The sequence below is a fragment of the Rosa chinensis genome, chromosome 3, assembly GCF_002994745.2.
Source record: "Rosa chinensis cultivar Old Blush chromosome 3, RchiOBHm-V2, whole genome shotgun sequence".
In the NCBI taxonomy this organism is placed as follows: Eukaryota; Viridiplantae; Streptophyta; class Magnoliopsida; order Rosales; family Rosaceae; genus Rosa; species Rosa chinensis.
Window position 1 is genome coordinate 16,273,070 of NC_037090.1, and position 72,089 is coordinate 16,345,158.

The 72,089-nt window shown below is 38.3% G+C and overlaps 4 protein-coding genes and 1 long non-coding RNA gene across 5 annotated transcripts in view; 3 read left to right on the forward strand and 2 right to left on the reverse strand.

Annotated features, from left to right (window-relative positions):
• The first annotated feature begins 23,101 nt into the window (after positions 1-23,101).
• Positions 23,102-24,245, forward strand: LOC112195418 (tryptophan N-monooxygenase CYP79A68). Its single transcript, XM_024335851.2, has 2 exons — positions 23,102-23,534; positions 23,639-24,245. The coding sequence occupies exons 1-2, from the start codon at positions 23,171-23,173 to the stop codon at positions 24,184-24,186; spliced, it is 912 nt and encodes a 303-aa protein (XP_024191619.1). The 5' UTR covers positions 23,102-23,170; the 3' UTR covers positions 24,187-24,245.
• Positions 24,246-40,096: 15,851 nt separating this feature from the next.
• LOC112195419 (tryptophan N-monooxygenase CYP79A68) lies at positions 40,097-41,361 on the forward strand. Its single transcript, XM_024335853.2, has one exon. It carries the CDS (start codon positions 40,131-40,133, stop codon positions 40,698-40,700), a length of 570 nt encoding a protein of 189 aa, XP_024191621.2. The 5' UTR covers positions 40,097-40,130; the 3' UTR covers positions 40,701-41,361.
• Positions 41,362-41,730: 369 nt separating this feature from the next.
• Positions 41,731-46,338, reverse strand: LOC121052081. Its single transcript, XR_005807932.1, has 4 exons — positions 46,148-46,338; positions 42,381-42,874; positions 42,041-42,145; positions 41,731-41,944 (listed from the first exon to the last, which is right to left on the reverse strand). It is a non-coding gene; the product is annotated as an uncharacterized LOC121052081 (long non-coding RNA).
• Positions 46,339-49,197: 2,859 nt separating this feature from the next.
• LOC112191343 lies at positions 49,198-52,084 on the forward strand. The gene is made up of 5 exons (XM_024330654.2): positions 49,198-49,552; positions 49,700-49,800; positions 49,986-50,096; positions 50,223-50,324; positions 51,781-52,084. The coding sequence occupies exons 1-5, from the start codon at positions 49,336-49,338 to the stop codon at positions 51,949-51,951; spliced, it is 702 nt and encodes a 233-aa protein (XP_024186422.1). The 5' UTR covers positions 49,198-49,335; the 3' UTR covers positions 51,952-52,084.
• A 19,743-nt stretch (positions 52,085-71,827) lies between these two features.
• Positions 71,828-72,089, reverse strand: part of LOC112193023 (transcription factor RAX2) — a 1,976-nt gene continuing 1,714 nt past the window's right edge. Inside the window, exon 3 of the mRNA XM_024333028.2 lies at positions 71,828-72,089. This exon is cut by the window's right edge and continues 817 nt beyond it. The gene's annotated coding sequence lies outside the window, so the exon portion shown is untranslated.

Consider the following 72,089-nt stretch of genomic DNA (forward strand, 5'->3'; position numbering starts at 1 on the left):
CGACATCCTTACCCCTTAAGGTAACATACATCACAAAAGTGATAAAAGATCATATTATCCCAACTCACCCATAATATGAAAATCAAGTCCCTCTTGGACAATAAAAGAAAGAACCCACACGACACTCTCAATTAAAAACATGTATTCAAAGGCTTCATGTAACCCTCGTGTTACTCCCCTGAAATACAAATAAAGACGTATATTCAAAGGCTTCATGTAACCCTCTTGTTACTCCCCTGAATATACAATGACAGACAGACTAGAGCTCTAACTGAATCGTAGCCTGTCACCTCGGCCGAGGTTCAAACCTACGATAATGATTGCCTCTGTCACTACTTGTGACCCTGATCCGTAGACCCTAAAACATTTAAAGTCCCACGTGACTCAAAACTTTACCGAACTCGACTACTCATTCAACATAATAAGCAACAGTTCAAAACAATATTATGAATAAATCACAATTCACTCATATCACAAAATCATCTTTTATTTGCAAAACCATATATTTTCCTCAACATCACATTCCACAACAATAGTAAACTACACACTCAATTCCACCAAGATATGTATTTCACGTAAATATATATATATATATATATATATATATATACGTAGTCATGCACTCTGGGATGCCACTAATATTAACTATAGTTTTATAAATTATACTTCTCGAAAATCATTTTATATCAAAACATTGTTTTCACTTACCCATGAACCGTTGTCGATCAAGTTCATATATTTTAAAACAAATAATTTGTTTCGAAAATGATTTAACAATTAAATAAGTAATTCCGAGTAATAAATAAATATGTTCGTAAATGAACCACGTGAGATTTACTCACCTCCATATCCTTCTGCGTCTTCGCACAAACTAAGACAAGCACAAAATCATCTATACTCCGCTCACACAATTCCGTCAATCACCTAATCACATATGATCGCAACTTAGTAAACGAATCATAAAACACACTTAAAACAAAGATCCAGTGGTTGGATCCTCACAATTCACCCTTGGGATCATCCTATTAAAATTATACGAAGATCCAACGGTCGGATCCTCGCGGATTGCAAACCAAAGATAACATGTAAAACTGAAACCCTAGCATATATCAACTTTCTCCAAATTAACCTGATAATATATCCAAACGACCGTATCGATGTGTAGATGGATAAACTGAAAACAAAACACATTTTGGATGACCGATGCGCCACAAGCGACGGGTCAGCAAGCGGTCAATGCCGAGTCAACCACCTACGATGCAAAAGTCGTCAACTACAAACTTGTTCAAAATGAAGAGATGAGCCACCTTCATACCTGAAGTTAAGTGAGATTCGGTCTAGATCGTCCTAGATCAAGCTTGGAAGTTAGATCAATCTCGGTCGTCTGATCACGTTTCCAGATTCAACCAAAGCCATCGAAAGCTTCAAACCTTGATCTTTCGCTCCACATTTTGAATCATCCTTCCAGGCTTATATAGGGATGATCAGGAGAAAGAGAAGACCCCAAAAACTTGAAGAAATCCGCCGGCAGGTCATCAGAAGTTAGAAATCTGTCCGGGTCAGCCGATCGGTGGCTGGGTGGCTTCGATCTCGCGATAGGGGCAACGGCTGGGCAAGGCAACCTCGGGGATCGGCTGAGCTCGGTGAGACGACCTCGGGAGGCGCCGGGTCTGGGGCCGAAGAACGCCGGAGGAGAGCGTTTCGCCCGTGTCGAGTCGGACGAGACCCGTCGGGTCTGAGGGTTGCACAGAGGAGAGAGAACGGAGAGTTTGGGGGAGGAAAATATAAAAAAGAAAAAACTTTGGGATTTAATGAAAAATCCAGAATTTTCTCCTATTTATAGAAATTTCCCCAAATTTCAATCACTCACAACTTCCTCATACGAACTCCGATTTCCGCATTCCACATGTCCAAGAACTAGTATCGACACGCTCTACAACTTTCATAAAGGAAGTTTTCAGAGAAAACCAACATATAAAAAGTCAACCTTTGCAACCCCCCTAAAACCATACTTTTCGAATAAAAATTCGTCCGAAACACTTCCGCTTCGTCCACGAGCAACAAAACCGTCCAATAACCATAAAATTAATTCCGAAAAATCCTTGAAAAATAAATACGAATTTCCGGAGCATTACAAAAGCATTAATATGTTCATCATAAAGAATATTGGTGTCATGACTAAAAAAAAATTGGTGTCATTGGCCTGGGAAATACTGGTCTCATGGAGGGTATAAAAACTCATATTCTTTCTTGAAGGAATTTTTTGCAGATGACTTTTTGAACTCTTAATTCAAAGAGCTAGCTCTCACTGCTGAATGAGATGAGAATGGAGAAAGGGTGTGTGCCACTAAATTATTCAAGCTAACTAAGCCTCCATAGAATTGGCATACCATGAGGCATCTAGTAATAACGTGAGAAAGAGGCAAGAGGGAAAAGTTTCACATTTTTGAGACCTCTACATCTCGTCCCCATTACTGGCTAGCTAGCCTTTCGAGTTAATATTCTACCTAACCATTTACTTGAAAACAAGAACGTTTGTGTCAATAGAATTGGATCCCTTGTGAATCAAACTGTGTTACAGATGCCACGGTAAAGCTTACTAGGTTGAGGTTGTGCTCTCAGGAATGGGCCAATAGGGCCCAATATGCCTCCAACCTCCCTGATTTCTATCTTAAAGAAGTATGGTCTATAAGGGCCTCCTTGTAGTTAATTTCGGGCCTATTGTCCCTTTACTTTCATGTGCTGTTTTTCTGTCATTTCCAGCTTCTGGTTTTTTTTTTTATTGGTAAATGAAGCATTTCATTAAGGGAAAAGTCCAAAAGAAGCCCATAAAGAGGCCCAGAAACAACAATTAAAGAAAGCCAATAGACCACCAAGATCAAACTGATGAAGGGGAAATAAAGTAGCCAAAAATGGGAAAGAACATTCCCAGGTACAGAACACAGCTTAGTGCATTTCTAGAGGAAGACATGGTAGGTTGTCGTTCCTCAAAACCAAAGACAAAGACAGGGGCGGCTGGTGTGCCCATCTACAAAGACCCACTGTCTGAGAGGCAAGCGCGACTGCAACATGAGCAGCTCGATTCACTTCACGGGAATCCCATTCCCAAGAAACATCTTCAAAAAAAGAGCTTATTTTCTTGATTTATTTGATGATTGGAAATATTTTCCAGTATTTGCATGTAGAAATAGTGATTAGATCTGATATCATCACTTTACAATCTGATTCCATCTTCACTAGTTTCACTTTTTTCAGACTTGAGAAGAGCACCTAGAGATAGAATGTCTCTCTTCACTCTAAAACCTACCTTCATTTCCAACTTCTTTTCTAGTGGATAAATGCTCTGTTCTTAGGCTTCTTACAGGTAATCTCTCTTACTGGTTCTTTGTTGATAAAGGTTAAGTTGTAGGGTCAGGCTCTGCTTGTGTACCAGGGAGGGAAGCTATCTACTCTGTGCTTTGGCTTTTCTCCAGAAGGAGTCATGAGCCTACAAAAGAGGAAGATCCTTGACCCTTAGTAATGACATTGTTATTTCCTAAAAACTAAAATCACAACCTATACTGCTTATCAATCATGGTGGAGTGGTCAACTTTCCATCTCTCTTCAATTATTTTTCACCTACTCTCACTGGGTTAGGGTATTGTCCACATTCTGTGGTTTTAAAGAGCCTGCCTCTTCTCTTATTTTACCTTTGCTGTTAATCAGATGACTTCATCTTCTACCCCTCATAATGAAATCCCTTTTAAGGATGAGGGAATCATTGAGACCATGTCAGTTAATTTTGAGGATAGTGTTGATTTTCTGGATTTAGAATATGACATCAATCTTCTTGGAATTTTAATAGCAGATGAAGAGCCAGGCTTAGGTGGTATAAACGCCAATCTTATGGGTATTCAGAAAACCCTTGGTCAAATCCGGATCATTAAAGTTAAGAGCAACACTTACTGTTTAACTGTTGGATAAGAGAAACTTGCTAGTAAGCTGCTGGATGAAAGTGTTGAGTCACAAATTACTTATGCAATTGTGCCCCATAATTATGAAAATTGATTTGTCTTCCATGCTATTTTACCCTTTTTAATCAATTTCCTTTTATTTGTAGGAAACCTTGCATTGAGAATAAAATGACTATTTGAGGCTTGAAATGTGGAGATTTGAAGCTAGGGGAAGAAGATACGGAGATTGGAAGAAAATTGCAAATCGACTTTTCCGGCGAACTTTTCCGGCAAACTTTTCCGGCGAGCCGCCACTCATGGAGGGTCTTTTCTCCAGCAAAGGAGGACCATGGTATGAGAATCTCCCATCACTTAAAATTCAAATATCTCCCTACACCTTGTCCTTTTATCACCTTGCCAATTTGGGACCATTTGGGGGACAATGGTGTAAGAGCATCTCTTGCACACTTGGGGACCAAAGATGACACACCTAGCTGATCAAAAAGAGGCCAAAGACCAATTATTCAGAATTCTTGACTCCATTCAATCATCTTCATCCTATCCAAGATCCATTTTTCTCTCTAGAGAAGACACCACCATTTCCACCACTAAAACCACCATCTCCACCTCTAAATCCTTCATTTCCACCACTACAACCTTCATTTCCTCCACCATTCAACACCACAACTCATCTTAGAGATCCCAAATTTCACTATTCTTACCAATATCAAGAGCTTGGAGCAAGGAGAAGGAGGTGACTACCACCACATCATGTTCTTGGAGACCCATCTCCACCACCTCTTCCGGCATCATCAATAGTCACCCTTTACTCTCTATCTCTTTATGTATTTGATGTTTAATAGAATGTTGAAGCTTGTGTATCTAGCTATGTGTGAGTAGTGAACTAGTTGGGGCTAGGGTTGAAAGCCCTAGCCAAACTTGCTTGGATTGATGCTTTTGTTTATAAATTGATGAAAATTCATGTTGTCATTCTCACATGCTAAGTCAATAGTTGAATGCATTACTTAGACCTAATCAATTTGAGTTATGTGTTTGCCATGACATGAAGTTTTTCCTAGAGATTGATTACCTCTAGGCAAAAAGGGAGCATGAAAGCACACCATGTGTGCATGTGAGGGTAGTGAGCTAAAATCACCTAGAGATAGGATTGGTTTGCTTGCTTGGTTACCTAAACTCTAAGCTTTATGCATTTAAGGGCAAATGATTGAGACCTATCCGGTAATTGAATTTGTCTCTAGGTAGTTAGCTCTAGACTTATCCGGTTAGAGTTAATAAAAGGAAAGGGGTTTAAGCCTTAGTAGTCCTATCCGGATGCTAAGAGGATAGTTGGACAATTAGCTTTGCATCATTCATATTCAATTGCTTTAATGCTTGCAAGGGAGGCAAAAGGTGAAACCCGATGCCCTAACTCCCATCCATTTGATAACAACTTGTTTTGTTTAGGTTAGTTTATATTACTTGCTTTCATTGTTTCAATTTGAATAGAAACCAATCTCAAAATCAAAATCAAATCTCTACACACCATCTTGCACATACTCACCATGAACTTTGGTTCACTTGTGAGCCTTTGTTTGTGATTGTACATTTGCATATTCTTCTAGTTTTTCCTTAGGTTTTCCCTAGCTAGGAAAGGATTTACCAATCCTCATGGGTTCGACATCCTTACTTAATCCCCTATTCTATAACTTGTACCTCTTGCACTTGAGGGTGGCTTTAATGCTAACAGAAAGCCCCCAGATTGTTAAAGGGCATTGTTTCTCAATAAGGCAATGACCTAGATGTCAATCTATCAATGACATCGAAATCCATAGAGCCACATATTGGATTCAGGCACATGGGATTCCACTTGATCAAATAAGTGTCAACGATGGAAGAAAATTGGGAGGCTTGTTGGGATCTGTTATTGAAGTGGAGGATCCTCTCAAGACAGGGAATCTGGGGTATTTAAGGATAAGGGTTGATTTTGATACAAGGAAGCCTCTTGCCACCTTTGTGCAGTTTCCTAGACCTAATGCCTTAGTCTCCAAGATCCGCCTACAGTATGAGAAGCTCATAAATTTTTGCTTCCATTGCGGTCGTCTTGGACACATGGTTACCTCTTGTAGACATCAAGTAAACCCTTTTCTCATCAAACTGGGGGTGAAATATGATACTTCCTTCATTACAGAACCTCCTCAAACGCCGATCTTCACTCAGAATGAGTTTCCTCTAGAGTTCCCTTACATTCCAACCACCAGAATCTTTGGCCAGGGTAAGAAGATGGGAGGAACAAGTCAAAATTTAAGTCTTTTCTAGCTTCTGCTTTGTTGTTGTATATGCTCTTCTTTGGTTGCCCTTGTGGCTTAATGAAATTAAATTCATTATTGACCAAAAAAGAAAAAAAAAAACGTTTAAGTCATTTCGTAGAACTATTTGGCCATGCTACACATTTGGCATAAGAGCATTTGAAATTTTCTAACCAGTCAATGCATGCATGAGACTGGGATTGATGTTGGAATATATATCTTTAGCAAGCTTTTACTTTTTTGCTTTGCAATTGTCTAATGGATATTCTCACCTTGGTTGAGATTGTTTGTCGGTTCCTGTTTACCGTTTTCAATTTTGATCATTAACGTTGGTTTTAGTATAGGCTAATTGCTGTTTTCAGTTGTTACGCCCTGAATTTCAAACACAATAATAATACAATTATATCAAATACAGAGCACCGGTGTGATAGTTCGGACACCAATATAATTAGCTGAGAAAATTTTCCTTTAAACAAGGAAACCAACGATGTCCCAAACCCACAATGTAAATATAGACTCAATCTTTAGAGTCACATATTACATTAAACAAAGTTTACAAATTAAACTGAAACTTCAATTCAATAAGTAACAGCACACACTACGCTCATTACATGATGGAAGACTAATAAGTGCATAGCACAATTAGGAAATAAACCTACCACTGCAACAGCAAGGAAAATCTACGGCTTCAACCACGCTCACCCTAACCTACAGGATAAACCCCTACACTGTGGAATAGTGTACTGGGGTTGCAAACACAAACCCGGTAAGCTTTTGCAAGCATGTATGAGTAAACGCAAAATAACAACAACCACATGCTTAAGTCTTCTCCACCTAACAGTCAATAAGCATATATTATAGCATTATCTATCAATTCCAGTTATTTCAATAGCATGCAACAACAAGGCTACTCATAAAGGAATCTATATGCTCATGTCTCAATTCAGCATTCAAAATCATGATCCTTGTCCAAAACAAAACCCTTCAAGTAATGTTTGAAATCCTACTTGGTGCTCAAAGACGGATTTCCAAATCACGATAACCAAAGCCATGGTAATCCAACCCAAGGAAGCAACTCACCAAATGATCAGGAAAACAACTCACACTTTGATTCCTTAAAACACGAAATAAAGGAGAACAACTCACGCTTTGATTTCCTTTCAAATCGTAAAAAAAGAAAGCAACTCACACCTTGATTTCTTATAAATCGTATATAAGGAAAGCAACTCATACATTGATTCCTTAAAACACATGAAATAAAGAAAGCAACTCATACATTTATTTCTTTCAAATCACGAAACAAAGAAAGCAACTCACACCTTTATTTCTTTCAAATCACGAAATAAAGAAACAAACTCACACCTTGATTTCTTTCAAATCGTATATAAGAAAAGTAACTCACACCTTGTTTCCTTAAACACAAATTCATGAGTTAGATATAACCTCACACCGTTATCCCATGAATTTCACTGGCAAACAGACTAGAGCTCTAACTGAAATCATAACCACTCGTCCGACCAAAGATGTGATTACTCGATATACTGCCTAAGGTCACCATTTGATCTTAATTCCTTGAGCCTCACTACCCCTCGGAATAAAACATTTAAATGAGTCGCTCAGGACTCAAAATGTTACACAAATCTCAATGCTTTTTGAAATAATAGAAATCAACATTTCCACAATCATTTGTTTTCCGAAAAGCCACACCCAAAATATTAAACAGCACCATTCATGCATATTGTTTTCATCAATTAACAAAATCCACAAATACATATATATTTCACGTAAATATATATATACGTAGTCATCCGCTCATGAATGTCTACCAATACCAACTATAGTTTGCAGTTAATAAATAACTCTCAAAACGATAAAGGTACTCCGTTAGTAAATGAATCTTGTGAGATTACTCACCTCTGAATCCCGCTGCGTCTTCACACACAAATCGAGAGAAGCACTAATAGCCGTAATGCACTCAACACACTTTCCACATACCTAATCACATCAAGGTCACATCTTAATACCACTTGTGGTACGAAAACATCTAGTTTCAAAGCAAGTATTAAAGTTCAAATCCCCAAATCAAACTACAACCCGAAAGTAACGCCAATTGAGGCGAAACTTTATCAGAGACCACCAAGAGTCTCCGGAATACATCTACAATCGATATGCCAAAATCACAAGTCGATCGGACGATCGAATCCGCACGGATCGAAAATCGAACGACTCGAAACAGTAAAACTCATAACATATTCAAACGATCTCAAAAAATTTTGTATTATATATCAAAACGCTCATATCGATGAGTAGATGATATATAAAACCAGAAACTGTCACTTCCATGGCCGGAACATAGCCACCAGCCAAACTCAAAATCACAACAATCAAGCCATCCATTAATGTTCATCATGAAGAGTAGAGAAACTTTCATACCTGGAGCTAAGCCTAGATTGATGTAGATCGTCCTAAATCAAGCTTGCAAGATCGACCAATCGCTGCCGTCTAATCAAGTTCCAGATTCGTTGTGCATTGCTGATCTTCAAACCTTAATCTTTCACTCCACATGCAAAATCGTCCAATAAGGCGAGTATGAGGATTATCAAGAGGAGGAGGAGATTCCAAAACTGAGAAGGATCGACCGAGACGTGGCCGGAAAAGTGGATTTCCGACCGGGTCAGTTTGCCGCCACTGTTCACGTCTGCGATCTCCTCTTTCCGGTGAACCACCGTGCAAACCACCACTACAGGGCGACGCACGAGGCTGGTCTGAGTCGGTGTCGGCTTATCCAGTTGCCGGAGGTGGCCGGAGGTGAGAGAACGAGTCAGGTCAGGCGGAACTGGTCAGGTCAGTTGGTTTTCTCTGATACTGAAAGTATCAGCCGAGAAAGAAAAGAGAGAAGGAAGTTTCCAAAAAAGGAAAATTGGAAATTATGAAATAATTTTCAGAAAAGTCTTATATATACTAAAGTGTAAATTTTTTCCAACAGCGATAACTTTCTCATACAAACTCCAATTTCTGCATTACATATATCCATGAACTCATATCGACGCGCTCTACGACTTTCATGAATGAAGTTTTCAGAGAAACCTAATGTATAAAATTCAACTTTTGCACCCCCCCCCTAAAACCATACTTTTCAAATAAAAGTTCATCTGAAATACTTTCGCTCCATCCACAAACAATATACTGGTACCAACAATCACTAAATTAATTCCAGAAAATCCTCAGAAAATAATAACAAATTTCTGGGGTATTACATTCTACCCTCTTTAAAGAACCTTCGTCCCAAAATTTAAACGTACTAAACCAACAAGTACGAAGAAACTCATCCCCAAAAATCCAATTCTTATTTCCCAGCAAAAAAACACTCAATTTGAGGCCTCCATAGGATATTGGACTAGTCAATTATCCCCGATAAAAGTTTCTTTGTAATCCGTATAGAAAGCAATCCAAACACTAACAATGATCGCCACATCTTTTACTTCAACAACGCCGTAATCAACCACACTGGATCCATCGTAAACTTCATCATCGGCAAAGACATAAGAAAATATGTCACATCACAGAAAATCTTGGAGATAGGGCTTACCTAAACACCAAATCTCCACACCTTTTTACAGGAATCTCAAAAGGTTCGACAACCTTGGTGATAACCTTCCTTTCTTGTCAAAACTCACCACACCCTCCATGGCAAGACCCTCAAGAACAAATAGTCACTCACATCAGGGGCGGGATGATATATATATATATATATATATATGTGTGTGTGTGTGTGTATTGGCAATAGAAGAAATTTTTTTTTTTTCAAAAAGCACTTAAGGGGGAAGGGGGATATGAAGCCAAGACCCGTTGAAATAAGCAACAAAACCAAAAGGCAACCAAAACATAAGCAAGACCAAGTAGAGTCAATTGAATCTCAAAATCAAGTCGCACAACGGGCATCTGATTGCGGGTAGGGTTAGGGTCTTGTGAATCTCTTTTGGCCTTCAAGTTTTTATTTTGAGACTTTGGGAGTGTGACACCTGATTTTTAAATTTATAATTTTTAAAGTTGAAAGTTATTATTGAGAAATTTTTATCCGATTTTACTAATTTTAAAGCTCTTGAAAAATATTAATTTTTTTTTTGTTGGTCAAATTTTATTTTCAGTTACATAAGAATAAAGTAGACATTGTTACAAGTTCGTAGTAATTTTCGGGAATTTTTTCGGATTACCGAACTATTTTTAGTAGAATTTTGAAGTTTGTATAGAAATAACAATGATTGGGTTCGTGGCGCGTTGCTATTGGTTGGTATGTATTACTTGCTGACCAAGAACATCAGCCCCAACGTGGTGCAAGTGGGCTATTTGTGTTTTAGATGTTTGACATGCGACAGATAGTGATGAAGCAGTCTACCAGATTCGGACATGTGGCGCATATGTGTTGGAAAATTAATAATGCTGTGACGTGTCATTCATTCATGGACCAAAACCACAAAACTGACCCATTAGTTTGGTCCATCAGGCCTATAAATAGACCCAACCCAGATCATGTGGAGAATATTTTTTGGAGAACTCTCTCTCTCGTTTTCCCTATCTAGAAATTGTTTTTGTCATATCTTTTAAACCATAAGTCTGATTTGGTATCCGTTTTCGCCTACCGATACGTCTTGACGAGTTCTTTCTATTAGTGAAAAGAATAGTCTGATTTGGTGACTTTATTTTTGACGATCTAGGAGGCTTGATTTTATTTCATATCGTCCACGATTGTAGGAAATAAGGTAGGGAGATCTCGGGGAAATTTTTTATGATTGGATATTGATTTTATGTGCTTCGTGTATATTTTATTCTCGTTAATATTATGTTTGAATGATTTCTCTGATGATATTTGAATTACATGTACTAAATGTACGTTGATCAATGTAAGTGCATGTTTTCATGGAGCTTGTTATTTATCAAGTGTAAAGGAGTTAGGGAGAAATTATGGTTATTTGGTGATTGTGGGAATTATCTTTTGTGTACTTGAGTCTGAACATTGTAGGGATCAAGCTCAAGCAAGCCCCTGTGCACATTTAGGTTTAGAATATCGGCGGTATAATTGTCGATATATTTGGGTGATTTGGGCTTGGAGATCAATGTTTCGGACAAGATGACTAGCAAAAGGGTTTTGGGGGATTTGATTGAGTCAGGGGGTTAATTTATATGTTTGGATATTCAAGTCACAGTTGAAAAACTGTAAAGTACACGGTATGAGACGCGTAGGCTTGCGTATTCTGGTATATGAATTAACGGGTATATAAATGAAGTTGGATTGCATCATTGTTTGATATGCATGTTATAATTGAAATATATGATGGTACTATCTTTGGTAAATTATCCATGAGGAAATTTTATGTCCCTACTGAGCCGCTGGGTGAGCTCAACCCTTAACAGGTTTTGCAGGTATGGATCAAGATACTAGAGCAAGAAGTTCTGATATGTATATAATGTCAAATGGGCTGTGAAATTTGTGTATTCTTTATGTTTGTTTGGAATAAAAAATATGTACTAGTGTACTATGTGATAAAGACTGTAATATGTGCTTCCGTTGGAATTTCGAGATCTTGTTATCTAGTTGTTAGTTCACGATTTATTTATTTTTTTGTCACATTTTGGTTATAGAAATTTTAGTTCTATAATTAATATGTGATTCACACCTTAACTAGAGATTAGAGAATTAGCTCGAGTCAGGGCATGACAGGGAGAGACTTAAGAAGATTCTCATCTTCAAGATTTGCTTAAGTCTCATAAAACTAGGAACACAAAGGATTGATGCAGGACCAATAGGCACTACAAGAGAAAATAGCAAAAGCGAGAAATTTTATTATGACAACCTAAAATTCGTCACAAAGCTTGGCAAATACGAGGAAATTTTAGTTGTCACACATGATCCCATCAGCGACAACCAATTTGTCGCGTAAAGTAGGTATTTGCGAGAAATTGAAAGTTGTCGCCCGTATGATATTATGCGACGCCCACTTATGTGTCTCACAGTTTGTAATATGTGATGAACCAATTGCGTTGCATATTTAAAAAGTGACAACAGTGTAATTTCAGCTTTTTTAATAATCAGTAAAACACATTAGGCGATAACTGATTGCGAAAACCCAAAGTCGTCGCATTTTCAATTAAGCGAGAAATGTTAGACTTTTTACGACAACTTTGGGTTGTTGCCGATGACATTTTCTCTTGTAGTGAGGTAAACTATAGAATTAAGGATGCTTTAGAACTATTCTGTAGCAGACTAAGAAAACAGAAAAATAACTACTAGAGTTAGACCAGTAGGTTCTAGGAGTCACACCTAGGAGGAAGGTTGAGTCACACAACCAAGGATAACAAACGCTCTCAATTTTATTAATCTTCAATCTAAAAATAAAAGACTACAAAGGTCTCTATTTATAGGGAGGCTAAGATAACTCTACAATAACTAGGAATATCCCTATGCTTAAAAAAATCCTAAAGAAATGATCCTAATAATAAAAGCCTAGATTTATTTGAACTACTTTCCAAATCCTGACTTAAAATATTATGCGCGTATTCTTCATCAAGGACTTATCTCGACCTGAGCATATGTGTGATGACCAAGGGGTGCTTCATTTTCTAGGTCACCCAAATAGAACTTAACTTCATGAACACTAGATTCTACCAAGGTAGGATCCATATTATTAGTGCCAACCAGAGTATCAATGCTTTGAATAGCACAAATGAGGATTGATAGCTCGGTTGTGGGTCGTATAGTGGAGGACTGTAAGGAGGACAAGAAAGGTATCACTTTCATTTTTATCTGACACTTTTCATGAAGCAAATGGTGTAACCAATGGCTTGGCTCACTTTACTAGTCATTCTCATATAGATGATGTTTGGTTAGATGAGTCATTCATATTGATGATGTTTGGTTTGATGAGTCATTCATATTGTTGATGTTTGGTTAGATGAGGGACCATCTATTACTGAGGATATTTTGTTTGAGGATATGTGTCGGTGTGCTTGAGGAACATGTTTATATCTTTGTCAGAGCACAACTATCATCAATCTTCTCCTTTTTTTTTTGAACAAATCAATCTTTTTTTTTTGTCTGACAATTATCATGCATCATTCAATAAATTCATATCATTTATAGTAAAAAAAAAAATCCAATCTAGTCGAACATCAGTCAGTCAGATTATTATGGCTGAAGTTCAAGTAACCCGATTTGATTCAATTGAGTTATACCCACCAGTTGATAGAATATAGTTGACTATTTGACCATACTGTTAGGACTAATAGAAATTCTTAGGTAGAGACTGCCCTACCAAAACTGTTCCCGAAAAGCTGATTTTGAAACTGCAGTTTTCTGCTTTGCAGCAACTGTTTTACATAACGATTTCCATATACTTACCTTGTAATTTCCAACCAAAGGAGTGATCAAACTTAGTCCTTTGTATCAGTACATCATGGCTCATGGCTTCATTGCTCCATTTAAACTCCTAGTTTCATGAAGTACTTGTGCCGCCAAAAATGGTGGTGCATGAAAAATTCGTCGGATTTTCATTTTTTTCTTCTCTTGTCAAGATTTTCTATAAAACATAGAATTAGATTAGTCAACACTAAATTGGACTTTTAAAATAAGTAATTTTCATGTTTTAGGGCACAAATATATATATATATATATATATATATATGAATTATGAACCAACACAATGTTTTTGAAATAGGAAAACAATTAAGAATAGAATTAATTGTAAAGACTAAATTTAGTTTGCCTCCTCTAATTTTGGGGCAAATATCAGTTTGGTCCTTGATTTTTTTTTAATCACGATGGTCCATGCAGTTCTAATTTCCATCACCCGCGTTCAAATTTCAAATTTGGCTCCAAATATATATATATATTTACATAGTAATAGAGATTTCATTATCCCAAAGCCAGAACGGCACTTACAAATAATCCTCATATGCTTGTACCGTACATCAGTGGTGAAGCAGGTAAAGGAAAACGAGTACCATCCACTAGTACATTGTCGCTCAATTATTCCAAAGCCTACACAACTATGACAATTCAACGTACACGAAGAAAACTACCTTGAATCTTCCTTTGTCAATGCACTCAATTGTGGTACTCCAGAAGACTCATTAACTAGGTGTAAAAAGAACCCATAGATGGTAGACTAAAACACACACGAAGTGCCTATATTGGGCCTAAGCCCACTACCTTCCCAAACAAAGTTAGAGAGTTATTGGAAAGAAAAAAAATCCTAAAAAAAATCTAAAGCCCAGAAAATTCAGCCCAAAGCCCAAAAAAAAGAGAGCAAGCATAGCTCAGGCCCAGAACCAACACAGGTTCATGACAAACCCCGTCATCGAAGCATCGACACCAAACACCTGCCGTCGCACCAACTCGAAGCCCAGCAAGGCTGCGAAGTCCTTACCATCGTCGAATCCACCTGGTATCCACCCCCCAAAACACAGCTCATCCAACGGCCCAGGTAACACCCTCGACACAACCCATCATTAACTCGAAACCAAAGAAAGAAGAATCGGATCACCCGACTGGACAACCGCACCTATCCATAGGATCCCCTTGATCCGATCGCACCATCGTGCCGCCTGCCACCACCTACATCGTCGGACTCCCTCGGTTCGGCCACCACTTCTGTCCATGCCCAAAAGCCTTCTTGCAGGAGCCACTAAGCTCCCCTGAAAAAAATTCCCTGTCCGGTTGCACTTGCCGCACTCCGACGAGGCCAGAGGCCTGGTAAGGTGTGGGAGCCGCCGGACGAGAACGGAGGAAGGTAGTGAAGGTCGAAGCCGCTTGTAGGGTTCTCACAGAGAGAGAAGATTCCACGCTATTTGGCTCCAAATATGACGTCACATTGTGATTTTGGGGAAATTATCATTTATCCAATTTCAGCTTGAAAATTGCTCACTTGCTCCACTAACAGTTTTTTAACCCCATTTACCCAAAACACTCTAAGGGATTATTTCCCTATTACCCAATTAATTCTTTTTTTTATTCTTTTTATTTATTTTTGGGACTTTTTTGCCCTCTCCTTCTTTCTCACTTAGAGAGAGAAGTTATCCTCCAACTTGCTGTGCTCCGGTGACCAGTGGCTTGCCGCGGTCTCCGGCGACCGGTGACCGGAGTCCTGCGTCCAGTGACCGGAATCCGACAACCAGTCACTGGAATCCGGCTATTGGACTGGTGACCGGATTCCGGCATCTGAATTTTTTGCCCCCCCCCCCAGTAATCATATTATTGTCCCCCAATACTCATATTATTGCCACCTAATAATCATATTATTGTCGTCCAGTGAATTGTATAAACTCCCAAAACCAAAATGAATACACTACAGACACAATTGATCAATTTATATGCATATTATTGCCCCCTAATAATCATATTACTGCCTCCCAATAATCATATTATTGCCCCCCAATAAACATATTATTGTCCTCCAATAATCTTATTATTGTCCGCAATAAACATATTACGGTTTCCCAATAATCTTATTCAATAAGTGACAATTCCTACACACACTTAACGAAATCCATATATTGATGGTAACTTAATTATCCAAACATCAAGGCATCCAACAAATGAATCAGGTTATCTAAAAAAAAAACAGCACTGAAACTATTTAAAAGCAAGAATACCATAGGGTAGAGACAAACACGATGGCTGAACAAATACCCATATCTTTCATTTTTGACTAAATATACACCAAATAAACTTCTTTTGCTTCAAGGGGTATGAAAACATATTTTCTGCGCAAGAGTGCCAACTGTCCTGAGACCATAAGCCTGGTAAAAGTACGCCTTATTTGCAGAAACTTCAATCAGTGCTTGCATGTCACTTGTCATTGTTAATTAAGTAATCAGCGACCAAACAAACCAACCATGTATTCAGCGAACGAAGATCAGTTGTCGGCGCCTCGAAACTGACCCGGAACCGACCCCAGACAACCCTACCCACTGCGAGTTCGCCGCCGACGTGGAGAAGATATACAGAATATTACGGAAATTCCACTCCTGTGTCCCCAAACTAGAGCTCGCTCTACATCAATCCGGTATTGTTTTACGCTCCGGCTTAACCGAGCAAGTGTTGAACCTGTGCGGCGACGCCGATAACTTGGGGTACAGATTCTTCGTTTGGGCTTTGATGCCGGACCCATTTGTGCCTCGATGACTGCGCTGGAGTCTCTGTCTGAGTCGAAACCGTGCTGCACGACGACAGATTGAGAGCCTCGATGCCGGACCGATTTGAGTGTCGACGACAGCGCGATTTAGGTGACCTCGGATTGGGCCTCGACGACAGCGCTGATGGGAGGGAGGGAGAGGGGGAGAGGGATGAGTTTCAATTTAATTAATAGGGGCTAAAATGTCAATAAATGTTAGATTGGGTAAATGAGGTTAAATAACTCTTAGTGGAGTAAGTGAGCAATTTTTAAGCTAAAATTGGGTAAGTGGTCACAGCCCCTTAAAAATAAGATTAGGGACCAAACTAATTGTAAAGTGAAGAATTTTTAATTTTTTTTATTTCTTAACAAAAAGAAAGTTAATTCAAAATTGAATGAGTAGCTACAATTAATGTTCATTTATCATCTCACATTACTTTTCACTACCTCACGGTAAATAAGGCATATAGCAAAACACGAAAAAATATTTATGACTCATCAACACACTACAAGAAAGGTTTGCCTACATGGATTGGGTGTAGATTGAGAAAAAAAAGTATGTATGGGTTTTTCCCAATACCTCTTTACAAAAATGGGTTTATATAAATTAGATATCAAACCCAATTTTCTATCACATAGGTAAGTTATTTGATTCTTACTATCAATAGTAATTGTTGAGTTGATTGAGATTGTGGAGAACAATGTTAATGATTTTTTTTGTGTTTTTCATTCTTTTCTGCTGTGAACTCAATGTATTCGATGAAATGTTATTCAAAATTTAGTTCGTATAATGGTTTATATTAGTTTCATACCTAACAAAGTGGTTTGTTCGATGCTTATCATATATAGAAACTTGCGAAATTTATCTGACCTAGCTCTGCTAGGGTTTACTCTAAGGCGGAGGCTTTCGACAAAATTCTCAACATGGCCGGTAACGGTGAGCCTCCGATTAGGAGGCAAGGAGTTTATCCTCTTCCTTTTTCTGGTGGGATTGAGGCAAGTGACGGGGACTTTCTCCGGCAGGCCTTTCTGCTTTTTGTGTTAGGTTTTCTCCTTGCATATTGGATGGAGGAGAGATTGGTGGTGGTCGATACTGATGGTGTAATCGTCGGAGATCATCAGATGGTGGTTGGTTTGGTGGTGGTTGGCTGGGTTGGGCTGTGTGTTTGAAGCAGGGATATTAGGTCTACTGCAGATGTGATGATGCAGCGTGGGTTTCAGCCGGATTTTGACACTGCTTCTGGGAGACAAGATGCGCCATGCGGCGGTGGTCGGAACCTGGTGGGGGAGGAGGATCGAAGGAGTCTTGGTTGGGAAGCTTTGATCTTCAGAAGGTGTCGGTTTTCTTTAGCGGCGGTGCGAGTTGTAGATGATGGTGGCCTGAAACTTGTGAACTGTTGCTGGATTGTGGATGACGGAGCCGTACAAGGCTGGGACGACGATGATGACTAGCCCGATATTGACAATACAATCGTTGGTGGCGACTACGTGCTGGAGCAGCTGAATGCTAGGGTTTCAGGTTATTGGACCTTTAGTTGGGCTTTGGGACTAGCCTGGTCTAGTCTGGTTTGGGCTTTTTTTTTTTTTTGTATGTTGATTTTAGTCACTCTTGTTTCATTTTTGAAGGAAGTAATGTCCAATTTTTTCTTTTTTTGAATTGGGGAGATCGCAAAGACCGGGTGCTCGGTTGTACCTTTTATTTTACGAGCTTCTGTGCATCTTGGTTTTTGTTAGAATAATGGTGCGTGAACTTCCTAAAAGGTGGGTGTACTCTGGATTGCAGAGTTTCTATTTATCTAGAATAGGATCATTGTAAGTCCTAAAGGACGGCTCTTTACTGTCTACCCCATAGGGGTGTGTCGTTTGGTACTGCTTGTTGAATTATAAAATCGGGCTGACCTCTTTCGATTAAAAAAAAAAAGTGGTTTGTTCGATAATACGTACCATATAGGGCTGGCATTTTCAGCCGAGAACCGATTACCACCCGAACCGAAAATGTTGGTAACCAACTATGTCGGTTACCGAGATATTGGTACGGTAGTGCCGAACCGATTTCCAGATAATGGTACGGTACTGGTACTGATTTTCAGATAAATATGGTATACCGTACCGAACGTATATTGTATATATTATTTATTTATATAAATATATTTTATATCTATCGATCTGAACCGTTGATCATTGATAGTTTTATTTCATATTAAATTATAACCGTTGATTAGACTTGAACTCTCCAAACGCAAAGGGGTAATACGACTATATAGTAATCCAGTTCCCACTCAGCCACTCCTTCCCTCAGCCCCCTGCCCCTCGAGGCCTCGAAGGCTCGAACCCAGAAATCTCCGCCTCTCCGCCCTCTCTTTGCCTCTCGTTTCAATTCAAACCCAGAAATCTCCACCCTCTCGACCTCTCCTTTGAAGTTCGATTCGATTCTAACCCAGAACTCTCCGCCTCTGGACCTCTCCTTTGAAGTTTGATTCGAATCAAACCCAAAAAATCTCGTATCAATTCATTCGATTCATGTCCTATGGCGGTGAGTTTTCTCTTTGTTTAATTTTTGGTTTTATTTTAGCTTGAAGCACTTGGATTCTAGATTGAGTCATGAATCAAATCAGTTTCATCAGTTTCTCTTTCTTTACCAATTCAATCTGGGTTTTCATGGTTTCCCTTTTGTGCTAATTTTCAGGTGCTAATTTTCGTGGTTTCTTACTATAATTTTCAGGTGTTGCTCCAATCTCAACAATTCAAGGAATCTGGTAATCAAGGGAGGCTTAAACCTGGAGTAATTTAGGAGCACAACAGTTGGTCGGTTTGGAGGAAGAGGTCAGTCTTTTTGCAAATTTAGATGATGAAAGTGTTGTATGTTATATGATGAAAATGTTTTTGTGAACTGTTATATATATGTTTGATGTTTGTATGTTTCGTTTCTTTCTTCTTCTTTTTTGCAGCTATAGGTACTGAATTTACAGAAACTGAGTCTTTGAGGGAGCATAGTAAGGCAAGGCAGCAAGCAAATATGAAGTGATGATGACTTGATGAGATGAACTTTGAGTCCTTGAACACTTTGTTTTCAACTATTGTCTACTTTGTTATTGTATCATTTGTGTGAACTGTGAACTTTGAAGTATTGAATTAGAATTTGTATGAACTATGAAGTGATGATGAGATCATTAAGATGAACTAAGCTGATGAACTGAAGTTGATGTATGACCGTTTTTTTTGCTTATTTTTCATTTGCTTATGGTTGGGCCTTTAAATTCATATGATTATTGTAGTTTTTTCAATTGCTGACAGGTTTGGGCTTTTACAATTTCAATTGGGTCATAGCTGAAAGCTGGCCCAATCTTAAACTCAGTTGGAGGCCCAACCAACCGATCCCAACCGACTATCTTAGTATACCGAGAAGTTGGTATACCGACTTCTGTGGCCGGTAATGGTAACCTATTTTCTATACCAAAAATGTATGGTACGGTAGATGGTATTAGACTTGAATGTTTGGTACCGAACCGAACCCACCCCTAGTACCATACCTATTATACATATTCTAACGTGTAGGAGTTGGATAAAACACCTGACTTAGGTGATGATTGAAACAAAGAGAAGAAGTATGTAGTAGGTATGACTTTCAAGTTCTAAACCTTTAGTGCCTAATTTTTTTTTTTTTTAAGGTATGAATTTCATTAATTGCTTACCTACTCCAGAGGTACAGCGATGTCTATGGCTATAAGGTAGGTAGGTTCTTTTATGCTATGAGTTTTTTTTTTAATACATTGACAAAAGTTTTAAATACCTCATAACTATGTGATTAATTAGTTATCTATTCAAAAGAAGCAATAAAGCTAACACTAATGATTAATGTTATTCAATGAGAAATTAAGCAATCTTTGTGTTTAATTAATTGGTTATAAAATTTTTTTTCCTTACAGATTTGGATTTTAGAAAACTGGTGTATTTATTAGTCATTTTTTACTTTGTAATATTGTTTTTCATTAATTCAAATGTTTGCAGCGTGAACTAAGAAAATGTTATATTATTTATTTTACATGGCAACTTTTGTGTGTAAATTGAAAATTAATAATGAATGTGTTTTTACCTAATATTTCTTATAAAAATTGGGCCTATAATGATTGCCCCTTAATTTCTTCTTTTTGGTCCGACAACTATCATCAATCAATAATGGGTCCTTGACCCAAAGCACCAAAATAAGCAAAAATTATCTCACTTACCCCAGCAACAGATTTTTGTTTCCACATACACAATTTAATGTCAAATGACTATTTTACCCTCGACCCAATTAAAAAATGACAACCATTGCCACTCAACATCAATCTATCTCATCCCACACTGACTCACTCAGCTCGTCGCCGGTCGTCGAAAATCTCCGGTAAGCTTACTCTCTCTCTCTCTCTCTCTCTTCCCCCCGGTGAAGGATCTCGGCAATTGGAGTCGTTTGCTGCTTCACTGGATTTGATGTACCGGGTAAAGTTCGACCCGGCCACATTGGAGCTGGTTCCGTAGCTGGAGAACGAGTTTGGCGTCGGATGTCGTCGTACCAGAGGTAGAAGACGGTTTGGCGAGTCGGAGCGGTATCCAGGAATCATAATTGAGGACGTCAGGGTCAAAGGGTTCAATTCCGGCAACCGGCACGGGTTAGTTAACTTGGTTCCCTTCTACATCGTTGTCGTGGAGGTTCAATTGGTTGTGAGTTTTCGTTACCTTGGTTGTGGGTCTTGAACTGGAGGTTCACTTGGTTCTCTTCTCTCCATAACGAAGTCCTCATACAAAATTAAATCACAGATTAGCTATGCTCTGTAGCTCTAAAGAGGTTAATTAGCTGAACAAAGCATCCATGGAAATAGAGACGAAGCAAGCCAGCAGCGTGGCCAATGTGAGTTTACTATTTGGTGAGATAAACCCTTCTGCACTTGTTGATATATAAAATAGAAAGGAAGGCCATCACGTGCTCTTGTTGATATAAAACACAGAAGAAGGCTATCACATTGACATGTGTGAACTAGAAGTTGGAAAATGCAAAATTCTATTCCTATAATATTATGAAGGTTTCTTATTTTGGAGCACTAGTGATTTAATTGCTACTAGCTTTTTCTACTCTTTTGTGAATTTGTTCCTTAGACTTCAAAAGTTTATTGGAGGTTTGTTAAAGGTCTATTGGGGGGCAATAGGCATCTATTGGGGGACAATAGATGTTTTGAATTGATATAATCTCTTCGATTTTTTTTCTTTAATCAAAGTTTTATTTGTCTAATTTTAAGAAGATTAGTTCTCATTCTGGTGACCGAAAGTTCTATTGGGGGGCAATAGACGTCTATTGGGAGGCAATACATGGCTGATAGACGTCTATTGGGGGGCAATACATGGCTGATAGTCGTCTATTGGGAGGGCAATACATGGTTAATATACGTCTATTGGGAGGCAATACATGGTTGATAGTCGTCTAATGCCCCTTTATTGGGGGGCAATAGACGTCTATTGAGGGGCAATACATGGCTAATAGTCGTCTATTGGGGGGCAATAGACGTCTATTAGGGGGCAATAGACTTCTATTGGGGGCAAAAAAACTTTCCGGTGGGTGGTAGCCGGTGATCGGAATCCGGCGGCCGGTGACCGGATTCCTGCTAAAATTGGCCGGATTCCGGCGAAGTTGGCCGGAATCCGGCTGCCGGTGATCGGACTCCAGCGAAGTCCCCTATGGTTTCTCTCTCTTCCATTCTCTCTCTCTCTCTCTCTAAGTAACAAAGGTGAGGGTAAAATGGTATTAAAAAAAAAAAAAAACAAAAAAAAATCTTAATGGGGTATTAGGGAAGACCTCCTTAGAGTGTTTTGGGTAAGAGGGAATTAAAAAAACTTAGTGGGGTAAGTGGGAAAAAAATCTCTAAAAATGGTGTAAATGGACAAAAACCCATCAATAATATCATATGATTTAGAGTATCTTTAGCAATGCTAGCTATTTTTTAGTTAAATTTTAGGCAAATTAGCTAAAAATTCATTTTGGTTAGTCACTTTAGAAATATATCTATATCAGTTCTCTCTATTTTACTATATTTAAATTTATATTATTTTTTGAATAAAGAAAATATAGTTTAAATATATTTATAAATTACAAAGAATGACTTAAAATGAATGTTTTATATTAGCAAAAATAATAGAGAACCTCATCTTGCTCTCTATATTTAGGAGCGAGATAGCTAAAAGTTAAAATGGAGGGTCTGATGCAACTGCTAAAATTAATAAAAAGTTAAGCATGCTCTCTAAAATAGTTAAAAAGCCAAAATAGAGTACGCTAAAGATGCTCTTTTAGTAATAAAAAGAAAAAAAAACAATCTAATCTAGTCAAATCCGTCAATCAGTCAGATTATTATGGCTAAAGTTCAAATAACCTGATCTTACTAGTGAGTTAAACCCATCAGTTGATAGAATATAGTTGACTATTTGACCATACAGTTAGGACTCAAGGATATGCTGTATCATAGTTGGTTATACAACTTAGGGCTGGTTTGGTATTGCTTTTGAAATATGCTTTTGATCCAAAAGTGCTTGTGGAGGACAGTGAGGCTGTTTGGTAAACTCCAAAATTGTTGCTTTTGTGCGGAAGCGCTTCTATGGGTAGCAGGAAATCACTATATAATGTGTGTCTTATCCCTCATGCAATTCATTCGGACACATCTAATAAAAGCCTCTCGTTCTTCTTCTTCTTCTTCATGCCTCTCTGCAAATCATAGCACCAGTCACTGCTAAACTGATCATGATTCCTATTATTGCAGTATTGCTTTTCTTTGCCTCATCCATCTTTTTAGGCTTTCTTATCCAAAAAACAAAGCGAGTAGTACTCCCACCTGTGCCACCTCTCCCTCCAGGACCCAGCCCATGGCCGATCATCGGATGTGTACCAGAGATGTGGAGGAACAGACCAGCTTACAGATGGATACATGACATTCTGAAACAGCTCAACACTGATATTGCATGTGTACGACTAGGAAAAGTTCATGTGATAGCAATCAAATCACTTGAAATTGCCAGAGAATTCTTGAAAAAACATGACGTTGTTTTCGCATCACGACCCACTACTATGGCTACTCACTACTTAAGTAATGGGTACTTGACAACAGGTATATATAGACTAAAGTTTCAATATAAATTAAATATGGTCTATCTTGCATGTGTACGTACGTTTAATACCAATCTTTACTACTCGTGACTCCTTACCCGACAGCTTTTGCACCTTTGGGAGAGCATTGGAAGAAAATGAAAAGAGTTTTGGTTACCGACGTGTTGAATCAGTCCAGACTCCAGTGGCTACTCGATAAGAGAAACGATGAAGCGGACAATCTTGTGAAGTTTCTCTACAGTCAGTGCTCGAACAGTGAGAATGGTTCGGTGGTGAATGTGAGAAATGCAGCCCAACATTACTCAGCGAATGTGATAAGAAGGATGATCTTCAACACGAGGTACTTTGGCAATGGAAGGGAGGATGGAGGACCAGGACTTGAAGAGAGACATGTCTCTGCGCTTTTCACAATACTCTTGCATCTCAATGTGTTCTATGTATCCGATTACCTTCCATGGCTGAGACCGTTTGACATAGGTGGGCATGAGAAAAAGGTGAGGGATGCTTTGAAAATTATCAAGCAATATGAGGACCCTATTATAGATGAGAGAGTACGAAAGTGGAGGTGCTCTAATCAGGAAAATTGGATCAAGGAGCCTGTAGAGGAGAACTTGCTCCATGTTTTCATCTCTCTCAAAGGTGCAGATGGGTAGCCTTTATTATCAACTAAAGAAATCAAAGCACAAATCACTGTAAGATATTCTTATCTCTACTACTATAATTGGAGGCCCTCTTTTGGTGCCAAAGGGATTCACCAAATTTTGACTTGACTATAATACCCTTCAATAACATAATTATCAAATTAAATTAATAAAATATAAATAAATCTCTACTACTATAATTTTTTTTAATCTGGCTCTACTAATTAGATGCCCTCTTTTGGTGTCAAAGGGATTTATCAAATTTTGAAGTGCCTATAATACCCTTTAATAACATAATTATCAAATTGAAAAAATATAAATAAATAAAATAGTGAATTAAAAAATAACCAAGCCACCACTATTCCATGTCTAAAAAATAAATAACTACTATTCTTTTTAGTCAATCTATTTTCCATTAACATCACAATATCACCCGTGAGAAATGCGGGCACGTTGCTAGTATAGATTAACAGGCCATAAGGAGTATCGATTTAAAATATTGTAAGTTAGTTAAGTGATGACATTTATGATTGTATATTCTCAATTCAATGAATCATTCAATATAAAATTTTATTCGCCAATTTGTTCCTTAAAAAAAGGTGAAACTAATTCTTTAGGGTTTAAGTTTTGGCATGTTAACATTTCTCATACATGTCCTTTTTCATGTAATATTTACTACTTGGAGAACTCATATATAGTTTAATTATTTTTTTTCTTTCAATGTTGCTTTTGAACCGATTCACAAAAGTTCTTTCATTTTTCATATAGATAGACATAAAAAAGTTTATAGAATCGGACTAGCTACCACTTCACCACTCATGTGGTAACTAGGAAAAAGTCCATATTAAGATAAATAAGATCCTAGCTTGAGTAAACTAAAATAGGTTCTTGTTTGAGTAATCAAGTCCTAAACGTGCAATTGCATGTATTTCATATGATAACATAGTGTAGAATTTTCCAAACCAAAAAATTGTACAATATAATAATGGGTCCGGATTAAGGGACACAAAATTGTACACATTTTTTTACACTCTTTGTGAGCCCTTAAATTTTAAAACATTCAATGTTCTAGATTAAATGTGAGAATGACATTACATAAATAAACAAAAAAATTATAATTTATTTTTCAAACAAAATAAATAAACTTTTCTTTTCTGAAGAACTGTAAAATACAAACGTAAAGAATACAGGAAGTAAACAAATAGAGCACAACAAAAAGAAAAAGAATTAAGAATAGAACAACAAGAACAACGAACACCAGATCCCCTTCCCTAAGCTCCATCCCCAAACTCTAAATGTTGGAGTTGAGATTCAAGATGATTTGTGAATCGCCCCTGTGCACTTTTTTTTACGTATGTTGAGAACTCCATTAACACCAAACAAAGAAGAATACCACAAGGGATAGAAATTCCAAATTTCCAACCCCGTACAAGTTGAGGGAGGATTATGGGAAGCATCAACAAAGATTAGAATGAGATATCTGTTTAGCAATTGGGAAATTGATTTCTTCTGTTTCACATACAACAAAATTGCATATCTTATGATTTTAGTCTATCATATACAATGAATATCAGGTACATTTGAAATTTTGAATATTATAGACTGAATATTTCAGGACTAATTCAATAAGAGAAACATAGTGACCATGATTTAATAATCTTAATTGAAGGAGATATTATAATAATCAAACTTAACACGTAAGAGTCTAGATATAGGTTAAAAAAAGCAATAGGTAAAATCAAACATACAAGATCGGGACGTTTCTCTCTCTGAGAAAACCCTAAGGAGGTGGCTTCAAGACTCTGTGAGCATGCTCATTCGGTGGCGGCCCTAGCCTAGTGATAGGCGCATTTTAATGTGATATTTTAAATGTTAATTCCTCACATTTTGCTTAGTTATTCCTTAACGAATCGATTTTTAACTTAATTTCTAATTTTAGGTACATTGGAGTAGATGAAGAAGAAATGAGTGTTACGTCCATAATTACCTAGAAATGATGGAGAAGAATGAAAATGCACTAAAAAGTCAACCTTGAATATTTTCTTACTCCGGCTAGGAGAATCAGAGCCAAGCAAGGAAGAAGGAGCGGCCACCTGACCAAATGAACTCGAAATGAGCTGAAACTCTCCAGATCCATTCTAGACACCCAAATGATCATTTCTTATGAAGAGTGTCAGAGAAAAATATGAGTGGAAGGCCTTCAAACAATCAGCCCAATTTTCTACAGAAGCAAAACCGGAAAACTTGACCTGTAAGAGGTCCAGCAGCATTTCCGGCCCAACCACATATAATAAAGCTCTGAAAATTTGTGAGGATGATATACACTCATAGTGGAACATTTTTTATGAAGAAGTCGAAGGCTCATTCTGAAGTTTTGATGGAGAAATAATTGAAGGAATAAAGGGGAAGAAACTGACCTGAAAACAACTCAACACCACATATTCATGTTTCCCACCCATATGAAGAAAGCATTTCTTTTTCCTTGGATACAATTTTTCTACCCTAAAAGATCATCATCACTTCCACATTTCTTCACCTTCATGCTTTGCTTTCATCATTACCTCATCTTTTACATATTTTACAAACCACTCTCATACTCCACTTTCATTATTTTTCTTCATCTCATCATTTCACTCTTCTTTTTCTTCCCTATTTAAACACCTTCTCCTCTCACTCTCAATCACCAATTCCTTCATCCATTCCATCTTCTTTGTCTCTCCATTTCCTTTCCATTTTTCTCTCCATCCTCTAGTGCATTCAACGTTTCAAGCAAGGGAGAAGAAGAAGAAGAAGGAGCCGTGAGCATCATCATCCATCCTCCACCTTGAAGCTTGCTTTCGAGATTCAAGAATCCATAACGTTTCATCCTTCATCCCCATCTCCATCTCACTGTGTAATTCAACCTCTTTCTTTGTAATCTTGCTTAGTTTCGTGAGAATTGTTTTTAGTTAACATTTATGTTTGAACAAGGTTTATATTCTGAAATTTTATGATTGAATAAAGAATTTCGATTCTTATGTTGTGATTCCAAAGTTGCTTATGTGTGATTGTTCGATTGAATTTGCTTGATAGAAAACTTTTATATGTTTATCTTATTTGGGTCGACACTTATAGGATTTGCATGTAATTGGTGCTAGGTTTAAGAACATGAAATCGACTTTTCGTTTTGTGTAAACTTGAACCAAAGTAGTAAAGGTTTTGGACAAAGATCGAATTTAATTAACGAGGATTGCAATTAGGTGGACTTTTCCATACTAAGTTGTACACTTGAGTTGATAGCCTTTCTCTATGTGTAATGCGTTAAACATGACATGATTGACTAGCTTTCTAGGGTTTGATTGCATGTTTAATAGGATTAATCTAGGTGCTTTCGCTTAGGTTAATTAGCATTGAAAAGTAAAAAATGGGAATTCATTTGCTTTCGAATGTTTCACATGATCAACTCCTCTCTCATGACTTAGATGAACAATATTAGGGTTTGAATCAATTTTAATCATATGTTTCGGTTTTTGATCTTTGTTCTCTCACTCCATTTTATTTTTATGTTTTTGCATTTTAATTATTTTGTTAACTTAGTTTTATTTTCGAAAATCCAAAAACAAAATCCCCCCTTATTTTTGTTCACTTGTATATATTTATTCTTTATTTTATTTTTGTAAATAATAATTTTCTTTATTTGTTTCACAATGACAGGTGTACCCTCAATCCCCGGAATAGAACGATCCCTATTTGCTTATACTACTAACGATATTTCAGGGTTAAATTGCGCGCTTCCCAAGAGCACATCAATTTTTGGCGCCGTTGCCGGGGATTGAAAAATCACTTGTTAAATTGTGTCATTTATTGTATATATTTGTTGTTTAAAAATTGTTTGAAACTTAGTTTAAAATTAACTAGGATGTTATTTATATTATTGAACACGAATTTTAATTGTAGGTTGTAAATTGAGAGGAATAGGTGAAGTCTCTTTTGTTAATATTGGCCTAAACCCCTTATTGGTACCTAGCTCAGGTCCCTTAAGGTTGAGGGCGGCCTTTATTAACACTTGTTGAACTGTCTTCACACTTATGAACTTTTTCATCTTAGTAAGAAAGCCTATGTGAAATGGTGTCTAGGAAGGGGACAACGTTCATGACGGGTTTTTGAATCCAGAAGTGCTTGCAAATGGGCCTAAACCACAATGTGGGAGTAGCTCATGCCAAAATGGATTTTTCCTCTCGTGTTCGCCCTCCCCCACCTGGCCATTTCAGTAAGGTTGCCCAAACGATTTGAAAGGGAGTTTGTATCTAGGCGACTATACTTGGGCCGCACGTCCACTTGATTTACCGCTTGGAATTTGATTCGATATCAATAATGTTTATAATAAAAAAAATACTTGTGAATACTCTATACGTGTAAATTATTTTGTTGTTTCACACTTTAAACTTGTAAAAATACTTTTCACGTTTTATACTCACTTGTATACTTAACTTGTGTCTTATGTACAATATACTTGTTAATTATACTTGTAGTTTGTAATTAATAGTTATACTTGTTTTTATTTTGTATTTCTTTGTTAATTATAGTTACTAACTTTATTTAATGTAGGTACCGTCTGGCTGCAAGACGTAAAATACAAGCGCTACTTGGGAGGCAACCCATGCAAATCAGATTTGCTTTCTCTTTCCCTATTTCTTTTTATTTTTCAATTTTTCTCTTTAGTTTTTATTTTAGGATTTGTTTTCGTAAATGTCTTCTATCTATGCTTAGTTATTACATTGCATGCTTTTAATTGATTACATTGAGGATAATGCAATATTTAAGTGTGGGGGAAGAGATTTATATTTTTGTCTTTCATTTTGAGTCCTATATATATATTTGTCTTTTATTTTTGAGTCCTTTATATAAAAAAATAAAAAAATATATATAAAAAAAAAATTTGCATTCATTCAGTCTCATTAAATTCAGCTATTTACAAAAAAAAAAAATATATATAAAAAAAAATATATATATATATAATAATAATAATAATAATAATAATAATACTAAGCCATGTCTACATCTCTGTAGGAGTTGAGACTGAGCTCAAGGGAAATGTGAGAGCCACCGCCATAACCGCTACCTCCCTCGGAAGTAGTCTTCATGTTGCCAAAGATGTCCTCACCATGCATGGGGAATAGTGGAAGGGTTTCAATCTCCTGGTGATATTCTCCTCGTTGTTCCATGATCGATCCATCAACACCATAGCCGACACGTGACCCAAAGTTTAGATCAATGGATCTGTCAGTGGATCTGTCATTACTAGTAGAACCAGTGGAACCAAAATTGAGATCGAGAGATCCACCAACCGGAACGTTCCGAAATTCCTTCAACTTCTGCCTCTCACGAGCCTTGAGGTTCTGGAACCAAAAGAAGACGTTTTTGTCCTCGATCTGCCCATACTGTTTCAGATGAAGGCAGATCTCTTGAATCTGCTCTGGAGTTGGGTACTTAAAACCCTTATCATAGTAAAGGCCCTTGAGGATTCTTAGTTGAGGCGGTGTGGGAGCCCACCGGTTATTAGTCCCGGCTGCTTGGTTGTTTCCTCCATCCTCGATTTGTTGCTGGGTCTGTTGCTCCATTAGTTGCAGAGTTCGTGGTTCCATGTTGATGAAGAAAGGATTTGAGTTTCGAAAGAAAGGCTGAAGGGTTGAGAGAGAAAGGCTGGAACTCGGAAGAATTTTCTTTTGGAGTGAATAGTCGCTCCCTCAGAATGCACCTATTTATAGAACGAGTGAGCGGATCTCCACCGTTGGATGGACGATCTCTGAGATTAAATCTACGCGTTGGATTAAAGTCACCCGAAAACACGGAAAAGCTGTTGGTGCGTGGAAGACACGTGGGGGAACCAAACGAATCTCGAGGAGCTGTGACAGACAAGCTACAGCAGAAAACAGGTTTAATTGCCGTGAATCAAGGAAAAGAAAGGACGCGTGGGGGAATCAAACGAATCTCGAGGATCCGTGACAGACAAGCTATAGCCGAAAGCATGCCATAAATCCAGGAAAAGAAATGAATATTTACACGTGGGGGAGTTTCTTGGGCCGTGAACTATCATAACTCTTCTCCTTCCCGGAGAAGCTTTGTTAAAACCGTGTGCCTGTTGAGATTTCTACCCTATTTTGTGCTTTACATATACATCCTTTTTTGTCTCCTCCAGATTTTACTAAGGTTTGTCTAAGCGTGCAGTTTCAAATTCCTTCTACTTCCTCATGGCTCGAACCAAGGTAACCCCTCGCAGGGGCGTCAATCAACGCCGTGTTCTCTCTTTGGAAGAAGAAGGTCGTCAAGCGGCCACTAGAGCTGGGCTTACTCGTCCATGGGACCATCGTCCTATCCGTGAGCGTACCCGCAGTCCCCCTCCTCTGCCTCGTCACTCTCCCAGACTGCATCCCGGAGAGTCTTCTTCCTCACCAGCTGCTCGTGCTCCTCGGCCTATGGCCACCCTGGAAAGCTTGTCGGATTCGATTGATGATTTGCGTTCCTCTCTCCGCGATGGTATTATGGTGACAGATTGGAGAGTCAATTGCATGATCGATTACATCTCTGAGATGAACTGCTCTTTGATCCGCTGTCACACTGCAATAAACAAGCTTGCTCAGGAAGTCAATAACTTGCAGAGTTATCCTCCTGGGTTTCCTCGCAAGGACGCTACTGCATCACAACATGAGGACCCGCCTCCGAAGGCTGAAACCAGCAAGAGGGCTGCCACTCGCCAGCATACCGCTCCTCCAAAGGAGTAAATGGAGGTACAAGTCTAGGCTGAAAGACTTTAAACATTAAGCGCTGCATGGGAGGCAACCCATTTCAACCGTAGCTGTGGAGGAGACATCAAACGCAGATTTGCTTTCTTGAACTCTTCCTTCTATTTTATTTTCTTAAATTTTAAGTTGTTTTAGGTTTCGTTGTGTTCATTTTCTCTTCTATGCTTGATTTATGCTTTGCATGATTTATATTTGTTTATACATTGAGGACAATGCATGAATTAAGTATGGGGGACGGATTATTGCTTTGTTGTGTTTTTAGTAGTTAGTATATAAAGAAAAAAAAAAGAAAAAAAAATGTGTTTAACAAAAGAAAATGTTGTGATACACTAAGGTATATTGGATTAAACATAGTCTTGAAAAAGGGTAGCTGTTTCAGTCCTATTGCACATCGAGACTCCCTGTTCCCGTACCTAAGTGTTGAAATTAAATTAAATTGTAAAAAAAAAAAAATTGTTGGTTTTAGAGTGTTTTTGTTTGTTTGAGTCTTAGGATGCTCCTAACGTCTAGGATGAACATGTCTCTGAATTCATGGCTGAAGGTTTTCACAATCAAAATAGAACTTAATTGAATTATGTGGTTAATCGACATTGTGATGCTTGTATGAAGATTTGAGATAGGATTGTAACTTGGTTCATTAAGCATGCTAGGATTAAGTCTAATTCATTTGACCCGAAGTGAGCTATTGAGCTAAAATACTTTCTTTTCGAGTGCTTAATTGATAATTCCAGAATTTCGTGGCTGTATTTGCAAAACCTCATCATTCTTTGAAAATCCAATGATCATGTGCCATAGATTTTAATGGACTAGAGAATACTAGAACTCGATTGTTGTGACTGTCAAAACTTGTATGCCATAATATGCACTGATCCTGGATATGATAGAAGGCATTAGGGTAACCACCAAAGCCAAACAAGCATGTGTCCCCAATTGTGCCCGTCGTGGGACTCCTTAGAATGAACCCCTTTGAGCCTACGTTGAAAACCTTTATTTCATCACCCTCACTACCCTACCATGAGCTTAGTACAGGATATCTCTACCCTTGTCTTAAGGACTTAGTAGAGCATGACATAGTATGTAGGGGTGACGATGAAAGACAAGTATGGGGTGGGAAAAATCCAAGAAAAAAAAAAATTTTGCCTTGAAAAAAAAAAAAAAGAAAGAAAGAAAGAAAAGCGGCAAAAGAGAAGAAAAATTGAAAAGAAAACTCTTGGGAAAATGTTGAAGTGTGGTTTTGGACTTGCAAATTTGTAGAAGGCTCAAAGTTAAAAATTATGCCTTTGTCCATTCCCATGTTGGTTAGAGTGAAGGTTTGGCCCAAAACAATGATATTTGGTCTACAAAAATGATGACATAAGGTGGTCCTTATATGCTCTGCTAGGTCCTTAGGATTTTTTTGTATCCTTAATCTTCATTTCGAAAACCCTAGCTTAGCCCCATTACAACCTGTTTTAAGTGCTGACTTGATCCTTGAGATGGGCAGTCTTTGGTTAGTGGAGTCAGTTACGCAGTCGAGCTTATGGTTTAGGTCCATTTGTGCACTTAGTCATTTCATGAGGTCTTTAAAAATTCTTCACAAAATGCTTTTATTGATGAAATATGCAAGCTGTTTGTTGCCTTACAATTTGTTCTCTTGCATATACTTGAGTGTGAAGCTTTTAAGCATAGCCATTTCTGAGAGAAAAATCGAGAGTATGCCCTGTGAGTTTGGATTGGACTTGTTCGAAACATGCTATCATTCACTGTATAACTTAAGTTCTCCATATCTTGCTTAGTCATATGAATGTCACTGGTTTATTAACCATGGAATTATCTTTGTGATTTTGATTAAGTGTTTAACGTGAAAGCCATGAGTTTGGAGTCTCTGAGACAACAGTTAGGAGCAATAGAGTCATTTACTTGCTTTTTGTCAAGTCTTTGTTCTGTTTTGGATTTTTTTTGTTTTGTTTTGCTAAGGGACTAGCAAAAGCTAAGTGTGGGGGAATTTGATAGGCGCATTTTAATGTGATATTTTAAATGTTAATTCCTCACATTTTGCTTAGTTATTCCTTAACGAATCGATTTTTAACTTAATTTCTAATTTTAGGTACATTGGAGTAGATGAAGAAGAAATGAGTGTTACGTCCATAATTACCTAGAAATGATGGAGAAGAATGAAAATGCACTAAAGAGTCAACCTTGAATATTTTCTTACTCCGGCTAGGAGAATCAGAGCCAAGCAAGGAAGAAGGAGCGGCCACCTGACCAAATGAACTCGAAATGAGCTGAAACTCTCCAGATCCATTCTAGACACCCAAATGATCATTTCTTATGAAGAGTGTCAGAGAAAAATATGAGTGGAAGGCCTTCAAACAATCAGCCCAATTTTCTACAGAAGCAAAACCGGAAAACTTGACCTGTAAGAGGTCCAGCAGCATTTCCGGCCCAACCACATATAATAAAGCTCTGAAAATTTGTGAGGATGATATACACTCATAGTGGAACATTTTTTATGAAGAAGTCGAAGGCTCATTCTGAAGTTTTGATGGAGAAATAATTGAAGGAATAAAGGGGAAGAAACTGACCTGAAAACAACTCAACACCACATATTCATGTTTCCCACCCATATGAAGAAAGCATTTCTTTTTCCTTGGATACAATTTTTCTACCCTAAAAGATCATCATCACTTCCACATTTCTTCACCTTCATGCTTTGCTTTCATCATTACCTCATCTTTTACATATTTTACAAACCACTCTCATACTCCACTTTCATTATTTTTCTTCATCTCATCATTTCACTCTTCTTTTTCTTCCCTATTTAAACACCTTCTCCTCTCACTCTCAATCACCAATTCCTTCATCCATTCCATCTTCTTTGTCTCTCCATTTCCTTTCCATTTTTCTCTCCATCCTCTAGTGCATTCAACGTTTCAAGCAAGGGAGAAGAAGAAGAAGAAGGAGCCGTGAGCATCATCATCCATCCTCCACCTTGAAGCTTGCTTTCGAGATTCAAGAATCCATAACGTTTCATCCTTCATCCCCATCTCCATCTCACTGTGTAATTCAACCTCTTTCTTTGTAATCTTGCTTAGTTTCGTGAGAATTGTTTTTAGTTAACATTTATGTTTGAACAAGGTTTATATTCTGAAATTTTATGATTGAATAAAGAATTTCGATTCTTATGTTGTGATTCCAAAGTTGCTTATGTGTGATTGTTCGATTGAATTTGCTTGATAGAAAACTTTTATATGTTTATCTTATTTGGGTCGACACTTATAGGATTTGCATGTAATTGGTGCTAGGTTTAAGAACATGAAATCGACTTTTCGTTTTGTGTAAACTTGAACCAAAGTAGTAAAGGTTTTGGACAAAGATCGAATTTAATTAACGAGGATTGCAATTAGGTGGACTTTTCCATACTAAGTTGTACACTTGAGTTGATAGCCTTTCTCTATGTGTAATGCGTTAAACATGACATGATTGACTAGCTTTCTAGGGTTTGATTGCATGTTTAATAGGATTAATCTAGGTGCTTTCACTTAGATTAATTAGCATTGAAAAGTAAAATATGGGAAATTGTTTGCTTTTAACGTTTCACATGATCAACTCCTCTCTCATGACTTAGATGAACAATATTAGGGTTTGAATCAATTTTAATCATATGTTTCGATTTTGATCTTTGTTCTCTCATTCCATTCGTATTTTGATGTTTTTGCATTTTAATTATTTTGTTAACTTAGTTTTATTTTCGAAAATCCAAAAACCAAAAATCCCCCCTTTTCGTAAATATGTATATATTTTGTAATATCTTTGTGAATATTATACTTTGTTTTAATTTTAATTGTTTGTTTGTCCTACATTGACAGGTGTACCCTCAATCCCCGGAATAGAATGATCCCTACTTACTTATATTACTAACGACATTTCAGGGTTAAATTATGCGCTTGCTAAAAGCGCATCACCTAGGCTGGCCTTTTGGCCTCGCCGAAGCCGCATGGCTTTGCTGCCTAGCGGGATTTGAATGATTGCTTATGTAGCTCTTGGGATGGAGTGTTGTATCAAGGTTTTTCCAGGGTTTGTTCTTGGCAGCGATTCCGGAGGTCGTCTCTGTATTCCGGTAGCCGTGTTGCCCGGAATCGGAGGAACTCGTTTTGACAGCACTGGCTTGCGGTTTCGAAGGAGGCAGGGGCCGTGAGTAGTTGGATCGAGCAATCCAGTGTTAGAAGTGGTATGAGTCATGGCACACTACAACAATGATAGTCATTTCCAACGGTGCAATTTGGTCGGAAAAGCAACTTTCCCCGTCGGAAAAAGCTATTTCCGACAGCTAGGTGTCGTATCTGGTCCTCGGAAAAAATACCATCGGAAGTAGTCTTTTTCCGACCAACCCTCGGAAAAAGATATATTTTCGACAACCAGACGTGGTCGTAAATAATTTGTCGGTGGTTGGAAATTCTTACTCCTCAACGACAACAAATATTATTTCCAACAAAAAATGTTTGTTGGAAATAATTCGTTGCTTGTCGGAAAAAATTAGTTGGTAGCCAATCCATATTTTTCCAAGGATTTATTTCCGACGAATAGTTGTGGTCGAAAAAAAACTATTTCCGATAAGAATATTTAATTCCGACGACTATTTGGCATCGAAAATGAATAAATTTCGAGGGTCATATTTTCCTCGGAAATTGATATTTTCTGTTGGAAAAATATAATCTAATATTTCGGAGAATGATATTTTGGTTGGAAAAAGTGGTTGGATATGTTTTTCGAAGAGGTTTATTCGTTGAAATTGGTCAGCAAATTTTTTTTTCCTCCCATTCAATTTTATTGTCAATTAACCTGATTGTAAGAGGTAGATGAATCAAGATAATTTTTTTATTAAACATACAAGGAGACAATTAAATGTTCATAAAAAAAATTGCATTAGAAGAAACATGGTTAATCATTCATACATGTTCAAATAAAGATAAATATTCAAAATTTTGTCTTTATAACGTAATTACACTTAAGCAAGGAAGCTAACAATATATGCTAATAAAAGTCCTCATTAAAGTTTGCATCATCTTCAACAACATCTTTAGTACCATCTTCATCATGGTGTGCACTTGAATCCGTTGCAATATTATCCTATTGTAAAAGAAAAACAAAGAAGATTAATGCAAAATAAGTAAGAGCTAAAACATTCAGTAAATAGCATGAACAATAGCAATATATAAAAATATTTGAACAATAGAAAAGTACCACAAAATGTATATGTACCTAATGACTAAATGTAGAAATATTATTTAGAAGTGATTCGTGTTCCATTTGATTCATTAAGTTGTCTACTTAAATCATTTAGAAGGAACTATTTCAAGTTTATTAATGGATTGGCACAGTTTTAAGTAAACGGGTACCTAGGTTAAAAAATAAGAAAATTTACTAACACTTAAGTTTAGAAATTCATAAATAAATGTAGAAATATTATTGGGTTAGGGCAGAACCTCCCAGTTAGCATGATCGATTGATCAAGTCATATATAAATCCAATACACACATATGTATTATGTATATATAACTATGAGACTTATAATACACACACACACGCATACATATACATATTATATATGTATATGTATATGTATATGTATATGTATATATAAATAATATGTATATGTGTATATATAATATGTATGTGTGTGTGTGTGTGTTTGTATATTATGAGATTTATCCGATCTTACCTTATAACCAATATATAATAAAATTATTTTGTCTTTAACATACAATGCATCAAATCTAATAAACTAATAATATAGTCATCAAGTAACCTGTGAAAAAATGGTAAAATTAATTTTGAAAAGTTAGAGATCCTATGCTCAATTCTCCTCTTTGACTTAATATTTTTATAAAAATAATACAATTTAGAGAAATATTTCCAAGGGTCACTAGCCGTCGGAAATAATTTGTTCATTACCGAGGGTACTTTGTTGCCCTCGAAACTAAGAAATCATTTCTGACAAAGTCAATTGCCTCTCGGAAATAGGTCTACCATTACTGACGATACAAAATGTTGTCGAAAATAATACTAGCACCAAAAGGTCCCGCCATTTTTTTTGTTTTTCCAACAAAATTGGAACTCTTTTCCTACACCATATTGTCCGTCGGAAATCAAATAAATTTTGAAAGAACATTTCTGACTACCATTTTTCATGGTCGAAAAAGGAGTTTTTTTTAGGACTAATTTCACTTTGCCTCCTCCAACTTTGGGTCGAAAATCATGTTAGTCCCTGATCTTTTTTTTTAATCAAGTATACCCCTGTACTTCCGAAATTCATATTCCGTATCCAATCCGTCTAAATGAGCCGTCAAATGGTGATGTGGCACCGACAGGCAGACCCACTTTTCAGTCTTTCAATCCAAAAGAAGGGAAAAATGGGCATTGCCACCCTTCCTGATGAAATCAATCCATTTTTGCTTCTGGGTTTCTGTATGAGAGCTCAAGCCGCTCCTCCACCACACTTCTCTAAGCACCACCGCGACTCACCTCCACCACCATCACGCTCCCTGGTCTCCAACGAGTCAAAACCAGAATTGATTTGGACACCCACATCTAACTTCTCTCAAATATTTCTCAACCAATTCGTTATTGTGTTCTAATCCCTTCTGATCTTCTTTTTGTTTTTGAGATGGGTACTAGAAAGAAGAAAATTGACATAGAGTAAAGAACTACCAGTCATCCCAAAATGAAGTCTCTGCCATTTCACTTGTTTCATCCTTTTCCAACTTTTCCTTAACATCCTTCAACATTCTAACACAGAAATACCAGAAGCATATGGAAATCTATAAACTTTACTGAGAACTCAAACCAAAAAGAATTTCAGATAAACCCATGTACGAATAATAAGGAAAGATGAAAACTTTGACAAGAAATGTGAGATTAAACGAACCATAGTACCATACCTCTCGCATTCCTCCTTACGAGCAACCAATCTGGTAGCTACTTCCGTTTCTTGTTTCATCACTTCTTTGGTAAGATGTTGGAAATAGCTACTTCCACCACCACAACAGAATCTGACTTCTCCACCACCACCGCCATCCTCCACGCCATCCTTCTTCCAAATCTCATCCATAAGCTCCATCTCTTTAAGCCTAGATATTGCTAGTTAATGGATTTTCACAATCCAGATAAAGCAAATATCCCAATTAAAACCAAAAATTGGAGTTTTACCGATTCATCTTGCGAGGCAGCGACGGCTACAATTGGCCTGCACCACAACCTCCGCCGGTGCAGAGACAGCAAGCCACAACAGCCGAGCCCTTTCGAAACAGCAATCGGAGCTCCTCCATAACAGCAAGCACCGCCGAATTGATCGAATCGCTGAGAACACGGCGAGCGGGGTCGCTGCCGCCGCCACTGCCTTCTTGAAGCGAGAGCTTTGGGAGTATGCTCTGGGGTGCGAGGCTTGGGTTTTTGCTTCAGTTTCATGGGGAAGGTCTTGGAGATTCGATCTGGGTATTTAGTGATTGAAGAACTTGATTGAAGCACTCGAGGCTGCGAAGGAGGAGGCAAAGGTGAAGGCTGAGGAAGAAGCAAAATTGAAAGCAGATAATGAAGCAAAGGAGAAATATGAGACTGCTAATGAGCAAGTCAAATGTAATGGAACATCAGCTGAAGGAAGATTATTTGAAGAAGTTAGAAAGAATGTGTTAAGATGGAGATGGGTTTAGGTGATCGGGTTGGAAAGAAGATGAAGATTGTGATTTTTTTTTTGGGTGAATTAAGCCCAAAGGTTATTTAGGGAATTTAACCATTATGTGGGTCCGGACGCAAAAAATGTGTCAGCCAGTCTGTGCCACATCACCGTTTGACGGCACATTTAGACGGATTGGGCACGGAAGATGAATTTTGGAAGTGCAGGGGTATACTTGATTAAAAAAAAAGATCAGGGACTCACATGATTTTCGACCCAAAGTTGGAGGAGGCAACGTGAAATTAGTCCTTTTTTTTACGAGGGCAATTCTTTGCTATTGGAAATCTTAGTCAGAAATGAGGACTTTTGTTGTAGTGGCGGCATGGTCCGGACGGCGTAAAGGCTGTGAGTGGAAGTGCATCAGTGGCTTCTAGTACAACGGTGGTTGCTGGGTCAAGTCAAGGCTGCCTTGATGGGCCTCGGTTGGGTCACTCCTCTTTGGGCTGCCTTTTGGGTTTCTATGGTGGGCTTGGGTGTTTGCCCTAGGCCCATCCCTATATTTTTAGTTTTGTCTAATTACAATAAATTTCTTATATTTAGGAAATTAAGCACCGTTGTGCACTTTATGTATCTCTACCAAAGGAGGGTCTCCGCTACCTCTACATATTTGACTAAATAATGAATAGGTCTATTTGTATGTACCACTTATAGGTATTACCACTATCTTTTTTGTCTGTCTATGTCCTTAAATGACAGCGGAAGAGTATGTAACGGTCTATTCTGGCTTGTGATGAATATATTATTTCCCTTGATTAAAAAAACACACATACAAGATCGAAAAAAAAATTCAATAAAAGGTTTAATAATTAGGAGGAATGAGTTTAAATTGATTTCAAGGCAGGGTATGAAAATTACAAAACGTAGATGAACACCATGGTTTTTTTCCTTTTCTTTTGGGGTTCTTGGTGTTGTTCTGTTTCTTTAATTGTATTATTTATTTTTGTAAATTTCTATAAAAAAAAACAGTTTAATCCACTTTTATTTATTTTTGTTAGAGAATAATTATAATGCCATGTCATTCTCACATTTAATCTAACTCGGTGAATGTTTTAAAATTTAAGGGCTCACTTTGTAAAAAATTGTGTACAATTACGTGTCATTTGATTTGGATACAAAATACGTGTAATTATCACTTTTAGGACATAATTACTTAAACATGAACCTATTTTGCTCTAATGAGAACCTTATTTACCTTTAACAAGAACTCTTTTGTAGTAGTAACATAAATTGAATTGGTGAGCTGTGATCTGTTGGTAAGTTATATTTCCAACATTGTAAAAATCATGAGTTCGATTCTCACTGACATATGTAAGAGTGAGGTGGGTTAAGGGTTTTAAATGACATGAAATAGAAATAATTCATATGGACATATATAACTATATATGTATATATTTTCTGAACAGGAACTACAAGTTGCCACGGTGGATAATCCCTCCAATATAGCAGAGTGGGCTCTATCAGAAATGCTGAACCAACCTGAGATGCTTACAAAAGCACAAGAGGAACTAAATAGGATAGTGGGAATTGACATGCTTGTTCAAGAATCTCATATCCGGCATCTCCCTTACATAAGGGCTTGTGCAAGAGAATCGCTCAGGCTGCATCCAGTTGCACCATTCAATGTTCCCCATTTTTCCACTGCTGATGCTATAGTAGCAGGCTACTTCATCCCAAAGGGCAGTAGTGTTCTTCTAAGTCGTTTAGGCCTCGGACGCAACCCCAAAGTCTGGGAAAACCCGTTGAGATTCGACCCCGAGCGTCATCTAAGTGGAGATGCCAGTCAACAAGTAGAGCTGGAAGAACGTGATCTGAGGTTCATTTCATTTACTACTGGAAGGAGAGGTTGCATTGGTGGTACGCTTGGGACTACCATAACTGTGATGCTCCTTGCTAGGCTTCTTCAAGGGTTTACATGGAGCATGCCACCCAAGGTGGATAAGATTGACCTCACTGAGGCTCCAACCCTTTTCAAGCTCAATCCATTGCATGCACATGCTAAACCTCGCTTGCCTGCTGCTATGTACCCGATTTAGCTGTTCCAGAGTAAACCACATATAAAACCCTTGGCTAGTTGCTTAATAAAGCCTTATTAAGAATATGATCACTATGATCAAGCTGTACGTACTAGCTAGGAAGCTAGCTATTCCATCATTTTGCATGCTATGACGAATTAGCTCAGATACTCTGGCCATGCCAGAGGCTAGCTTCGATCATTTTGCATTGATGTATGGGATTTAGGTAAGCTTGCTTATATAGATAAATAATATTCGGCCTTATGCTTTCTACAACTAATGTCTACGTTTATTTACAATCGCGTTAGGAAAACTCCAAAGAGTCTTCTTTTGGGGTCTCAAACTATATTTGAGCGCGTTGCAGTACTATTCACAGATCTATAATTTTTCTTCTCCAATAGGGTGCTATTTTTTTTTTCTTCCAGTCATGCTAAATTCTAATGTTAATTGAAGGAGGTATATATTTGTAGAGTTGCAAAATGATTACAGTAAGGTAATATTAAGTTTGTTGCCAAGCTCTTTGTAATATAGACCAATTTGGTCTGCCAAAATTTCATTTTCGTGATTGGTGTTCGTTTAATTTTGTGTTTGTTTGACATATGGCCTTGTTCTTCTTCTCTTGTAATTTTCATTCTTATTTATTCTACGAGTTAAGGAGGCTCTTTGCATCGCTTAGCTTATGGTTTCAAGTAAAAAAAATATTATTAGGGTGGCTCAAGATAATTATGACCATGTTGTACAACTTCATTAACTCTTCATGCTTAAGAAAAATTCTACGATATATTATTAATGTACGTACCAATGCATAAAGTAGACTAGATTTGATATAGAGATAAACGGACCTCCATGCATAAGTAGACTAGCTTGATTTAATCTCAAATAAGTCTATCTCTGTATCGAGCTAGTGTATCTCTGTATCGAACTAGTCTATATTGATACATTAATGTACGTACCGTGGACGAACTCCATACTTAAACATCTATTTGTTTCTTTTCCTTATTAATTTTTTTAATTAGAATCTGATACTCAGTCAAACTAGGAGCCAGACAAAAAAGAAAAGTCAAACTGGATGAGTCCTATGATAGCATACGCTCATATTGTTAAGTGAAATGAACAAAAATACATTGGAAAGGAGTAAAGACACACTAAAATCATATGTTTGACCGGACTTTCTGTATAAGCTCCCCTCTCAGAATCTTTCCGGAAGCCGACTTAGGAACGCTGGTTACAAAAGTTATGCTCCGCAGTCTTTTGAACGGTGCAACCTGTAAATGTAAGTAAAGCAAAGCTACCTATCAAAAAATCACTACGTACGAAACTAAGAAAGCAAGCAAGGAAGAGTGCTTTGAGCCTTGCTTTACCATCTTCTCCACAAATATTATAATGTCTTGTTCAATTAGCAAGCTATTGGGTGCACGAACAACATAATTGCAATCGGAACCTCACCGGCTTTAGCATCTGGAAATCTGCAACAAGAAATCGATGTTCAAAGGGTATAGAAGGCAGTATTCTAAAGTAGAGAAAAATTCAGTCAATGCTGCCAAGGCCAATTTGATACCCGAACTCTCAAAAGTATCAATGTGATACCCAAAGACATATTTTGACATCAACGTGATGCTTCCGTCCAAAATTTGTGACGGCCGTTAAAAAGGGACGTGGCAAGCACATGAAGACCAAAAACAAAGAAAAAGACCAATGTACCTTTTCTTTTGTTAATTCTTTTTTTTTTCTTTTTCCTTCTTCTTCATCTTCTTCTTCTTCTTCTCCGATGATCTGGGTACTTTCCCATAAAACTTGACATCATCATCATCATCAGGAGAGTCGATGATGCTTAAGCCTACTTTACTACTACCCCAGCTCCTCTTATGCCCATGAAGAGGTGGTCTTAGGGACCTAAAGGGGTTGCCTAGTTTCAAAAACACCCTAAAATCTAGAGGCGAAGTTGGGCTCCTAACTAAATCAAAATTTGTTAAACCTATAGGATTCAACCCCACAAACAGACCAAGGACAATGAAAAAAAAATTGCTTTTCAGATTCGGTCCGAGAACATCAGACCGGAAATGTGACTCAGACCGAGCATTAGAAATTGGCATATGCCCCATTTGGTGTTGATCTTGATCCTTTTGAGTTGACCTGGTCCTCTTCCTTAACATTATCTCAAAATCCCCAATTAAGCACCAGAAAGCCCTCTTTTTCTGTATCAAAACCAACGAAGTTCAAATCAATACAAGCACTAATCAACAATTAATAGCTTATAGTCATCCAGAACATCACAATCCATGAGCTACATTGTACAAAACAAATATAACAAGTCTCACATACATAACCCTTTTTTCTTTATAGCATCAACCAAATTCCAAAAATCCTTCACAAAACCAATATATGATACCACTTGAAGCTCAATCTATCAGCTTCACATGAGAAAACCCAATCCGGAAACGTCCTTGCAATCTTTGAGCAAATGTCCCCTTCCCCAATTTCCTCATCCTCTCCAGCCAAAACTTGTCGCTCACCGCCGACGTCACCATCATCATGGCCACGGCGATCATCGAAATTGAGAGGGCTCGGGAAAGGTAGATCGAGAAGGCGATCAAGAGGGGTCTGACGACGGCGGGTGTGGGCTCGGATCAGGTAGGCGATGGGCGAAGCGATTGGGGAGTCGAATGAAGTGTTGGGCCCAATGAGCTCGAAGTTTTGTGGTGGTTCGGCATCGGAATTGAGGTGGGGAGGTTGTCGTCAGAGTCAGCATCAGAGAGGTTGATGAATTCCTGGAGAGAGTCTTGATCGGAGTCTTCGAATTGCAAGAATTTGAAATCTTCGAAGCTGCTAACGAAACTTGCCATGGTTGATTTTGGTTTCCAATTTGAGAATGAAATTTTGGGGCATATTCAGTTTAATTTTGAGAGAGAGAGTTGAAATTTTAGGGGTTCTTGTTCTTTGGTTTTTGTTGAAGATGAAAAGCATACATTATATATATATATATATATATATATATATATATATATAACTTTGCTCAGGTGCGGGCGGATATCCGCACCTAAGAAAAAAGGTACGGATTTCCAGTTTTGACCCGCTTTTCGATCATATTTTCACATCTTAACCGTTCTGTTTTTAGGTCCTAATGTATAGATCACCTCTACAAAATTTCAATCAAATTGGTGATCGTTAAGGCATCCAAAACTGCAATTTACACGAACGAACTGAATCTGCCGAATAGGAACCGTTCGTGTACATTGTTATAAATTGCAGTTTTGGATGCCTTAACGATCACCAATTTGGCTGAAATTTTGCAGAGGTGATCTATACATTAGGGCCTAAAAACTGAACGGTTAAAATGTGAAAATATGATTGAAAAGCTAGTCAAAACCTAAAATCCGTACCTAAGAAAAACTGCGGACGTCCGCAGTGGAGAAGAGCTATATATATATATATATATATATATATATATATATATATATATAATAAAATTGGTGTAAAAGTATGACTTTGCCCTTAAAAATCGGTCACATATATGACACCTGATCATTTTTAAGAGAATCATCACAAATTTTGGACGGAAGCATCATGTTGATGTCAAAATATATCTTTGGGTATCACATTAATAATTTTGAGAGTTTGAGTATCAAATTGGTCTTGGCAGCATAATTTGGGGACGGTGACTGAATTTTTCTCTCTAAAGTAAATGGTAACTGAGAAATAATAGTGATATACAAATAAGTCAGGTGAAAAACAGGCCTACTTACGGGATTACAACTACATCCAATATTTCAGGGTGAGTAAGTAACAGCCCTTCAAGCTCTGCTGGAGCAACCTTTATATATAGTGAACTAGATTTCTTAATCAATTAACCATATCGTATATAAGAAAGAAAAAAAAACCTAGATAAAGGATCATGCATGAGCAAGGAGTATCTATATATATATATATACAGATCCTATCCAGTGCGAGGTTAGAGTTTAGGGTCACTTTTCTGTCTCATATCCATATCTCGACTGTTCATTTTTTAGGTACTAATATATAGATCATCTCTGCAAAATTTTAGTCAAATTGATGATTTTAAGGTATCTAACTCGCGTAAACCAATGGACGAATTGAATCTGTCCAACCTGAACCGTACTAGCTTTAAAGCAGTTATCAACACCTTAATGACCATCAATTTGGCTGAATTTTGCAGAGATGATCTATGCTTCAATTCTATGCTTCCTTACATAGCCTTCGGTTACAAATCAATCTTAAAGAAGAAGAAAAATGCTTGATACTCCCGAATCAAAAAATGCTTAATTTCTTAGACCAAACAAATCCTTTAAGAACTTTAAATAATGATACGAACTACTCCCAGACCCGAAAGTTTGATGGCCTCGACGACATGAATCACATGTCATACCAAAGCAACCAGTTATTTATTTGATTAGACGACATGAATCACATGTCAGACCAAACATCCAGTTATTTATTTGATTAGACGACATGAATCAAATGCATGCAGGACAATGATGGAGCTTAGATTCATACCATTCTGAGTATGACAACTCCTTCATTCAATGTTAGATACCCATGGAACAAGGATCACTACTAGAGAAAACTCATTCAGAGACAAATTGATTTTGTCTCTAATAGCTGAGAATTCGTCCCCTACAAAAATTTGAGACGGAATCGTTTTGCTAAAGTCGTCTCCTAAAGCTCGTCCCAAATTGTTTAAGGCAACGACCGATAAATTCCGTCTCCTAATGTATTTGGAGAAGAAATAAAAATTGTCCCCTATTCAATGAAAATTCATCCCCAATTCTCATTGAGCATTGGGAGAATGGAGGGAAAATAAAATAAATTGGCGCCAATAAGAGGAATAGGGGACAAACTCACTCCGTCTCCTTTCACTCAAATTAAATTGTTTTTTTCAAATTTAATGGCGCCAATCAGACAAATAGGAGACCGAACACACTCCATCTCCTTTTATTTTTTTTATTTTATATTTTAAATTTAATGGTGCCAATCAGACTAATAGGGGACGAAACTCACTTCGTCTCCTTTTATTCTCAAATTTTAAATTATTTTTATATTTCTTTTTCATTTTTAATAAATTATTGAATTATATTAGACAGCAAATCTAATGGTTTTCGCCAATTATATAAATAGAATTGGTAGCGTCATGGTCATTGATTACGTAAACTAATAATGTAAATGCAACTATATAGTGATCCTCTAGTGATTGGATAACCTGGGAACGGACTCTCAAATTCAGAAAACCATAAACCACTTCTAGACATTGGAGAAACATAGGAAAACAAAACTGGGTCAGAAACATGAAAGTCAACAACCCAGAGCTTTAATCGAAAATTAGATCAAACCTTGAATGAAACAAAGCTTTAAATCAATGAAAAACAAATCGCACAGAGAGAGAGAGAGGAAGAGAACGAACCTGAAGACGGAAACCGAAAACGAATCGGAGAATATTTAGGAAGAGAACGAACCTGAAGCAGAGAAGAAGAAGCTTCAAAGTGAGAGGAAGAGAGATTGGTTTGCGAGGAATAACGGGTCTGCAACTTTGTTTTGTGTTGGGAGAGGAGAAAACGCGAACAGAGATCTGCACCCTACACCCACGAAAAGAGGAGACTAGAGTCGCGGAGAGACTGCGGCAAAAGACTACACCAGTGCAAAAGAAAAATACATTCGTATTATAAAAAAATCAACAAATTGGAGGCAATTAATTTACAACATACATAGTTATTTACTAGTTATTTTTTAATTAAAAAATCTAGAAATATAATGAATTATTAAATTAAGTACCATACGTCCCTCTCATAGTGGTATGGTTGAAAATTAAATGAAAAAGATTGCAACAGATATCTAGGTCAATCAAGTCAACGCAATTGGTTCTAATAAGAAATTATATTTAATATAAAATACTTTCCGAATTGAAAAACACATACATCATTAAGCCTCTAAACCTTACGCCCCTCTCATAGTTGTGTGGTTGAAAATCGAATGGAAAAGATTGCAACAAATATTTAAGCCAGTCAAGTCACCTCAATTGGTTTCAATAAGAAATTTGAAATTATATTCAATACAAAATGCTTTCCCAATTGAAAAGAAATCCCCTCTAAGTGTATCTGGGTGAGGGAAAATTCTCTCAAAGAGTTCAAATTAGGTGAGAAGTAATTCCTCAAATACAACTTTGTGTGAGGAGAAATCTCTCATCTCCTAAAAGAGAATCTGGGTGAGAAATATTCATTTCGAAGGAAATCCGAGTGAAGAGTGGAATTGAAGTGAGGAGAAATCTTCTGAAAGAAAATCTTAGTGAAGAGTATTCCCTTTGAGGGAAATCCGAGTGAAGAGTGGAATCCAGGTGAGGAGAAATCTCCTAAAAGAGAATCTAGGTGAGGAGTATTCATTTTAAGGGAAATCCGAGTGAGGAGTGAAATCCAGTTGAAAAGAAATTCCCTCAAGACGAATTTGGGTGAGGAGAATTCACGATGAAGCAATTTTAGCAAAAGAAAATAAACTTGATGAAGCCACCTATAGTATCTTTTTGGATGTAAATGAAGTTAACACCAACAAGGTAGAAATCTCTCTCTCTCTCTCTCTCTCTCTCTATCTCTCTCTAGAGAAAACTAACAACACCAACAAACAACAACACTTTAATTCATGGTCTCCTCCTTCTCAAATCTACTGCCTTTATAGGGTGCCCTATGCTTTACTCTCTACTCTCTGGCCTCCATTGAAGCAGATTAGCCTCAATCATAGGCTTATAGCTTCCATTTTGACATGATTGCTTCCATTTTATACTCATAAAAATGGTAGCTTCTGATGAATTTGGAGGCCTTGGCTATGACCAAAATGGTGGTGATCATGATGTTAAACCTCAACCACCACCATCACGGTATGAAATGGGGAATACTTGCCTAGAGCTTACCTTTGTTCACTCAAACTACCAAACCCTAGAGCTTACCAATTTCACCACTGCCATAACCATTCATTCAGCTCAATTTTTCGAACCCAGAAAAATACTTGCCTGCTCCCAAATTCCCACACTTTAATTCATCATCATGGGAACCTGCACCTCAAAACCACCAAAGCCAAACCCATATGCTTCCAAAGACCCAAATGACCAATCATAACCTTCCCAAACCCCCAAATCTCTACCCTCACCATAATTCGAAAGACGACATCGTCTTCGACGCTAGACATTCATAGTCCCATTCACCTTTCTTTCCGTTCCACAGCCCGAGCCCCGCTATTACCTTAAGAAGTCACTTTGCTTCCACGCCCAATCGGTTTTTTTGGTGACCCTTTTTGCTGCAGTCTTCGGCTAAGCCCGAATTTGAAGTAGATGAAGAGGCGACAAGGGGAGAAAGAAACAATCTGCAACTCTGCTTCGGTAGAGGAGATAGATAAGGTTAGGTAACAAATGACTTAATTACCCCTCATGGTTTGCCACCTGGCTTGGCACTTAACGCTGTTATAGACGGGGCGTACGATTATTGGGTCGGGCATCAAACTTCGGGTACCAAAGTTGTAGTTTTGCATAGTCGGCTACTAATGTTTAAAATGGACCTAAGTTTAGGTACTGTTTGTATATTTTTCTCTCTTATTTTTATCAAGTTTTAAGGCTCATTTCAATTAAACAATTTAATAGTGTTTGACTTCCAGTCCCAGCAAAATTCTAACTTCAATTGAATCTAAGTTTTTCAAGTAAATTATTGCAACAATAAATCAGTAGTTAATTACACCAAAACGAATCAAAGTTCCTTAAAAAAATAAAATAAAAACCATCAATATGTTTAAGGAAAAGAGAATTCAGAAGAATACTAAGATACTTTCATTGGTAATATGAGTCTCTTTATATAGAAGATTACATGTACAATATCTTGGAGTACAATGAATTTTAATCAAATAAGGATTAGGAGATCTAAAATATTCTATTATATTACAACTAGAAAAAGTAATCATATTTGGGCCGGACACACACAAATTGGGTTTCCTTCAACACAATGCATCAATTCTCAACTTTGATCATTAAGCTTCGGGCTTCCATCGTTGATCAATGATTTCTCTATGAACAATATGAATCAGAGTTTGAAGAATAGGAAGGGGAAAGAGTCCTCGACCTGCAAATAGAGGAGGATTTATTCAATCACATAGTTTGGGCTCCTAGGATATGGCGCCCTTAGGGCTTTCTATTCAATTGTATCGAAATGCTGAATGAATTGGGATTTCTCTATTGGGTCAGGTTATTTCAAGGCAAGCAGATCATTTATGATGAAAATGATAGGCTTCAAGAGAATGATTCACCATCCCCCCAATTTGAGAAATGGAATATTGAGGATCCCCATTCTCATTACCCGATTAACCCCGAATCTCTCCTCCATTAGATTCGAATACCTTACAAGTATCTTACCCGTTGAGAATTTTTGTCACCCCTACTTCAAAAAAATGAAAACAGAAATAAAAATAATCTTGAAACTGAAGTCAGAATTGAAGGCTTTGAAGTAATAAAACGTCGGGTAGCTCCACGTGGGCATCCACCACATGTGGCGTCAGACTCGCCTCCTTTCCTCTTCCTTGGTTCTTTCCATTTCTCCCTCTTTGTTTTCCCCTCTGATTCCCCCAAAAGTCTCAATCTCCTATTCCTTTCTGCAATTCATTTTCTCTCTCTCCAATGGCGGAAGCTTCCGCTGCTCTCTGCTTCTCCCCCTTCTCTTCTTCCTTCTCTCCCGCCAAGCATCCCTCTCTCTCTTCTTTCTCCCGCGCTTTTTCTCCCAATTTCCCAATTTCCCATCCTTGCCCCTCCCGCCTCCTCCGCTTTCCCGCCAAATCCTCCTCCGATTCCCTCCCCGACGACCTCTTCAGCTTCTTTCCCTGGTCCAATGACTCCGGTACTCTTTCACATCTTATGAAATGTGTGAATAATAAAATATCCAATCTTTTTGGCGGTTACTGACATTTTCCGAGTATCATGCAATTATTTTACTGTTTGATCTTTTGGGATTTACTTTTTTACTGTCTCCGATGATGTTTGCCAGAAATTCAATGGGTTCCTGAGGACAGAGTCACATTGTTCACTTCTGAGGGGCTTGTTCAGATTGGAGGCTCCATAGTCCCTCGCCGTGTCGCTTCTTCGGATGTATGTAATCCTTATTAACATGAGATTTACAGTCCTACTTTGATTTTTGGATTATGGGATGTTCCGTTTTGGTGTGGTATATATCTGTTGTGATGAGCATGAGCAATGTAAAGCATACATGTTTTTTGAGTTTTTAGTACTGAATTGTTTGTTGAATCATTTAGTTGAATGTGTGTGCTTGACAGAAGAAGAGGTCAAAGACTAGTCAAAGATATCAGCGGTTTCAAGAGAGTGATTATATGGATACAGAGCAGGGTCTGTGCCTTGGTGCTCTCTTTGATATTGCGGCAACAAATGTAAACCATCTGTTTTGCTGTTATTTTCATAATTCCAGCGGCCATATTGTGCTTTGTCTTTTGTTTCCTGCTTTGGGTTTAATTTTTGTGCTTTGTCTTGTGCCATCGGAAAATTTGTCATTGTAGGGACTAGATATGGGAAGGAGGCTTTGTATACTTGGGTTTTGCCGTTCCATTGAGATGCTAAGCGATGTTGTGGAAGACACTGTGTTGGAACATGGCGGGGAGGTATGTCCTGGTGCCATGTTCTGGTGTTTTAATATTGAGGTCTTTTTAGCATTCAGAATCATTTCATTATGTTATTGTTTAGTTGCTCAAAGGTATGTCTGTTTGAAATTGTCTCCACTCTAGTGGCCTTATGGTTTAACCATAACAGAATCATTGACAAGATATTTTCGGCTCCAGAAATTCATTCATGTTTTACATTCTAAAAGCAGCAGTGATATTGCTATTGACAAAAGCATCTATTTCTTGGGGGATTCTATTAAGTTCTCTATATATTCTGTGCCGCTGTTTAGATAGCATCTATTTCAAATATTATCTTTTATGCTAGTGGTGGAAATAGATTTTGGTTTGAGTAGTGGCAAATTCAATGTCTCACAGCTGGACATGAGACTGGCTGGTCCAGTATGTAGTCTAATAGATTCGACCGCAAACTATAAGTTTCATGCTTATATAAGAAATTGACAATTTTCTAGTAATGGCCGGCCTGGGTAGGGGTTATGACTGTCCATACTGGCTGGTGCAGAGTAAAGTAAACAGATTTGTTTCCAATTTTACATCCCTAAATTGTGTTCTGGGGAGAAAGTTTAGTTAATGTAAAAGATTTACCAAACTAGCGGTTCTAGACAGTTCATTGTTAGATTGTAGGAACCTAAGTACCTATAGCCCCATACAGCAATGTAGCTTTGTTCTCTGTAGATGAGTCTCCAGAGGAAGAAGCAATCCAAGCCACCTTGCTCCTTCCCCGTAGCCATCCCATGTGGAGGTAAGGGCTTAAAAGAAAGCAATGGACCTTGTTAATAATGGCACATTTCAGATCAGTACAGGACAGCAGTCATTGATGGCTGTAAGTTGGGTGGCATATTATAAGATACAGTTACGAGTGAGGAAGATTGATACTCCAAGAGTCATGACCACTTACGTCTTATCTGGGGATCAAGGTAGCAAGTTTCACCTGCATGGCAAATAAGTAATGTTCAATCCATTTGGGGCAACTATTAGGGAAATGTCAAAGCTCTGAATTCTTGTCATACTGTTTGTGCCCAATGCCCTTTAGAGTTGGTTACCGTTGAAAAGGGATCTCGCACATCTATTCCCTCAGTCTAGATAAAGATATGAGGTAAGGTAACTGACCTGTTGATGTTGCGTATGAAGGCCCATGGGGACTTGTTACAAGTGATGAACCTTCTAGTAGATTTATCAAAACAAGTTTTGTTACCAAGGAGGATTAGCCTTCTTGAAGTACTGAACAAATCTAGACTTGTGAAATTAAGGACTTGGTTTCTTGAGAAGGAAAAGGAAAGATATGAAGCTATGACATAGAAAAGAATAGTAGGGAGGCAACCATAGCAACAGCAAGTATAGAATACATTGTGGCTTCTCTGTATCCTTACTTGATCTGAATATGGAGTCTAGGATAAGCATTTGTTTGTTACTTGATCTGTTGTGTTGTCAATTTCAGGTTGTTGAGGCAGAGAAGGCGACAAAAGGTGGTTTGCATGAAAAGCTAAGAATGACGGTTGCGGTACCATTACTTTGGGGGGTTCCTCCTGCTTCTGAAACCCTTCACCTCGCTGTTAAGAGTGGCGGAGGAATTGTAGATAAGGTTTATTGGCAGTGGGATTTTCTGTAAAAAGCTAGATTACACCCACCCTTCCTAACCATTGTTTGTGCATGTTGTACATAAAATTGCTGTAATCTACCTTGTACAAAACTCAATTGATGTATTCCATGATCCATTTCAGTGTCCTCACTGTCATAATCCATATCAGTCTTCTTTGTTTAAAGCATATGAATGCTTTGTTGTTATGTTCATTGACACGCAGATTTGCAATATTCTGGATTCATAAAAGCACCATATAACTGATAATCTTTTATGATTCTTGAAAGTCAAGAATCCGAGTAAAATTCACCAATCATAATTTCGTGGGAGGACAAATTCAAATTGCCCGAGGAACAAAATTAGATTTTGAGGATTTTGAGACTAGATTCTGTAGAAGGATTCTGGATGACTGTGACTCTATAATCCTAAAATACCACGTTGAAAGTTTGCAGTTGGGTGTAAAGGAATGATTTCAGGTCATGAACGACAGACTTGAAGTGATTACTGCCTCAACTTCGGGAGCCTAGTGGGTACCGTTCTGATCACTAACTCTATTATGGAAGAGTTGGTGATCATAACAGTACCCAACAGGCTCCTGAATTTGTAAACTATTTTTTATCACTAACTTGTGAAGTTGTGATCGTAGCTTAATTTACACTTGAAAATCAGGGTTTCCCAAGACGGAATGCATGCTTTGCAAGACAAGGAAACAACACTGTTGGAAGCTGAAGATGGAGAATAGTTTCTAGCGAGGGAGATGGGGGCACAATGGTGGTGGTGGATTGGTGGCACAATTCATGGGTGAAGCAATGGAACTACTGAGGACTAAAGCCTGCTCTATGTACAAAGTTGAAGTAGAAAAGGAGTGAATAAGCGGAGGGGTTTTTTTAAATTCCAAGCAAAGGTGGACAATTTTCAGTCAAAACTTTAGCACAGGCTAGCTCTGCTGGTCTCAGTCCCAATGGCTGGTTGGTATTCGTAAAGCCTCATGAACTGTCATGGTTGTTTGGTCTTCATTCTTAGTTCTCTGATGATGAAATTAAAGCAAAGTACCAGCGGGATGTTTATTTGATTGACATTTTCTAAGCGCAACAACCAAGGGTCATCGTTTCTTGTAATAGCTTTCTACTCTTAAATCCTTGAAAGAATGGAATGGAATGCTCCAAGCTTCATGTACCACTCTCATTAATCAGATATGTCTTGCATGCATGTGCATGCTTGTCAAGAGGTTAGGACTAAACTTGTCTTTAAATCCTATTGTAGGATGCGAAAATCTTTTTAATCATAATGTACTGATATGCGAATTTTTAGAAAGTTTTATTCAAATCATTCAAACTTTCTTAAATTGGTTTATGGGCTTTTCCTTTCAAACGTCTGATTTTAATCCATGGATAAAAACCTCTTTTGAAAAGCTTTTCCGTAGCATAAACCCTAGGAGACCATAGTTCATTCATATCTTATATATACGTGTTTTTCACGTTGTTAGGGTGTGTACACCAGAACATAAAATATATCACTGCTACGTTTATAAAAAGTTTTCTGATCTTTCATCCTCAGAAAGTATTGAGCCAAAATTGTTGTTGAGAATTCTTCATGAGCTGTTCCTTGTTTAGCTCTTGAAGGACTATCAAATCCCAAAGCTTTTACTGTCAAAAAAGTTTTCTGGTTTTATGCTTCATGTGTGCTGATAGTTCATGCATGATTTGTGCCTTGAGGTGATTGACAACCAAGGTGAGAGTTGTACCATCTCAAGACTGACAAAGGAGAACAAGCTAGTTCGCTGATATGAAAGTAGCAAAGACGAGAAGACACCACTGACCACTACATTGGTTCTAGTAGATGAGTTGTGTAAGATCTTTATGTACTTTCATATTCATATAGTGAATTGTTCACCTACATAGCGCTCGCAGTTGTTTACCTCTTTGGAGGGTTTTATTGCGTCAACAGATCTTGTATTATGTGTGATGAGTTTACTTTGAATGGTTTGGCTAATTGAGTAAAGCATAACATCGTCAGACTTATTGAGATTGATCTGCAGTTTCAATTATGATTCAAGTTGTGTTGCTATCCTGTATTAGGATGCGAACTGGCCTGCACTCCTAAGACTGATTCCTAAGTTGACATATTGATAAGTTCCGTTAGTTGAGAAATACATATACTGATTCTGTACTTTTATTGTTGCTACTAAAATAGGTGCATAAACTACATGTAGATACTTTACTGGTTGCTTAAGATCAATACCAACTGATATATAGGCACTGTGTCTCGAGTTAATCACATTTATTTGGCGGTAGAAAGCCAAAGTCCATTTATGCTGACAATTCTGTTGATCAAATTGTACACAATTTTCACTGGAAAGATGAGTAATACACAGGTTCATTGTATAGAAGACAAATCAACATAAACACAAACTATTTTACAATGAAATTCTTCCAAATGGGGACAATAGTACAGATTTTGAGTAAAAGATGCCCAAGTATATAATTGAAGGTCCTCAATAAAGATGGACAATTTTTAACACCAAGTCCTTAAATCACAAATTCACAATGAAATAAAATAAAATAAATCACTGTCTCAACGATCTTGTACTCGTCTCACATGGAGCTATAGCGAAAGTAATAGAAGAAACGCTGAGAAAATTGTAAAGGTAGATTGGACAGAGGAGTTGTCTTATAACAGACAAGTTCTGAGATTTATCTTATAGGAGTGAAGTGAGTTGTATCCTCTATAAAAGAAAAGCTAGCGAAGTGAGTTGTCTCATAAGATTTATCTTATAGGCAAAGACAAAATTTTGCACCGAGGGTTTAGGGATGAGGTTCAGGACGACACTGATATAGGTACTTTTTTTCCTTAGAAAATTTGATTTCTCTATAAAAGAATCTTTAATATAATTAGCATTAGTTCAATGCAAAACATGATCACTACTATTATTGGTCTCCTGGTTATCACTGTTTGATTTGGGATCCTGATAAATTGTTTTTCAAGTGTTTTTTTTTTTTGTCTGCATCGCATTCTGATCCCATGCAGAAGAAGCTGCACTTAGGGCTTCATGGATAGTTCATCGCCATCTATTGGTGGAGAAGTAAAACGTAAAAGTGAGGTACAGGCCAGAGAAATATCGTATATGGGACCGACAAATGGTTGAGGCGAGAATGGCTGAAACATGTTGGAGAAAAGTGAAAGCGCTAGAGCAGTATTACAATAAGGCATTTGATTATATCGGAGGATCAAATATTCGGGAGGACCAAGAGAAGAGGATGTTCACATGCCCCTGTGGAGTGTTATGAAAGGATGTCATTTGGGCTGCGCAACTCGTCACCATTCAACGATGTATGATGAGCATCTTTTTCAACATGGTATAGAAAATTGTCGAGATATTTATAGATAATTTTTCAGTTTTCAGCAACTTCTTTAATTTATGTCTTGAAAAGTGGCGCGCGGTTGTGTTGCACTACCTAGAACGCATCCCTCCTATAAGCAAACTTTTGAAAGGAGCATGTGAACGTTGTCTTCTGTTGGTCATTCAGAAAAATACAATTTAGTTATACCATAATCCATCCAAAAACCAATAATATATGTGTAAGACGCTAAGTTTTTAGTCAATAAAAAGTAACGAAAAGTGATCCTTATATGATGTAATGTTGAGCATGTTTTAGGAAATCAGAAATTAAGAGATAATCGCTGTGTATTCTCATTGATAATATGAGCCTCTTTATATAGAGGATTACAATGCATAGAGTTAGAATCATACAAGGAAAGAGAATCTCTAGATTCTTCTAATTGAACCCTATTACCACTAGGTCAAGTAAACTAGAGTTTGGATTGAACACAAATAGGGATATCCTTAAACACTCTCCCTTGTGTTGTCCAAACGTGGTGCTTCTCTCGTTGCCTCGTTAAAAACCTTGCCGAGTAACAAAAACCCAGTGGGACAAAAATAACCTCGGTCGAAGGGAAAAAAGAGCACAACACACCCTTCACGATTCGAGGTGAACATGTAGACATCTCCCCCTGATGTCTGCGCCTCCCCCTGATGACTACGATCATGGGAGTTCAAATAATTTCCGCAAGCCAATTCTTGCCACATGTTTCTCGAACGTAGATTTGGGCAATGGCAATGACTTAGTAAACAAGTCTGCCTCACTGTCCTCAAATCGAACCTAGTTCACTTTGATCTCGAGGAGAGTCTGTTGTTTGCTGATTATGCTTGGTGTTATCGCTTTTGATGTAGCCTTGCCTCATTTGTTCAAAACAAGCAGCATTATCCTAAATGCTCGTAAGCTCATCTGTGGTAGACTTCAAACCACAATTGTTCGAACATGCGTAATTATGAATCCAATCCATATTCATTCACGAACCACTTCATGAAGAACAATGATCTCTGCATTGTTCGAAGATATAGCAACTACAGTCTGTTCTGTAGACCTCCAAGATATCATGGTCTTTTTCCATGGTGAACACTTAACCAGTTTGGGAATGACCTTTGTGTGGGTCAAAGAGATACCCAACATCAGCAAAGCCTTCCAAAACACATGTCGTTTTGGGATGGGGATAGAGAACGCAGGCCAGCGTTGGCGGCGTTTCTGGTGTGTGATGGGTCCGAATCCATCATCTCTTTGTAGGGATAAAACATGCCCATATCAATCATACATCTCAAATATCGAAAGACATCTTTTACACCAATCCAATGGCGTCGCGTTGGCGCAGAGCTATATCTAGCTAACAAGTTCACAACATATGAGATGTCCGGTCTTGTGCATTGGGATAAGTACAATAATGCGCCTATTGTACTAAGTAAGGCACTTCTTCCTCTAGCACATCTTCGTCACCATCCTTTCGACGAAGAGGATCCTTTTCAGGATCAAGACTATGGACGATCATGGGGGTGCTTGAAGGTTTGACCTTGTCAAAATGCCTAAGCATCTATCGACACGATGCTCAAGTTCCAAACCGAGACATAATCGTGGTCTCCCAAAATCCTTCATCTCAAACTCGGATTTCAAGTGTTCAGCGGTTTCCCTTAACTCTTTAAAGGCTTTAAATGAAGATCATGTCCAACATGAACCGCGATAGAATCCGAAACTTGTCATAGAAACGCGTGGGCCTATCCCTTATCAATCAAGTAGTCACTTTAGTGAGCGTTTCAACCTCTTTGTAAACGCGCTCCATTGGTCTAGAGCCACTTGACTTGGGTAAATGAAGTTCACCATGAACCTTCATGTATATTCTGTATCTAGATCCCTATAGAGATACATAGTGACCACATTTGTAAGCTGCATGTTTAGTTATTCAGAAACTACCAAACTGACAAGGTAGTGGAGTGCAATGACATCCATTACGAGAGAATATGTCTCATCGTAGTCGATTCCAGGGCGTTTTGTGAGAAGCCTTGCGCCATAAGGCGAGATTACCATATCTTTTTCTCACTATGCTTTCTAACGAAGACCCCATTAGTCAACAGGTTTTATGTTAGGAGGTGTTGACATCTCTAGCTCGAAAACCTTCCTCTTCATTAGATAATCCATCTTAACCTAGATCGCATCTTTCCATTTAGGCCAAAAACTCTCTACGTTGGTATTCATTCATCAACGGAGCGTAGTTCGATATCATCTGACTCAACAAACTCATGCGCAACGAAATGCGCAACTACATCATCAATTATGATGGAGTTTTTATCCCACGTCTCATATACACTAGTGTAAGTTTCATAGAGCTCTGTATTCTCAGGAATAGGTTCTGAAGTTGAGGCGTCCCCCAACGATAACCATAACCCGGAAGATACTCATGAGACGGATTTTTGAGTCTTGATGATCAAAGGATTGGAATGTGCCAAAGTATCCTTTGAACCCAGGGGCCACCCACGCATCCTAGTTGGGGCCATGGCCTGTAACGCTAGAGTGTCACTCTCTTTGGCGTTGGCGTCATGCCTACCTCCTTGTAGGGCGGCGCTACGTCCTCTCGTAGGGACGTCCTTCCTTGCATGCATCTTTGCAGCATATTTGTGTGATCTCGTCACTTTAATAGGAATCGAGATGAGACATAGTGGGGATAGGCCACGACAATTCCTGTCGTTCCTGTTGAACATCTGTGTTCTTATCTCCCCCTAACGACGGGAAGACTGTCTCATCAAAGTGACAACCCGCAAATCTAGCCGTAAAGAGATCGCCTGGCAAGGGCATTAAGTGGCGGACGATCGTTAGAGTCTCAAATCCAACGTAATTTCCTATTCGTCTTAAAGGACCCATCATAGAGCGTTGTGGCTGCGCAATCGGTACATAAATGGCTCACTCAAATGTGCGTAAGTACAAAAGATGTGTACCCAGTCACTAACTGTAACGCATAGGTACATTGAGTGGCGGTAGGTCGTAGACGAATTAGCATAGTTGCATGCGATATTGCATCACCCCAAGCAGATGTAAGAAGATTGGTGCGCATTACCAATGTTCGGACTACCATCGTAGTCGTTTTCGCGAGACCAATTTGGGTGTGTACATGGAAATGTGATGTCCAACATCAAGCCCATTGCAATATCCATCGAAAGTCTTTCGATGTAAACTCTCTAGCATAGTCAAATCCAATTGACTGAATATGATGATCTGGGGAGTGAGCCCGTTATCATATGATATGTGCTAGGAGTGTAGCAGAAGCAGCATTTATAGGTGGACAATGGCACAACACGTGACCGGCGTGTTTGCGTGTCAACCAACATCATAAAATATTTAAGCGTCCGCAAGTTGGTTGAATTAATCCACAAAATCTCTACGGATTCTTTGTAAGAACAGAATGAGTATTGTCATATCTTTTGCATAGGACTGTCTCAGTTCTAGTTTCCTTAAGGAATGGGCTTTGTAAAACGAGCGAGAGGCCTTAGAAGCAACCATTAAGTATTTTGGTTAGGCCTGAGCGTTCGAAACGCTATGTGAAGCAAGTTGGTGATTGCAACATCACCTGGGGCGCCATCTCCATGATGGATGCTATCCATGGCGTGATGGATATGGACTACGCTAGCCCTAAGCTGATGGTGGATGGAGGCGGTGCCGTAGGCAACAGCGTTGGTCACACTTAGTCTAGGAATCAACTTTTGATTCATGCTTCATTTCGCTCGAAAGAAATGATGTCCATGTAAAGTCTTTTGTAGACGGATCTATCATGTCGTGACAAAGCCAATATGTGTCTAAATCCAAGAGATCTTCTCTCATAACCTTATTGGATTAATAGCTCGAATAGTGACATAGAATCCACTAGAGAGACACATAAACTTCTCTAAGATGCGTCTTTGTTCGCAATCATTAAAGGTATTGCAAAGGAACTCATTTCCGTTCTCTACATGCATTTTCGCATGGAATTCGTTGGCTATTCATAGGGTACGATTCGCCCTAAGAGCGTAGAGAGCTTCTATGACAACTGTAATCAAGGTGCCATTTGGCAAGTGGAACTTGGGCTATTCCATGTCCTTGAATTAATATTGATGGCCCAGTCATCATAGTCACAAAGTAATATTCTCATAATCAAAATTGAGTCATAATGAAAAGAACTCGAAATTTTATTCATAAGCCAACGGAGTACATCATTGTTTTTTTTATCAAAGAAAATCTAATCCAATAAAAAGTAATATGGCAGTCGCCTACATCTCTTGGAAAATAAAAAGACTTAATCAAAATCGCCAGTTTCTGGGTCTTGATCCTTGTAATCTTCCACCCTTAGATCTAGATCGCCATCTTGATCTTCTTGTGCCATATAATTTGCTTCCCTTGCTTCACGATACGTCTTGTATGCGTTTGCAACATTCTGGGGTGCGATACATGTTTTGGCCCAATGTTCAGTTGATCCATATCGAAAACAGACATCATTATGGTCACACTCCCTTGATCGAGGGGCCATTGGGGCGCGATTTGGACGACCTATGCTCATGGTGGCGTTACCACCATGGTCGGAGGCTCCGCCTCTCTCTCTCTTCACACGTTGACCTCCACGGTTCCGTGCACGCCCCTCTCGGCGATTTCCTTCCTCTTTAGGGCGAACATATGGACCAGAAATGTCCAGAAATGTCCCTACTCATAGGGTTTCACTCCTTGCGTCCTTCATTGGGGGCGCGACTATAGTTAGACTCCGGAATAGGCTTAGTTCCCATGGGTCTAGCATTATAGTTCTTCACAAGAATATTGTCGTGCTTTTCAGCTACGTTCATGGCGCCAATGAGCTCATGAAACCTTGTGATACGTCTTGCATTTACATCAATCCGATAATTCTTTGAAATCATCAGTGCAGAGACAGGGAAGGTAGAGAGAGTCTTCTTGATCAACATCGTATCAGTTATGGCTTGGCCACAAAACTCCATCAGAGACTTGATACGAAGAGCTTCCGAGTTATAATCAAGCACATACTTGAAATCACAAAAGCGGAGGCTATGCCATCGCACTTCTAAATCAGGAAACAGGGAGTCACAAACGTTGCCAAATCGCTGCTCAAGTTTTACGCATAACTTTCTTGGGTCTTCCTCATTGAGGTATTCATTTTGGAGCGCGTCATTCATGTGCCTTGTCATGAGAATTATGGATTAGCTTGTTTTGCTTCAAAAGCAGTAGCTTGCTCAATGGAGAGCACGTTCTGACTAGGCGATTGGATGGCTTCCAGAAGTCCATCAGCCTTAAGATGTTGGAGCACATCTCAGACCCACCTATGGTATCCTGCGCCAATTGTCTCGAGTGGAACAAAGTTCAACTTATTCAGGTGACTCATCCTGAAAAACAACACAAGATTAGGGTTAGTTTCGGAGCGAAAAAGGCTACCACGAAAAACTATTAAATTTTTTAGGGTAGTCGCTTCCAAGAAATTAGGAATTTTCTGAGCGTAGTCGCTTCCAAGAAAATCCGATTCCAAGAGGGGTTTTGGATTAGATCGAAACAACGATGTATGTGGTCGATCGTTTTCTTCTCAACAAACTCTAAGTTTGGAGGACTCTACAAGCTCCAAGCTTGGAGTGAGCACGAACCCCCACAGTTCGGCTTTTGGTCTCCCCTATGTAGAGAAAGGGGGGGTAGGAGAAGGGATTTTGGAAGTCCTTGAGAAAAGAAGAAGAAATTGAAAAAAACGGGAACTTTTAGAAAAGTTTACCTTGAAAAATTGCCGGAAATCTTGACTGGGAAGTTGGCCGAAAGTCGCCGGAAAAGTGTTGACCGGCCGTTGACCGGGGTGCTGACGTGGCCATTCGGTGCTGACGTGGCAGATCCGGTTGATGACGTGGCAGCTGATTGGACTCCTGCGTGTATGCTGACGTGGCAGGGGATTCTTCGGCTTGGCGGCTCGGCTATTTCACTTGGGCTTCGCTGGGGCCTGCTGCACGTGGGCTGGGCTTGGGCTTCAGCAGTTTGGGCTTGGGCTGCACATGTATCTTTCTTTTCCCTTTTTTTTTCTTTTCTGCCGGTTCAGATGTGCTTGACGCCGGTGGCCGGTTCAGTTGAATTTTGGCCGGTTCCGGTGGTGAAGTTTCCGGTTCTGGGTTTCTGGGGTGGAGATTCTGCAGGTGGCCGAATATGGCGGCAGGAGGTGGTGAGGAAGGCTTTGAACCTGGCAGAGGGACTTTTGCTACTTCCGGTGGCCGGTTCGGTGGTTTGTAGGCCGATTCTGGACTGCTGGAGTTGAGATCTTAAAGGTGGGCGGCGGTAGTTTCTGGGATTTGAAGGCTACGAATTTAAGATTTCAGGGTTAGGGCTCGTGCTAATAACGTGTTTTAGGAAATTAGAAATTGAGAGATAATCGCTGTGTATTCTCATTGATAATAGGGGCCTCTTTATATAGAGGATTACAATGCATAGAGTTACAATCATACAAGGAAAGAGAATCTCTAGATTCTTCTAATTGAACCCTATTACCACTAGGTCAAGTAACCTAGAGTTTGGATTAAACACAAATAGGGATATCCTTAAACAGAGCATAATTTATCTTTTTTTTTTCTTTTTTTTTTTAGTTGAAAAGGTAATTCATTATGCAATTAAGCAAGCAGTACAATAATAACTTGCCCATAGGACTATTAGAAGAAAAAAGTCATTACATAGAGCACACTATACTAGCACACCCACCTTTTTTGGTTAAGCGCAAAAACAAGAAACTAAGTTGCCCCAAGAATAAATAAAATTAACCAATAAGCAACTAGTATCTTGTCGATTTTTTCTACTCAAAAAAAGAAAAAAGACCCAACACCTTTTTATAAAAAAGAATGCATGCCCAAAAGTAAAACAAAAAAAAAAGTTATAGCCTAAACAGGCCCAAAACCACACCCAGAAAAGGCCCGAATCCCAATATGGTGCCCAATATCCCCACCAGAGAAAAACCCTAGCCAAATCTTATTTATTTTAAAAATTACTGATATAGGATAATTTTTGGCCTAAGATATTTTTATATAATATTGAGTCGGAATGGAGGCTCTAACTGAGGCACCCGCCTCCATTCACGAAGGTTAGAGGTGGCAAACGGGCCGGCTCGGCCCGACCGGGCCCATTTTAAGCAGGCCTAGTCTTGCTTCGTGCCGTGCTTGGATCGGTCCATTTATTATCGTGCCGGTAGAGATGGCAAACGGGCAGGCCCGACACATTTTAAGCAGGCCTAGTTGTGCTTCGTGCCGTGCTTGGGATATAATGTTTTATTTCACTATTTTGACAATATAGAGAAATAGCATTGGTGGAATTGTCATGAGATTTTAAATAAAGAGGTATAATATTCAAATCTCATCATTGTGGTTTTTAAATATTTTTAAAAACAAAATGAAATTTTGTGTTTGTAACCGGCCGGCCCACAATATGTCATTCTCGGGCCGTGCAGGGCGCATTACGGGCTCGGACCTAGCTGGGCTACTAACGGACTTGGGCCGTGTCGGGCCTCTTTTAAGCTTGCCGTGCTCGTGCTTAGCGTCCCGTTTGTCACCTTTAACGAAGGTCAATGAAATTTTACTATTCAACAGTTCAACCTAAATTCCGGACCCAAAAATAGTTTTCTTCATGATGAGTTTTGAAAGCTCCATTTTAGGAAAGGAGGCAAGGAAACCAAAGAAACAGACCCCCACTTACTCCAACTTTTCATTGCAATGATGAGGTGAATAATATTCGCACAATTATTTATTTATCTTTTGCTTGTTCTTAATTTTGCCCCACTTTCAACGTGGTATTGTCATTATTCATGTAGGCTGCTTCAGTCATACTGTCACTGCTAATACCAAGCTATTCTCACATGTCTTTAATCTATGTCACATCTTTCCACAATCTTTCAACAATCTTCATCTTGATGAGATTCTAGTTACATCCTTCAAGTACCATCTTACGATGCAGGCAATAATCCAAAGGCGAGAACTCCGTAAATTACAAAATTGATTGTGCGTATATATCTTCATGTCATGACCACACCTTTATCCATAATTACATAAATAGATATAATATAGAGTTTTTCTATTAGAACCTCCAAATTTACTCACTTAACCTCCTATACTTTTTACACCTCCTATCAACTTTGCAAGTACTAAATTTACTCACTAAACCACACTAAAGTTCCTCAAATAATCTCATTCCTGTAATTTGCAAACAAACTATTATGTCTAAAATAAAAAACTTAGTCATTAATTTTAATGATTTAATTACTCTATAAATCATAATTACATATACAATCCTTAATCAGATAACATAAATCTCTTTTTCAATAAAAGAAAATCAAACACAAAGGTATTGAGTTTCAAAAATTAATTTCTAATCAACAAGAAAATAACATGAACTATTATGTGGGTTTTTTTTTTCTGTTTTAGCTGTGCAAAAAAAAAAGATTTATTCAAAAAAAAAAAGATTAGCCATTTTTTCTTAATGTTTATTTTATTTTCCCTATTTTCTGTATCTCATGATTAATTATTTAAATATTTATTTAGTTTTTTTTAATTACTAGCTCATTTTTTATTTTTTTACAAATATAATGTATAGACTTAGATTTAGGTCATAATATGATTTATTTTGTTTTCTCTCACCAATATGAGTTCAATACGTATATCGTACATTTTTATGTCACATTTTTTTTTAGAGTAATAGTCAACCATTTTATTGATAATAAACATAAGAAAAATTACAACTTATAGATGTAGAAACTACATCAAGATATAAAATAACAAGAGAAATACTAGATGCAACAAAGCATCGGAACTACAACCTAGCAAGGGTACGAAGGGATGCAATTAAGCATTTGATAAGGCACCAGACAGAGTCCGGGCTATGTAAAATAGTACCAATAGTATGGTTGACCATACTTCCACGCAAAGATATACGTCGAATAGAGGGTAACCTTCTATCAAGGTAACTGCCGGTAGTGTGACCAACCTTGGCTACTCCACACAAATTAATGCACTGAATAGAGAGTAATCTTCTACCTAAGTAACCAAATAAGCAATTCCAACATGCAGATAAATTTAGGGACCCAAAAAAGTCTCCCGGATTCCAAATGCGAACCCTAACAGGTTCGGGCTCATTCACCAGCTGCCAAGCCCCAAGAAGGGAGACCCATCCCAAAGCCCTACTTGAGCAACCCAACAGAATAGAGGCCCAAGCCCACCAGGGTTTTGGGCACCCAAAGCCTCTCTGGGCATCCACCTTCATCTCGGCCCCGACAGCTGCTCCACCACCCGTCGTCGGAGAAGGTATAACTCGGTCCCACCAACAAGACTCCACCCACCTCCACCACTAGATGTAGCGCATGTCCAGCCCACTGTGCCGCCGCGCCTCCATACCAATTGCACCCGGATCAAACCACAACACTGCCGTCGCTCGTCGGAAGAAAGAGACGACGCTCCACTCAAAAGGAATCCGCTGAAAACCACCAGACCAAACCGCCCTTGCGACACAGATCGGATCCAGACACCTACCGTCGAGGAACGCCTTCAACCTCCCACGTTTGGGTCGTAACCTACCCGCATCGAAAGGAATGATCAGACGCTTCTCCAAGCAAAGCGTAGAAGCTCTTCCACTAGTGGTCGATTGTGAAGGCAAAGCCAACGCCGCGACCCACTAATGCACTAGCCACGATTGCTCCGAGAACCTCAGAGGATGGTAAGAGACGGCCACAGCCGCATTCGTTGGAGACTCCACCGAAGATGATGCTGAAATACTCCACCGTTTAGGCTAAAGCGAGGTGCAGAAACACCAGGCCCGTGAGCGGCGCTCTCGTAGCCCTAGCAGAGCTCTGCTAGGTTTCATTCTACATTTTTATGCCACATGATCTTAATCATAGTTTTAATTCTTATTAAATATATATGAATACTTTAATGAGTATGTAGTGAAATTGGAAAATGAAAATAATAAGGAATACAATTTAATGTTATTGAATTGAAAAGTCTAGAGAAAATTAATATAATATTTCTTTGGTATAATTATTGTCCTTAGTAGTCATTTTATAATAAATTATATATGTCATTTAATAATTCAAAATAGAGTGAGGTCAAGTGAGCAAATTTGGAGGTCAAAATAGAAACTCTTTATAATATAATGGCTCATTATGGACATGGGGGAAGCGAAACCTCTCTCCATCTAGGGTTTCGGTCTAGCAGCGACGCCACCATCCCGGTTGGTTTTCGTTGTGCCTAGCGACGTTCGCCTTCGAGATTCTAGTTTGGAGGATTGCGTCTCCCTGGGCGAGAAGAAGTCTTCTTTGAAACTGATTCTGGGTTCCGGCAGATCGATCTCTTCTTGGGTCGGGTCATCTACAGGTTTCCAGTGCAGCGGAATCGGGGCTCGGATTGGGTGTTTACTACCTCCGGCACTATTTTGTTCAGTGGGGCAGCTGCTTGGTCTGCAGAGATGAGGCACCTTTGAGCCGGAAGGCAAGGCATGCACCTCTGGTGATCAAGGAAGCATCAAGGTCGACGCGCATCAGTCTTTTGCCGGATTGATGGAGTGATGGAACTGCAGGCCGCGAGAGGGATGGATGGCGGTAGAGGAAGCCTAGCTAATAGAGGCTAGGGCTGCTGTTGTCTCTGCTCGGGTCTGGGCTTGGGCTTTTGGGCCTGGACTTGAATTTGGGTTGATGGGCTCTTTTCCATCTGCTGGGATTTGGGCTTGGTTTTTAGAGCCTGGGCTCGAGCTCAAGCTTGGGTTAGTTGAGTTTGTTGCGGTTGCTTCGGATAAGATGAGCAAGACTAACCTGTTGCAGAGGTTGTTGGCTCCCGAAAAGGCCGAGGACGGTGCTGGCTCCAACCCTAAGGGGAAGGAACTAGCATTTTTCTAGGTCTCTGCTGTTAGACATCTGGTTACAAGCCTTCTTAAGTTAGAGTAATCTCTATGAGCTTTTTCTAAGATGTTTCTAGTTGTATTTGTACCACAGTCGCGTGTTGGCAGATTAGACTAGATGAATGATTTTTCCTTAGAATAGTGAGGTTGTCTTGCTTGCTTAGACTTGCTATTCAGCGAGCGTCCTTTTAGACTCTAATGAGTTTAGTTTGGCTTAGATTAGGGCTGGGCATATAAAACCGAAGTACCGAACCCGTCCCGAGCCCGTACCGAAAACAACTAAAACGGGCCGGTACTGAAAATATAAAAATTACTGTTGGGCCCGTACCGTACCGTACCGAATAAACGGGACGAGCCTCGGTTCTTATTTTTAAGTCCCGTTTTGGGCCCGGCCCGTACCGATTTATATGAATATATATATATATATATATAATATCTATAATATATATTATCTTACCCTTACCCTCCCACGTCCCACATCCCACGACCCACCCACTTTCTTCTTTCTTTTCTATCTTATCTCTCTCTATCCCACCTCTCTGTGGCTGTCTCTCCCTCACCCTTTTATCCTTTATTCCTCTTGGTTTCTTCTCTTCGTCTTCACCTCTCTGTGGCTCTCTCTCCCCCTCTTTGTTCTTCCTCTCTCTCTCTCTCCCCCTCTTCGTCTTCACCTCTCTGTGGCTCTCTCTCCCTCACCCTTTCTTTCCTCACCCTTTATTCAACTTCTCTTTTTCAAAGACATCACCACCACACCACTGCACTCCGGCATCCTCGGCCCACCGCCATCTTCGGTTAACCTCGGTGGCACCACAATCGTCGCACCACCCACAAGGAACGCCCTCCAGATCTGTTCCAATTGATTTTAATTTTTTTTTTTTAATATCTGGGTTTTGTCAATTTGTGCATGTTCTACGAAAGAAATTGTATCTACAATTATGCAGGGTAATTTTAATTTTTTCTTTTCTTGAGATCCAGGTTTGTAAAAGTTGAGATCGGGGTTTGTAAAAATTGATATTTGAGTTGTATATGGATTTCGATAGTCTGCCTTTCTAAATCGGTGTTTGGTTGCTTTGTTTTTGTTTAGTTGGTTGTAATTCATGGATAGAGCCAACCTAGAGCCTTCCAGAGTTCCAGATGCTCGCTCGAGAGCATGCTCATTTTTTTCATTTAAAAAAAAAAAAAGAAGCTTAAGTGCCGAACCCGACCCGGGCCCGTACCGAACCTGTTCGGTTTCGGTACCGTCGGTACCAACTTTGGAAAATCAAAATCCCGTCCCGACCCGTACCGAAATATTTTTTCGGGATTGGGCTCGGTATCACTCAGTAACCGGCCCGTCCCGGCCCGTGCCCAGCCCTAGCTTAGATAGGTTATCTGGATTTCTGAATTTTCTTATGTAAGTTCTGTTAGATCCTAGTCTGTTCTCATGGCTTGATTACTAATGAAATGAATTCCTATTCAAACTAATAATAATAATGGCTCATTATGTGAGGTTCTCTTTCTTATAAATAGGTTGATCATTTTTTTTTTATTATGAAATCTCGAAAAAAAATAAGCAAAAATTATTGAAGGAAAAAAATAGAATACAATGACCGCATATGAGAGTCACAACGAGAAAACATCAGTGAAAACGAAAATAAGGAAAATCTGATATCTCTATTACAAAGAGATGAGGCAAATGGAGGAGTAGAGTGCCAGCATATAAAATCAGTAGAAGATAATGTTGTCACAAACAAAAAACAGAATCAATCAATCATAATCAACAGAAACACATCATTCATACATGCAAGTAATCAATGATCAAGTACAACATATATATACTAATATGAACATGAATAAGGACATAGAATGCTAAACTTGTTCATTCATTTGGACTGCCATTGAGGATGAGCTGAAGCTAAAAGGAAGAAGTTTAAAGGAAGCCTTTTGTGAAGCACTCAAAAAATGTGAAAGCCTATATGGAATAGCTACTATATTTCAACGTGTTTAGAGTGAACGTACACAAGGACCTTCTTTCATAGTGCATTCAGGATAAGTCAAGCTCAGTTCCAACAAAGAGTTTGAGTTCCAATCCAAGTATACATAATTTGAATATCTCTACATAAATTGATGTACAAGATAATCATATGTATTCCATATACTTATCCAAACTGTTAAATAGGATAAATATTACATGGTTAATATGTTTTAGGGTTAAATACTGGTTACTACCGAAATCAATTTAGTTTCTGGACTTTCAATTTCATCAAAAACACCCCTACCTTTTCAAATCTCGTCTAATAGGTCATTTTGTCAATCATCCATCAACTGAAGCCGTTAACTCACTGCCGTTGCAAGCCATGTTAGATCCTGTGGGCCCCACCTATAAGCAAAATTCTCAAATTGTCCCCGGCTCTTATTTGACCCAAAAATTTGCAATCTACTTTATCATGAACACATAAATGCCATAATCCAAACTTTCAAACTATTAAATGACAACACATGCACCAAAATCCAAATCTGCAACCTAGTTTTTCATGAACACATCAATACCTTAATCCAAACTTGCAAACAACTTTTTCATGAATGTCGTATTAAGCAATAGATCAAATGAGACAAAAATCAAAGTTGAATAGAAAAAGCATTTTTATGGAAGTACCAAAACTATTGTTTTCTATTTTGTTCTTTGAAGCATGTTTCTAGAACTTAACACCTTCTATATCCTAAACCAAATATCTCATTATAAACAAAAACTTAAACCCAGTTCTTAACCCAAACATACTGACACCCTAATCTCAAACCTTTTTTTTCCTTATTTGAAATTTCGAACCCTAAATTTAGTTGACTACTTTGTCATAGCAAAACCCAGTTCCATTCCGTCATGAATTATGAAAACAAAGCTTTGAATCCTACTCTACCAGTTTCATCATGGATTCTCAAAACCCAAAATCCACTTTGAATTCTTCTTCTTTTTCAACTAAGCATTTCTTCCATTCAATCTAAGTCGAATCCCTGAACCCGAAACAAATCTAAAACCCTACTCAAACCCAACACCAGCTTTGAATCTCTTTAATTCCAAGCTCAAACCCTAAACCCAATTTCAAAATTTTGAAACCCTAAAGCCGAAACCCTTTGAACCAATTTAGAAGATTTGAAACCATAATCCAAAACCCTAAACACCGAACTCACTGTAATGAGGGATTTCATCTCCGCCCTTCGTTTTTCTGGGTATCTAAATATCGTTCTCATTGCCAACCATGTCAAAATATTTTTCAAATCAACCGACACGCATTCGTTTCTTCATCCCTTCAATCAGAAACTCTCAAATTTGTGGGTCTCACTTCGTTCAAAGCAAGAGGATTAGGTTTCAATTTTTTTCGAATTGGGATTGTGTTACGGGATGGGATAACATCGTGAAATTGGAGAACCCATACAGAATAGGGATAGGGACAATTTTGAAATTTTGCCTAATAGGTGGGGGCCACATGATTTGTCGTGGCATCCCGCGTTAGCGAGTTAACTACTTCAGTTGACGGATGATTAACAGAATAACCTATTAGACGAGATATGATAACGTATGAGTGTTTTTAATGAAATTAAAAGTACAGAGTAGTAGATAATATTTAATCCTATGTTTTATTAAGCTCACACTATTTATTCTACTTTTGTACAAGTGAAAATTTTACATTAGAATTCACTGCTTTGTAGTTTACCCAATTGAAATTTCAAAGAAACTCTGTTGAAGCTCACTACTATGTTGATTTTTTGGTATGAAATTGAATTCTTTTAAAGAAACCAGAATTTTCCTCTCGCTCCTTCACGCTCATTTCAATCCTCAGGAGCTCATTCGTCATCAATTCTTCTCTAGTTTCTGATCTCTAACCTGGTACTGAGGGAGTTGGTGGTGGTTATGAACTTATGATGGCGTCAAGGGACATTACGGCCAGGCAGACGACAGTGAAGAAGATTGAGTTAGGGAATAGGAGGATGATGATGTTTCCTTCCAGGATGCCCATGTCGGAGAGAGACAAGGAGACAGAATTGACGGCGCGCCAAAGTTGGGCAACGGTGAGGTGACGGCCCGTGGAGGCGTCGATGAAGACTATGTGGTTGCAGTGGGCATAAGAGGAGTGTTTCCATGGTCGCATCTCACCGATGAATCTTGACGTAGAAGAGTGTTTGTTTGTTTCTTCTTCTTCTTTTTTCTGGGTTGACAGTACTTTGGTACTGATCTCGCAGAATCTTCTCCTATTCTCTGTTTATGAAAATTCATGTTTTCATTTACAAAATTGTTTTCTGGGTTTCTTTTGTTCTTTTTTTGTCTTTGAGATTTTTGGGTCTGCTTGATTGTGGTTCAATCCAAAAGGAAAAAGAAATCTTGATAAAAGCTTTACATCAATATAGACAACTGTTCAATTTCTGTAGATGTGAGAAGTCAATGGTGTTCTATGGTTATGTGAGATCGTTCCAGGTGATAGAGATCGAAGAGGACTAACTTGTGGGGAGAAGAAGAGTAATATGAGAAGCAAATATGAGAGAACATCAGAAAATATTAAAAAATTAAAAATTGTGTGCAAAATGTAAATTATGGTGTGTAAATTTCACCCCATTTTTCAAACACCCATGGAATTATAAACTCAGCCAATATAGTTATGTTTTGGGTGGACAAGTTTCTCCTTGTTGACATATAAAAAAAGATACCAGCAATCTGCTAACACTAGTCAGATTGCTAAAATATCCCAAGTCACTGGCTAAACGAATGTGACGATAAGAACTGATTGGGAGAACCAATTGTCTTGAGAGTAGTGACATTTGCAAATAGTTGATGAGGCCCATACGAGATACCCCTCTATACAAAACACCCAAAAGTCCATCCTGTAGACAAAATTTGGCAAAAAGTTGCTTAGAAACTTCATGGGTCAGTTCATATCCCAGCTAGCTTTAACCTTTTTTCACTCCACTTAGAAAAAGACATTCCTAGGAGCCTTTTCTTCATAGCTTCAAGACAATTATAGTTGTTTAGTCCCATTTATATAATGCCTATAGCTGGCAAAACCCATTTAGTCTAATCTACAAGGAGAAGCAGACAAATGGGTGAAGAGGTCAATGCAATTCATGCCTCTTCTTCAACCTTGCCTTCTGTTTTTCTTGTAGAAAACAAAACAGCAGAAAAACACACATCATTTTCCCCTATATATGAATCTAACACTTGCACTACAAATGGCTTCAATTTTCCTCTTTATAGATCTTTGTTCGCTAGTTGGATTAGTTTATCATTAACTCGAGATTTTCTTTAAGCACATTTCCCCCCTCACTACCGCACAAGTCTTAATCCAAATTGTTGTCAATAATTGAAACCCACCTCCCATGTTATAAAACAAACAGAGATTTCAAAACTACAATTATATTATTGCTATGATAATTAAAATTATGGGTTTAGACACATAATTATTTTAAAAAGTAGCAATACTTTATAAACCATGACAATTATCATGTTAGGTGTGCCATTTTGCAGTGCCTCATATAAGTTATGATGCAACTGCTTACGCCAATGATAATATATATTTTTGCTTCAATTGTATAATATTGCTGGTTCTGTACATAATATACTGAAGACTGAGATTGGGATTAACATCAAGTCGTTTTTAATCTTTAAACTCTAGGTAGAAGATGATAATATTCACAAAGGAACCAAGTTGAAATGATTAAGACTATGGAAGAAGAACAATGCATAATTACAAAACAACTTGGACATACTTGTCTTTCAGATTCTCAAAAGATGGATGAGATTTTTTGTTTTTGTTTTGATATCTCCATGCCATGAGTGCAGTTAAAGTGTACTTGCTACCTAGACATACATCATTTCCCTAAAAGCAATGCAAAAAAGGAAACTTCTTTTACCATGTACTGTCAGAAACATACCAACTCCAACCTCTTTTCTTT

What these genes read in the sequence shown, in the direction of transcription:
- LOC112195418 (XM_024335851.2), top strand. Translation starts at nt 23,171, where the DNA reads ATGATTCCTATTATTGCAGTATTGCTTTTCTTTGCCTCATCCATCTTT. An exon ending in TAATGGGTACTTGACAACAG is followed by an intron (nt 23,535 to 23,638) that starts GTATATATAGAC and finishes CTTACCCGACAG; the next exon opens with CTTTTGCACCTTTGGGAGAG.
- LOC112195419 (XM_024335853.2), top strand. Translation starts at nt 40,131, where the DNA reads ATGCTGAACCAACCTGAGATGCTTACAAAAGCACAAGAGGAACTAAAT.
- LOC112191343 (XM_024330654.2), top strand. Translation starts at nt 49,336, where the DNA reads ATGGCGGAAGCTTCCGCTGCTCTCTGCTTCTCCCCCTTCTCTTCTTCC. An exon ending in GCCGTGTCGCTTCTTCGGAT is followed by an intron (nt 49,801 to 49,985) that starts GTATGTAATCCT and finishes TGTGCTTGACAG; the next exon opens with AAGAAGAGGTCAAAGACTAG. An exon ending in TGTTGGAACATGGCGGGGAG is followed by an intron (nt 50,325 to 51,780) that starts GTATGTCCTGGT and finishes TGTCAATTTCAG; the next exon opens with GTTGTTGAGGCAGAGAAGGC.